Raw genomic sequence first — 72,089 nt, 5'->3', positions numbered from 1 at the left:
CTACAAAGGTGTCCCCAGTAGAGCCCCCAAATGCTTGGAGAAGAAGGCACAGGCCTCCCATAAGATACCATGTTCATGTCTTTCCCTCCATATCCATAGAGTCGGATACTTGCTGCAGCACATGGAAGCTTCATCCAGCAGCGGGCATAATGGAGTTGGCAGGACAGTTCGGGATTCAAATCCACATGTAACCACTAGCAGCCAGACAATCTTGAACAAGCCCCTGTTCTCTCTTAGCCTCCTTTTTCCTGTGGTTACATATAACATCCTCTGTGAGGTTGATTAGGAGTGTCCAGCTCATGTGGCTAGCATGGTACACATGGGGCTGCTGTTCTCCATAAAATGACAAAAACACTAGGCAGATATCCATAGTCTTGACTGGGCTCAGTTGTCCTTCTTTTTCTCCTGCTCCCTCAAGACAGGATTCACTATAGTCACCTATCTTTTCCCTGAGCCTTGTGCCTGCTATTATTCATTTGAGAATTCACTGTTCCTGCACATCCTAGCATTAGCTCACAGAAAGAGAGACATAAACATGACACCATGGCAGCCAAATCCAGTGCCTGCATTCTGAACAGTATCTCAGAGCTGGCCAAAGAGTGTTCTTCAAAGATAAGCCACTTAGATGAGCAAAGCAAAGGGTCTTGTTGGAGTAAAAGCACAAAAGATGGGGGATAAAATCAGTCAAAGGTCCTTGACAGAAACACAACAGGGGGAAAGCTAGCCCACAAGCAAGAAGAGTACCTCTCTAACTAGAGGTGTCCTCACCTAGCCTGTTTTCTCTGCCAGCCACATCTAGGGGTGCTGTGGGATGTCCTTCTATGCACTGTAAATGTGTGTTGCTCTCATTGGTCAATAATAAAGCAGTTTGGGCCAATGGCAAAGCATGGTAAGTTTAGGTGGTACAACTAGACAGAGGACTGAGATGATGAAGAAGAACAGGGTCCAGGCACACCAGCCAGACTTGGAGAATCAAGACATGTAGAAAATGAAGTAACAAGCCATGAACCACATGACAAAGCATAGATTAAAAAATATGAGTTAATTTAAATATAAGAGCTAGCCAGTAATAAGCCAGAGCCATCAGCCAAGGGGCATTTATAATTAATATAAGCCTCCATGTGGTAATTTGTGAAGCAGCTAGGTATTTTGGAGTTTCTGGCAGGACAGAAACTTCTGCCTACATAGGGGCCTTTGGGGAGGTTCGGGTGCAGGCCCTAGCTGTCATGCTGTCACTGTTTACATATTCACGCCCAGACTCTTTCAGAAGGAGTCAGCATGATGTACTGAAAATGTGTCTCCTGCTGTTTTTAACAACACAAGCATGCTTATGACAGTGGTCCCACAAGATTACAGTGGAGATGGAAAAACCCCTCCTGTCTCCTGACAATGTGGACCCTACAAAGTAGCTTAAGGCACTCCTTACAGGTTTGCAGAGGTAGTAGTAAAAACAAACCTACTCCACTGCCAGACGTCATGCGTAGTTATGTGTCTATGTGATACTGGAGGTCAATAACTCGGCTACTGGGCCATGTTTTTACTATTCTGTTTGCAGTGACTGTAAAGTGTACTCCTGCTTTAAACAGTATGCAGGGTCAGGCCAGTATTAGCCTCACCTGGCTCCTGCTGACCTAATCTACTCAAGTCATCAAGAGGTCAGGCAGGGTGATGAACCTATAATGTCGAAGCTTTATAGTCTCCTGACTGCATTAAAGTGCAGTCTATGCTGCTCCCAAAATGACAAGAGTCACCTGATGACGTATTCCTTAGAATTTGTCCTCAGTACATGAGTGTACTAGAGAGAGAGAGAGAGAGAGAGAGAGAGAGAGAGAGAGAGAGAGAGAGCTCACAAGTAAATTAAATTAATAGATTAAAAAATATTAAAGACTTATAGAACTTTCTTTCTCCCGGATGAGCCCAAGGATTCAGGTCACAGAATTGGGAGCCCTGTGAGGGGTCCTCTGATACAGTGATAATGGGAATCAGACTATAATCATGCTTATGTAAAAACATCCCAAATCCCATGGGCCAGAGCATCTGTGGGTGGACATACACCACAAGTCTCCAAATGGCTGGGTCTCACTTCACATTATGGCTTTACTGTGAATTTATTTCTTGACTCAAAACCTAGGCATTGCTTTTAGAATCATGGCTGCAGGCACATTTTTACCTGGGAATTTCCAAGCCGAGGGATCAGACTGCTTCCAGCCCTGGGGTACAGTACTTCCAGCTTGTGGGAGAGAGCCAGCCTAAGCATCTCCCACTCAACTCAAGCAAATATTGCTGCTCAGGTGTTCCCGGTTTTGCAGTATGCAGTGAGCATGGACGCATGCAGGGAGAGAGGAGCCACTCTCTTGAGAACAGAAGCCGGTCCTACTAGGAGCAAGTTGCACAGTGCATTTCCTCTTTAACGTGGGAACAAGATGACGTGGTATCCTAACAAATCCTCAAAGACAAGTTTACTACTGAGAGTGGAAAGAGGAATGGTACGGTTTCATCGCATCATTAAAACATTTGAGTTCTGTAGCCTTATCCTTTGTGCGCGAGTTTCCTCTGCCATATGAGAACCTTTACCTCACGGCACCCAGACTTCCTTCCTCTGTAAAATGGAGCAATAATGATACTTACATAGGAGGTTAGCAGGTGGCCTTAGAGAAGGTATACTTAGTACTCAGCCATGACTCACACTCCCTAAGTGCTCACTACTGTTATTCATATTAACTTTGTGGTGATAAAGAAAATGATGATGATAAAACTTTCAGGCAGCTTTTCTCAGTTTCTCAACCTGGGACAATTTTGCCTTCAGGGGATCATTTTAGTTATCACAAACCCTGACAGAGGATGCTGCCACCCAAGGATGCCATTAATATCATAAGATAGCACTCACCACAAAGAATGGTGAGGACCAGACTGCCAGTGAAGCAAAGGGTGAGAAACTCCACAGTGTATAAGGCTTATAAAATGCTCAGAACTGAATTCTTCCTTTTTCTTTTTTTTTAAAATCCATTTCACCAGCTAGAGAAAACACACTTTTAAAAATTAATTAATTTAAATTAATTTATTTAATCCTAATTCATTTTAATTAAAATAAAAAGATGAATGGGCTGGGGAGAAGGCTCAGTCAGTTAAGTTCTCATCTTGCAAGGAAAAGGACCTTAGTAGATGCCCAAGTGAAAGCTGGGTGGTGGTGGCATGGGCTTGTAATTCCAGTGCTGAGACTGTGGGGACAGGAATGACCCTGAAGCTTTTTGGAGAGATGGACTAGCAAACTTGGTGATTTTCAGGTCATTGAAAGACCCTGTCTCAAAAAAGGAGGTGGATGGTGTCTAAGGAACAGCTGAGGCTGCCCTCCAGTCTCCACACGAGGTATATGTGTGCACTTGTACCTACACACACATGCACCTGCATGTGTACACATACACCTGCAAGAACATACACACACACATACACATACATACACACACATACACATACACACACATACATATACACACCTACACCCATACACACACACACACACACACACACACACACACACACACAGTGTAGGGATACTTTTGTCTGTGTATTAAATGGCTAGATAATTTGACTAATTCTACTTGTGCCTCAGTTTACTGTCTGTAAAGTGGTCTGGCAGTGCTCATAGATTTCTAAGTATCCTTCTGGCTCCCACTCACTCAAGTCTCTGTGATTTTAATTTTCAACAGCCCTCTTTGGAGCAGGAAGGAAGAGGGGCCGGGCAGAATCCTGCCACACTCAGGAAAAATATAAGCTCCATTGAATTCCTCCTGCCAATAAATCATCTTTTCATATAAAATCTTCTGAAGACCATTTCCAGAAGAGTAATAGGGCTGCCAGTTCAACACCTGCAAGGTGGGTCATAATTTACTTAGCCCAGTGACTTGGGGGCAGGTCCTTCTCTTGATAAATGGCCCAATTAAGTCTCTGTTAATCACAGCACTATCTCATTGGAAGGTGGAATACCTACATCTCCTAAAGCAGTTTCTCAGAGAGATAACATCACAAATTCCCAAAACTGTGAAGGGAACAGGATGAACAGCCTTGGGAACGATGCCCCTGCCCTCTCCATGGCTTTGGCCTCTGCGGATACTGGAAATAACCTAGTGCCCAGTCCCAGCCCTTCCCCCAGCAACCTCCCCATAACCTCGGCTCCTGAACTCTTGTGTTCATCTGAGGCCTTGATAATAAAGCGACATCTGCAAAAACCTACAAGAACTTTACTGCACTTAATTGAGTAATTGAAGCAAGATGCAGGGAGGGGTGATCTATGGGCCTGAGTTGAGGGCCGAGAAAGGGAGACAATGGATTTATTGCAAAGGCAGTGGGCGGCCTTGGGTCCAGGCCCTGGTTCACGGGAAGTTTGAGGTCATGTGGGATTAAAATATCTTTAGAAACAAATGGAATAATTTGACTGAGATATCAGGAGTGCTGTGCCAGCCCATGCCAGGAGACTAGGTATGATTTATTTTCTTGTGCCCAACACTTTTTTAATGTGTCCCTTTAGTTTAAACATACAGATGGGAATCCCTAGTGTCTGTCTGTCTGTTTCTGTCATGCTGTTGGTTACATGAAGTTAGGCTTTGTGGAGTTCAAGAGAGAGTTATGCCTTAAAGGGACTGAAGGCCCAGACACCATAGGGGGTAGGCAGAGCCAAGGATATTTATAATCTAGCAATTGGATTTACTCAAAGTGGCTTATTAGAGTGAATTGGCGTTGGTGGTAATATCTTCTTGTAATCTGAATAAATCCATAAATCTATGTGTAAGCATAGTTCACCACCTTGCAGTCATTGGGAAAGATGTAATTGACTTGCCCACATTGAGAATGCCAGATAAACCCGTTATAGATACATTAACTTGCTTGTGTGAACACCTGGCGTGGGCCCTGGCCAGGCAGTCAGCCTGGGCACACGACCCCAGCATGCAGGGAGATGGGATTTGGCTGAGGCTTATTGTTCCTTTTGTAGTTTTTCTGCTGTTTTATTAAATCCCAAATTCCTTGCAAAACTGTACAATTTTAATAACTCAAATCCATGTGGATCATAAAGCTGTCTAAACATACCTCACGCCCGGGGTATCAGACAGATCCGAGGGCGATGATGTCACAGGGCCTGATTAACCAGCACAGGTCACCCAACAAGATTTTATTACAAGTGTCATTTAGGTTTCTGACAGCTTTACAAGGCTTAATGGCTTTTTATTAAATACATTGTGTTCAAGGAAGCTGACAGTTGGAGATGCCTTGTAAATACAATACAACGGAATTTCCTTAGAAGCTTCATGAGAGAAAGCAGAAAGAGTGTGGGACATCCCTCCCTGTCCCTAGTCCCATCACTCAGGAGGCCCTAGGTTTGCCTCCTGAGACAAAAGACAAATGACCCCTAATACCAACTCCCAACAGCTCTCCAAGTCCAGGTCGGGTCAGCCCAGATGTCTATGTCGGAAGCTAATCAGAAAAAATTCCCCAGTCCAGAAATCGGCCTCACCAGCCCCTGCCTGTAGCCCTCCCCAGAGACAGGCATGCTCCTTGCAACTGGATTTCCTGAAAGTTCTCCACGAGTCACTTTAGCTAAGTCATTTCTGCCTCATACCTGGAAGGAAGACAGGAGAGATGGATGAACTAAGCTGGACCCAAACTGTCAGCCCTGGGTGCTGGGTACCAAGCTGGATGCTCTGGGTAAGTGGCTCTGCCCAGTGTGTATATTGATGGCAGTACCCCTCCTCGGCAGCACCCAGAACAAGAAACTGCCCACACTGGCATGTAGCAAGCCCATCTGTGGAAACTACCAGGCAAAAGTGGCTGTGGGGTGCTGGGAATGTTGCCTGAACTTTGCAAATCTCACTGACTGATAAAAGGGAAGTGATAGCAGCAGCTACCTTGGGCATGCCACTGTATCATGTGATGCCAATTAATGTGTGACTTCAATGATTATTGCATGGGTGCAGTTTTCCAGAGTGGAGCTGCAGAGCCAGAAACCTAGTCACGCTCTCAGAGACCTGCCCAGAGAGGGTAGCAGCTTAATCAGAAAATTACTACCATTTAACACAGAGCTGTCTCCAGGACAGTCATGACACCTCAACCAGGTTTCATCTGTTAAAGCCAGCTTTAGGAGAGAGCATGGAAAAAGACCAGGTGCACCCAGATAGATGCTCCCCACTCACATCATACACAGCCTGCAGGGCTGAGGCTGGGTGGTCATGTCTCCTTGTTATTTGCCCTATTTCTGATCTATGGAGTAGGCAGGCTACTGTCATTTTTACTAAGTTTCTCAAACTCTACGTTCCAATGGAATCCATTTAAGGGAAAAGCAACTTGTAACATGAATCTTAAAGGGTCTTATTAATGAAAACAAACCCGATGCCAGGTATTGTGGTGAATGCTGAGAGATCAGAGGAGCAGAACAGGCTACAGCTAACCTCTAGCTGATCCTGTTTTCTCAGTCTGGAAGCCTCTGAGTCCTTATCCGAATGGATCTCAGCTGAACTGCTGCTAAAAACCTAAAAGCTCAATCAGGCTGTAGTTCCTGGTCCTCACACATTATATACCTTTCTGCTTCCTGCCATCACTTTCTGGGATTAAAGGCATGTGTCACCATGCCTAGCTGTTTCCAGTGTGGCCTTGAACTCACAGAGATCCAGACAGACCTCTGCCTTCAGAATACTAGGATTAAAGGTGTGTGTGCCACCATTTTCTGCCCTTTATATCTAGTGGCTGTTCTGTTCTCTGACCCCAGATAAGTTTATTAGGGTGTACAATATATTGGGGAACACAATATCACCACAGCAACTCACGTTTCTGGAGAATTCCGTCCAGAACCCAATTTGATACTTGATGGAAGGAAAGTCTTATAAAGCAAAGTATTTACTCAAATGTCTGATTTAGAGAGTTGTTTGTTGTTGTTGTTGTTGTTGTTGTTGTTGTTACTGAAATGAAACCATAAAATTTCAAGTTTATGTGGGGCTTTCAGAGCATCTATTTTTGGAGTATACTTTGAGAATCAACTTAAGGGGAATCTAGAGTGAGGAGGTCACTTGGGATGGGCAAAGGCGGCCTACACAGATAGCTCAAGCCACTCTCCTGTCACTCACCCATCCCTTCAGGGAAGGAACACCTGGCCAAGGAGTCTATGGCCACCCCCAAGATTTTGGATGGCAACTTGGGGCTAATTCCCATAGTACTGAATCCACCTCCAACATTTGGCAGGCCAGGGCCTGTCCTCTCCATCACTTGTTGGCACGCAGAGTCTTTGTGTTCATTTCCTGTCTCCTCCAGGACAAAAGCCATCCATGAGTCAAAACCTTGATGGTGACAGTTCATTCAATAAATGGATGTTTTTTTTTAAAAACAAAAAAAGTGTACTGGAAATCAGAAAGTTGGCAACAATTTTACAAATGACAGAATCCTCTGAAATTGTGGGCTTCCAAATCTATTTTCCTACATGTTCCTCCGGCCCAAACTCTCTGTGCTGTGTGAGGATTCACATCCATTAGCCGTGTGGCACCAACAACCACTAGAACAACTCAAAAGTGAGTGGGCTCCACTCTGAACCTCTGTAATCTCTGTGGATCAGACTAGTTATCCAAGAATCAGGGGACAGGACTCCCCAGAACCTTTAAGGTGCTCAACAAAGGGCCAGCACCAACTGACTCTCAATGTCTCTTCCCTATTCCCCTGGAATTGGCTGTGCAGGCAAAATGGGATCTTGATCTGTTCCTCTAAGTGGACGAAGTGGTCCCTCTGGACAATATACCACCCAAGAGAGTGCTAAATGTCAACTTCATGGAGCTTGTGTCTGGGACTTTGACTTCTGGAGGCTGGGTAGTAAGCCTTACACTTCCTGTTTCAGCTTCTCACAAGGCAGAATTGCCATGAGATCTAGCACCTGTCCCCATGGCCACTGGTCCCCTGAAGCCCTAGGAACCCTTGTAGCATAGCTTATGGCAGCAGAAGCCAGTCATCTGTAGACTGGAGGGGATCCTCCAATTCACCTGTCCCCAACTCTTCATCCATAGGAAAAAAGTGCAAGTGGCCAAGCCAGACCACCCTCTCCCTTACCAGGTTTCTCCTGCCATGCTGAATAACTTCCAAAAGCACAGTATTACAAACATTCAAGTGAACAGCATCTTCCAGAGGCAAGGGAGGGGTTCAAGACAGGACTCTACTCTCCAGGGCTCAGAAAGAGCCTTGCTGTGAAATAGCCTGATGAGATAACAGAAAAGCAGCACCAGAGAACAGGTACCACATCAGTTCCTCCTTCTCCTTGGTGTCCATTCATGTCTCTACCACAGAGCTGGATATTTCTATAGTCCCTGGTTCCTAAAGAACACCTCAGCCATGGCTGAGCTTATACATTTTTCTGCCAATGGTTCTTTTTCTTCGAGCCTCAGTTTTCCCATCACTGACAATGAATGTCATGATGCCTACTCTGCCTACTTCTTAGGAATAGGGAATCAAGAGAGCTAACATGAGAACACATGCAAACACATTCAGTAATTGTTCAGTTATCTAAAAAGTCATAACTACACGAAGCTGTGGGTGGTGGGCATCTTTTATGTCCCCTGGCAGCACATGCACCTAGGCTAGGTCTTGCTTAACCCAAATGTCCCTCTATATAGCATCCCTGCCAATGTCAGACTCCAATCTGGTCACCCTGCACTGTACATGCTAACTGTCCCCTTCTCTGGAATAGCAGTCTACTTGCGTTACCCTTTCTCCTTTCAAAGCTCACCATGCTTTCCTGTTATACTCAGACAAATTTCAGGTTACTTCTCAGGGCACAGAAAGTCCTTCTGAGCCTGTCTTTCTCTCCTGCCCTTTGCCCAGTTTCCTCCTCCACCAGTTTACAGTTTAAGCTCAGACATTGCCTCCTCTGGGAAGCCTTCCCCAATGTCCTTCCATCTCTAACAGCTGGCTGTATGCCCCAGCCAGGTATCCACGGAGGCTTGCACTCTGTGACTGTGCACCAGCTTGTCTGTCCTGACTGAAATAACTTACTCCTTCCTGTGATCCAGCATTGAGCCCAGAGTGAAACCATCTATTACATGAATGACTTAACAGATTTTCCATGGTTTCCTCTATAGCCAGTACTTAAAGTTCTTTTGGACATCTCAAGACAAGCAGCTCAGAGCTCCCATGATGTTCTGGGAGATGTCAGAACTCTCCAGCCTGTGGCCCCAGCAGAGGTCTGTGATTTTACTGCCTATGGAAATTGGGCTGGCAGATCAAAGGCAGCAGTGACTCTGGTACAGATTGCAAGCAGCCAGCACTATCAGGATATCAGCATCAGTGGAATTGATCGTTCAAAATTAAGTGAGTTAATGATTGACGTCCATTCGTAAAATCTGACCTAACGCCTCACCTCCTGCAAACTGTGCTTTTCCTACTCTGCCCTTGCTATAAGAGATATGGCAAATAGAAGTTCAGTTCCTGCTTGCCCTGCCCAGTCCTGCCCAGGCCTCAGCCAGACTTCACAGCTCCTCTGTACTCAATCCCTGCACCATTCCTGTTAGGTGTCTCAGGGAAATCTTAGCACTTAGGTTCCCTTTCAGAGCTGGAAGCTCACAAATCTGAGCCGAAAGGGGAAAAGTCTGCTGCAACTTTACACCTGTAATACATGAGTCACTTGATTAAAAAGTGCTTCCAAATCAGGTTCACGGTCCTCTCTGTGTGGGCAGGAAAGCGGGGGCGGGTGTAGGTGAGAAATGTCTTCAGCTGCATGGCTCAGAAAATAGTGACCTGCGTCTGCATGTTCTCTGGCTGTCTGTATTTTCAAAAAACAAACAAACAAACAAAAAACTTGTGGTTTTTTTGTTTTGTTGTTGTTTTGTTGTTTGTTTGTTTGGGGGTGTTTTGAGTTGGGGTTTTTGTTGTTGTTGTTCTTTGTTTGTTTGTTTGTTTGGTTGGTTGGTTAGTTTGGTTTGGTTTTTTTACTGGTCAGAGAGGAGAGGCAGGAAATAGAGCAGGCAAGGCTATTTTCCCCATTCTCTTTGGAAGCTGAGGAAAGGCATGGGGACCTTAGGAGGAAGGGCTGTAGCCCACTATACCAAATGACCCCATGAGCACCCCTCAGGCAAATCTGCCTAGGGGACTTGGAGATCTGTAGGAGAATGTCCCTCACAAAGACAGTCAACACACTGTAACCTCCAATTCAGACAAGGCTTCAGTTCTTCAGCTATGGACAGCCCAGGAATAGGATCCTCCAAAGACTGGACCAAGCTTAGGATGGCCCACTGACTTGAGACAGACCTTGGCGCCACTGCCTCTTCTTCTGGAGAATAGGGATGATCCCTACAGCGATGGTGACCATTCATGCAGTGAGATCATCTACACGCAGCAGGTGCTGGCACCCTGAGGTGGTGCCCAGTACCCAGCCCACTTCCCTCCATCCTAAGGGGCAGCCATGTTTGTTCTTGATGACTGCAATGCACAGGTCACCTGGAATCACTCCAGGAGTGCTTTTCTTTGTTGTGTGTCTTACACCTTTCCAGAAAATGAACAGAGGACATAGAAAGTAGGGACTCGGTTTCCTTATCACATTGGGCCCGAGGGACAGTCTGGGATGGTCCTCCCCAGAGCTCTGCACACTGGCTGGGCTCCTGGCCAGGGTGGGACGGTATGGGTATGGGAGACCGAGAGAACACAGATGGCAGGGAGTGGAAGGCCACCTCTAGCCACCTCGGGTCCTTTAGCTCAATTTGCCTTCTGGGACCACATATTAATAAAACAATGGAATTTTTATTTCTTTTTCTCATAAATTACATAATTCAAACCTTAAAACACCTTTAATGAACAGTGAGTGGGCATGTGACACTTAATAAAGTGGGCTCCGTTCACTTTCTGCTTGACAGGCTACCAGCCGTGAATATGCCTTGGGAGTAAATGATTAAGAGGTGGAGGCCTTTCCCGGGCTCTACTATTAAACACTTCAAAGGTTTCTCAAGCCAGAAAAAATGGAAAGCAAATGTGTCCACTGCCTCTCAAATGCCTCGAATGTTTTAGCAGGTGCAAGCAATGAAACCTTCCATGGCGACGGCAGTTTGGGGTCTGCAAAGTGCACCCAACTGGATTCTGGGAATTCTGGACCAGCTTCATAAAAATTCATGATTTCCACTGAGGGGAGATGGGCGTCTTCAGAGCCTATCTGCATATGTGTCACAGAAGGAAAATATCACAGGGTCCTCTGGGTCATAGTTCAGCTAAATCTCTTGGGTTCCTGGCTGGAATGGTCAGCCTCATTTATGCTGGAAATCAAGGAGCGATTTTTTTAGTTTGGTCTAGACTTTCTTTTTTGTGTTTTGGGGTGATGCATGTTTATGTGAATCAACATGGGGGGCCTCACGTGCATATGTGTGTGTTTGCATGTGAAGGTCAGAAAAAAACTTCAGTGTCATTCCATCCATCCACTCTGTGGTTTGAGACAGGGTCTTTCATTGACCTAGTGCTCACTAAGCAGGCCAGGCTGGCTGAGCGGTGAACATTTTCATGTGGGATGGACCTCAGGTCCTCATGCTTATTAGTCAAGTGATTCACCAGCTAAGCCCAATGCTGGCCTAGATTTTCTAAAAGCACATTCATGTTCAGGTCAAAGTCATGTTCTCTTTTATTAGTGTTGGGACAGGAGGGAATAAAGGGACCCAGGTACATTTTGTGTGACCTAGGAACACATCACAGACTGAAAACCATCAAGCTTATCACCTATATATAGGACACGATTTATTCTAATTCACTTCTCTGGACATGATTTTCATTGGTAAGATTGGGATAATGGTCTGAGTTTCTTGGGAGCATTAAGTAAGTGAACACCCCCAGAAGCATTGAGATCACATTGTAGAATTCAGTATGTGTTCCTCATTTTTTCTTAGAGTTACATTAGGGAAACAGTATGAAAAGTTAGCATTCTATAGCTTTTCCTTTAACATTTGTTGTAACTTAGCTTTATAACCCATAGTCATCTCTCACATAGACATATAATATTTTATAGTTTAGAGTGGACATGCTGAGACATTACCTCACTCTATTCTATCAACAGTGATGCCAGTGAGGGGAGATGTCCATTCGTGGACAAATGATAATTCTCCAACCTTGCCAAAGCTCTCTTGTTTATGTTGGGACCCATGAGTTGGACCTCTGTGTCCTGAGGGCACCCATCTGTGAAATGGGTACAAACAGGCTCCATCTGCCTTCTGGCACTCGCATGGATGTCTATTCATCTCTAAGAGCTCACTGGCCCCATCTCTTCCCACGTTTTTCTTTCTTATTCATGCAGGAACTCGAAGCTGTTGGCATATCATCTCAAGGATCTGGCAGGCACCTGCTTAGGAGACCTCAAGTTTTATTCTTCCCGTCCTAATGAGCAAGGTAATGAAAAAGCATTCCAAGAGTCAGTGAAGGAGAACCCCTTCATTCTTTCCTTGGGGAATAACTGAGCAATGATTGTTATCAGAGAACATTCTGATTTCCAAGCAACACAATGACCTGCCTTCTCCTCCACAACACCCACTACTCAAGGGTGCACTCCCAGGGTTTGTGGAGGTTCCAGAATGCTCAAAATCAAGGTGTCTCCCATAAGTTCTTCCCTATGTGGTGGGTACAATATACAGCCCCCCAACACCACTAGCTCTCTGCTTATTGAGCACTCTCGGGTAGGGACAGCCTGGAGCAGGGATGGCCTTCCCTAAACTTTGGACTGAGATTTTGACTCAAACATCCTGACTTTCTCCTCCCCTAACAGTAGAGAACATTAGGTCCAGGGTGGCTTATGCTCTTGGCTTTTAGTACATGTCACCCATTTTTGCTTCTGTAATCATGACGGTGGAGGACATAACAAATGGTTATGAGGGGCTGTAAAGATGGCTCATTTGGTGCAAGACAAGCATAGGACCTGAGTTCAATCGCCAGAGAAAATGCTAGGAATTGTGTGTTAAACTAATATGTATGCAAAAAGGAATTATCAGGATGTTTATCACAGTCAGGGAAGCCAAAACATCCTCCACACACAGTAATAATGAAAGATGGAGCACTCATATGCCATAGCCTTTGGCCAACATCTAAATAAGACAAGAACTTTATATGGCACACTAAATTAAAGTAAGTATATGGTAATGCTACACATCTGCTGTGACCTTTTTCTGGAAGTATATGTTGTATTTATTTATTTTAGACAAGCCAGATCTGGTCTGGAGAGATGGATCAGTGGTTATGAGTTCAATTCAGTTCCCAGCACCCATGATGAGTGCTTCACAAGCATCTCTAACTACAGTCCAGGGGGCTCCAACATCTCAATAGACACCCACACTCACGTTCAAATATCTACATACAGACACACAAACACATAAACTTTTAAAATAATTCTTTTTTAAAATGAGTCATGGGACTCTTCCATGGTACCCTAGGCCTGAGAGATTCATTGCCAAATTCCTTAAGTGCTGCAAACTAACCACTTCACAGGGTTTCCCTTCTTGAACATGGGCCTATCCCTAGCTTCTTGCTATCAACCTTAGGAGAGTAATTTTGTGTTCATCACAAAAGGGCCTCCGCCAGCTTGGCTTTCATAGGCTCATCACAGTTGAATGAAGCACACAAGAACAGGCTTGGTGCAAATTCCAGTGCTTCTGTCACAAACATCAACTCACTATTCTATCAATTTAATAATGCCTGGCTGCTAACTGGAGCTCCCATATATCCTCTATACAGTGCAACATGTTTCATTCATAAATACTACAAGCAACGTATGCCTAGTTTTGAAAGCCCACAGCAAGTCTATAAATGATGTTTACTTCTCAGAAATGTGATTTGAGACTTGATATTTTTTCCATTTCTAACCTACATTTATTTCTGATTTCTCTATAGGAGTTCAAATGCATTTTCTTACATAAAAATGTTTTTGGTTGACATGTGGCAGCATGGGCAGAGGAGAAATGCCCTTCACTCCTCCTCCCACCTGTCAACACCTGAGATGGGTGGAGAGCTGGCCCTGGGGTCATAAGAGGGCTGTTCCTGTCCCTCACCTGCTGCAGCACTCACAAGAGTGGCCCCTGTACCTCACCTGGGCAACATAAGAGAGCTGGCCCTAATGGTGTAGGTGTCAGAGAGCTGACCCTGAAAGCATGAAAGCAGGAGAACTGGCTCCACCCCTCGCTCATTGCTCCAAGAGGCTAATTAGCTGGGGCAATGCTGCAGAGCTCACCCTGGTGGTGAGGACAGGGGAGAACTGGTGGGTGGACCCTGCAGCTGCCCAGGCTCAGAACAGATCCAGGGTTATGACTTGGCCTACCCCAACATTCACTCCATCTATGATCTGTTGGAACAAGTGAAGGGACCTGACCTGCAGAGCCAAAGCTGCAGGATCTCCACAACACCGGGCAACAACAGGAAATCCAAGAAGCATCCTAGTAAGGGCCCAGCATCAATAGTGGAGTAGAAACCAAAGGCCTCGAACCAGACCAGTGACTCTTTTCAATGAACATGTGCAAGTAAAAACATATGGACAAAGAGGTACTGCATGACTCACTATGTCACACTGCAGCTTCCATGATGAGATTTTTTTATTTCCCCCCCTTTCTCTTAAATTTTGTTTTATTTTATGGGGGATTCAGGGGCAGAGGATGAATGCAAAGGGATGGGGAAATGAATGGGATCAAGATACATGATGTAAAAGACATATAGAATAAATAAAAAGAAAGTAAAAATAACATTTTCAGTTGAAAAGGAATATTTGAGTTTTATACTTGAGAATAGCCTTGAAGGACATCTAAGGAAAGGGCTTTTGTTTCCATGAAAGTAAACAGGAGTGGGGCACCTGAATGTTGGTGGCAGAGGCATGATCAGTATACCCAAGTTCCTGACTCATCCCTGCTCTTCCCATGGCATTCTGTGATGTCTCTGAGACACACAAGGAGGTACCTTACCATGGAGCTAGCTGCATACAGCCACCTCCTGAATATTGTCACCTGACTCAGAAGCCAACATGCCTCAGACTGTATCTGTCTTTACCCCTTTCTCCCTTACAGCATGCAGGTTGAAACCAGGGACTAGGGGACAGACTGCAGCATGTTCTTCCCCAGATTCCCACTGTTGCTTTGGTTGAAATGCATGCATCCCTCCCTGGTCATATGCGGAAATCTTCATTCTCAAACAGGAGGGATTTGAAAGTGGGACCTTTGAGTAGCAGATGTATTGTAAAATGAAGCCCCCCACCACGCCACAAATAGGAATGTGTACATATATTAGACCTGTCCCCTGGGCTTCCCTGTCTCTTGTGCATGAAGACATAGAGTGCTACCAAGAACCAAAAAGAAGATTTTCTCTCGCCTAAATCTGTCAACACCTCAATCTTGGACATCACAGCTTCCAGAACTGTGAGAAATAACTTTGTCACAGCACCCCCAGTGAATGACAATGGTTGTACATGAGGACAGGTATTAGGATGTTGCTGGCCCTTACCCTGCCTTTCCCCTGAGCTCATTCTGGTCCAGCTATGTGGTTAATGAACAACCTTGCCAATGAATGGGTTGAGATTGTATCAGCCTCTTTAAAACAAAGTTTGATTTGGTTTGGTTTAGTTTTCTAAGCCCCCAGGCGCTTGTAGTTTTTACCTCTAATCTATGTGACTTGTTTGTTGCTGTTAAGATGGGAAGTGGCTGATTTGTTCAATTGCAGTCATTTTTAATCCAGTAAGGGGGCAATCTGTGTTCCAAGAGACCACATTAAGGGAAGTGATCATCCCAGTGGGGCCTCAGCAGTATGAGTGGACTGAACATGAGGGTGACTCCCTGCCAAGGCTGCCCAGAGAGAAAAATTCAGGCAGATGTTAACAGTGCCCACCTCTTCCTAGGGCATAGGACTTCACAGCTTCCCATTGGGCCTCTGCTGCAAGCTCTGGAGAAGGGAGTCAGGGCCATATTAAAGGGTAGGGTGAATGTCTTATGTAGCCTTGGGTATTGGCTTTTTTTTGTTTTTTCTTAAGATTGAGTTTCATGTAGCACTTTGATTTATGTTACTCCTGTCTCTACCTCACAAGTGCTGGGATTATAGGTGTGCACATTCACATTGGTTTATTCAGAGCTGGGCATTGAACCTAGGACTTGCAGAATGTTAGGTGAGTACTCTACCAACTGAGCCATATCCCCAGCTTACTCTGGAACAATATGAGTAGTTGGTACCCACTGTTCTGACTCTGACCTTAGAAAGACCACAGGAATACTTGGAGATATTTAGGGACAAGAGCCAAAAAATTCTACTGCAGGCCATGCCCCAAGGTCAGAGGTCCCAAACTCGGGATTTGAGCAACACAAATCATTTTCTGGCTTTCTTTAAACCCTTAAATGGTCCCAAAGTCTACAAATTTTCATTCCAGGGAGCAACTCCACAGATATGACAAGCATCTGCAGGTAAATACCTCAGGACAGTTTGCTACCTGTGTTTGTTGTAGCTAAAAATAAATCTATAAAATAAAATTATTGTTCTTAGTGGGCAATCATTCAAAAGTTTTGAATTCCTTCCCACTGTGAGAACTTTGATATTTGATTTAAGAAGGATTTTACTGACCCATTGATAGGAGGGAAAGGAAAACGCACTAAGCCTGAATCAAATGTGATGATAGACATGTGTGTATAGCCATGCATAGATTCATTATGGTATGGGCACAGACTAAGGAACAGAACATGTAGCAGGTTGCCCTCATGAGTTATAGGTAGGTACCATGGAGGGAAGCAAGGTATTTCAAAGCCTGTGCTTAAACACATCCCATGTGTAATAAAATCTTACTTGGAAACATTGAGTGTGGGCAAGCATAGACACCAAAACAAGGAAAGATGTGGTAGTGCATTCATTCGGACTCCCAGGCTTGCAGAGCTGTCAAGTCCATGTTCAAAGCAAGGTAGGTGGAAAGAAGTGAAACCAAATGAGATTTCTAAGGACATGCTGTGGGTCAAAGCTGTATGGGAAGCCACACCAGCCCCAGAGATCCGGGTGGGATGGGGATGTTAGAGACCCTCATACTTTCCTTTATGCATTTCTCCCTGTCTCATTTAATGCTTTCAAACCTTTCATGTTTTCATTTGCCCCAAAGTATCAAGTTGACAATCATTTTAGGCTGTACTGCTCCTATTCTCTAGTGGTTTTCAGGGAAGCACCAATTCTCTGTTCTCAAACAGGTGGCCTTGTGGGCCTCTGTCCTTGAATTTAGAAACAGCCTGAGCTGAGTGTTTTTTTCATCCTTTCTCTGAGCAGCTGGGCTCTGCTTCCAGTGACCTGGTGAAGGGCCACAGGTGTCTCCTGTCAGGGGTGAGGTGAGGCCCAGATGTAGCACTGGTAGAAATGCATTCCTCTTCAGACCCAGGGAAGACAATATGCCCTTTGGGGTCTTTGGGAGTCTAAGAAGGCAGCACGTCCTGCTCTATACTTCAGCCACCTGGAATCAAAGTGTGGGTGCCATTTTCTGAGGAGGCAGAACCGTTACACAGTTTGGTTCCAGACAGCCTGGGCTGTTTGACAGTGGCTAGTGTAGAGTGGGCATGAAAACGGGCAAAATGAAGGATGCCTCGATTTCAGGTCCCAGGATGTTCTCACGTGGACGGAAAAGTTGACATATAATTCTCCAGGTTGGTAAGATGAATTGCTAAATGGTCTTATTAAGAAAAAAAAGAGCCAGATATTGGGGTGAAAACTGAGAGATCAGAGGAATAGGGCAAGCCACAGACAACCTCACTTCACTGACACCTCGGTCTCCAAAAAGACCTACTTCCTATATACCCATGCCTATATGTCTTTCTGTTCTGCCATCTCACTTCCTCTCTCCACCCAGCTACATCACTTCCTGTCTGTCTGTACAGACTTCCAGACCTTTATGGTTAACTAGTGTTGGAATTTAAGGCATGTGTGACCACACTTGGCTCTGCCCCCAGTGTGGCCTTGAACTCACAGAGATCCAGACAGGTCTCAGCCTCCCAAGTGATAGTATTAAAGGTGTGTGCTACCATTGCCTGACTTCTATGTTTATTGTAGTGGATGGCTTTTTCCTCTAATCCTCAGATAAACTTTATTTTGGTGCACAATATTTTGGGAGAAACAATATATTACCACACAGACTCAACTTTGACAGGCATGGGAAATGTTGACTTTAGATACTCATAACTGCTGCCCCAGAAAGAAAGTAAGTGCCAGGCTCTCAAGGATACTCTCACTGGAAGTATGAGGTTGTCACAGGCTCTCACAGAAAATGCCATGCTAAACTAGGATTGGAAGTTAGAACCCTGTGTAGTCCCAAGAATGAACAGGCAGCCCTCCACCTCTGTTTTCCCAATTTACCTACAGTAAGCATACGGCCATAAAAAGCTTAATTTGAAAAATACTAATTTTGTCACTATAATCATATCACTGTCTTTAACCATGAGAGATATGATTATGTAGAAATATAAAGGTCTGGGAAGTCAGAAGGGAACAGACTGAGGCTCCATCTTCAAGGAAGTTGGTGGCTCTGGTTAGGATACAGCACACACAAAATCACCTCTCCCTCCGCCCCTCCCTCGCTTCCTCCTTCCCTCCTTCTGTTCCTTTCTCCCCTCCCTTCTCTCCTTTCCTCCCTCTCTCTCTTCTTTCCTTCTTGACTTCCTTGAGACAAAGCCTCCCAGTTGTAGCTCAGTCTAGCCTATTATTTTTGTGCAGCCCAGGTGGGCTCAGACTCATGATCATCTTCTTCACCTCCACAGTGCTGTGGTTGCAGACGTGCACCACCACATCCAGCCAGGAGACAGATTTTTAAGGGTTTCAGAAAGGACAATTTCTCCTCAGTTAGCTCTTTGCTACTATAAATAACGTGTTGTCCTCAAGACAGCCCCCCTTAGACCTAACTGTAGTCTCCCCTGCTTCATTTAAAACAAAACAAAACAAGGCTTCCATTATCACTTGTGAAAATAAGCTTTGTGAGGCTCATGCTTGTGAAAGCCTCTGTGGAATTGTCAGAGGTTAGTCATTAAGCTTTTCTTCACTTCTCCATCTCTTACACCCTAGCCTCCCCCACACACAAAGTACAAAATACAGTTCTGCTTGGGAACATTGCCACATGACTGTCACCCCCTACTCTGTCCTCCTCCCAGAATGTCTGCATTATTCTCCAAACACAGTGTTTAAAACAAGACTTTGGCTGCCGTAGAGGTGGCTGAGCAAAGGGCTCTGTCTGATAACCCTCTCTTGAGGTTTGCTCACATACTGCTGGCTTAGAAGGGAACAGTGCTTTTCTATTGGTAGAACTTTGGCTGGATTCTCCAGGCAGCCTGCCAGTGGGGATTGCCTCATTTTCCCTCTTTCACAAGGCCTCATAAGACTGATTTTGGGGTATCTGCTTCCTGGGGCCCATGATGACTGCATTCACCTGGCCCTTTCCCACAGGCACCAAATTTCATGTCCAGAGATGCCACTCTATTGACTCAGAAAGGCTACAGGTGAAGCACCTTCCTGTGGGAGCCAACAGACACTGGAATTCAAAGCAGACTGAGGGGCTGGGGAGGTAGCCCCATTGGTAGAGTGCTTTTCTAGCATGTGAGAAGCCCTGGGTTCAATTCTTAGCACAGCATAAACTGGGCATGGAAGCACACCTGTAATCTCAGTATTCATAAGAAGGAGATCAGGAGTTCAAAGCCATCTTAGACTATAGAGAAAATTCAAGGCCAGTCTGGACTACATGAGATCCCAGTCTCAATACAACAAAACAGATTGGTTTTCTGTGACAGAAGAGAACAGCTGGTTCCCACCAGAACTGCTGAATTCAGAGTGCAGGCATGCACACACTCTGCTTATTGTCACATTAAAAAACAAATTTAAAACACATTTATGGAGTTAACAGACTGTGAGGGCTTTTTAATAAAATTAATTTGTAAAGGTTTTTAAACGTTAACAAATGATGGGTGAGTTTCATAATTGACTTAAGAACCTCATTAGGTGTGCTGTGTGGCTTTCTCATTAACTTCTGCCTGGACTTCCAGCTGTGCCAAAGGACACTTCAGTACATGTAGAAAGGGAATTCTTGGGGACAAATTTAAAGTTCCCTCAGGAACCCATCCTTTTACTACCTCTAGATGGGCATAGAGCTAATCCTCAGCTTTCCTTCCAAACTTCCCAGTGACAATATATTTTCTTATCCAGCCATCCCTCTGAATGTCCATCCATCTACCTGTCCATTTGTACTTCTTCCCTTACTTTCACTGGGTACCACTTTATGCCAGGCACTTGCCTGAGTAATAAACATTTCAGTTCCTATTCTGCCTTTTTTTTTTTTTCCTTTTTCTTTTCCAAGATGAGAGCACAAACAGGAGTCAGTACCAATGCTGCCTAGTGGCTGGTAACTGTCAATACTTCCTTTTCTTGGGAAGAAAACTATGTAAGACATCTGTATGCTTCTCAGAGCTGTGGGCAATGATGTCCTTAACACTTGGCTGTAGTGCATTCTGAACATCCTGCGTCATAGCCTGCGTCACAGACTATCTCTGATGCCACCACAAGCAGCAGACAGTTCAGCCTATCTCAAAGGCAAGTAAAATGTCTCCACCGTTTTTTTTTTTTTTTTTTTTTTTTTTTTGCTTAGACAGGTCTTCAAAGCCACTGAGCTCACTAGCAAGAGTAGTGTATAATTTTGAATAATTGAAGTAGGAATCTCAGGCTCGGGGAGGGCAGAGTCTGTGGACAATGCTCCAATGTCCTGTCTTTCAGCTAGCATGTTCTGTAAGGCAGTCTGCAGTTTCTTCCAGGGTTCGAGCAGCAGGATTGCCATTACCCTGCAGCAAGTAACCTCAACAATATGCCGCCACACCCATGGCTTCCTCTGCTTTCACTTCCCCATACTCTTGCTTAGGAAGTACTCATTGACCAATCATCATTGCTTTGAATTTCAGATTCTCATAGAATAATATAATTTGTATCATAATAAAATAACCAGAATGTATCTAGTCAAATGTGTTTGTTTGGCCAAATGTGACATACAAAGGAATATATGGGCTTGTGACACTAAAACATCATGGAGTGAGGCTGAATGGTGTCAGCCTCTGCTCTGTCATCTTTAACGGACAGATCTTCATACTCCCAATGCTTCTAGGATCAAGTTTTTCACAAAAGGTTGTCTGTCTTTCTAGATTGCTATGACCCTGACCCCAAGCTTTGGCTCTCTCTCTGGTTCTAGTCAGGTCCATTTGTGGACAAAGGAATGTGATGCTCTGATTGGCAAAGCCTGGGTCACATGTTTACCCACAGTGCACTCAGGGTTAGAGGCAACTACCACCCAGCCCCAAGAGTCTTCCCAGAACCACAGGCACTCGCTGTGCAGGGCAGTGTGAATGTTCTTCCTAGAGAGTTATTATCTTGCTTTTGAAGATTGAGGTACAAAGAGATTAATCAGTTTCCCCCCAATCACACAGAGTTCCAGAGAACTTTCTTTTGTGGCTAAACCACCATATTCCAAATAATACCAGAAGTGTAGGGCACCTGCTGCTGTATCCAGAAACATCATCATCTGAGCTTTTATTTTTGGGAGCTGAGGTTCCAAGAATCGTGTATGTAAGTGGGCTTGAGTCTTTATGCCCACACCACCTGCCTTGTGGACTCAATACATTCCGTGTGTCCTTCCCAGTGAACACAGCTCAATCATTCCCACCACCTCTCATACACTTTTATTCTTTTTTCTCCCACTGGGCTAGAATCGAAACATTATTGTAGTAACTATTAGTTTCAAGGGAAGAGTGTAATTGCTTCTAGATCCACTCATGGTTTCAAGAGTGATTTAACCTTTAACTTTCTAAGTACAAAGGGAGGCTTGCTGCGCAGTGATTCTAACAAGACCATCATTTATCGCTGGCAGAGTTCATTAGTCAATTGTAACAGTTTAATTATTAGCATTTTAATGCATGAGCATTTAACCACACAGAACAACAAGCTTGGCACACAGAACGAGACTTCTTAAAGGGAGCGGAACCAGCCCACACAACTGCTTGTATTGTGAGGCGTCATTAAAATGAGATGATTAAGATGCAAGAAAGAAGTGGGTCCAGGTATTTAGCCAACACACCAGCATTCTGCTTCCTGGTACGGATAGTGAACTTGTTTTGGTTTTCATTTTTGAGTTTTTAAAACTTGAATTTTTACTTTGAAATTGTTTTCTTCCTTCCTTCCTTTCTTCCTTCCTTTCTTTCTTTCTTTCTTTCTTTCTTTCTTTCTTTCTTTCTTTTTTTTTTCCTGCTACAAAGTCTGGGTCCACGTGCTGTCAGGAGCACTGACCATGAGAAAGAGGGGGAACCTGAAGCAGAAAGCCTACAGAAGCCAGCTGGAAACAGCCCTTGAAGAGTCTGCCAGGGTATAGGGAGGATTTATCTACAATGCCCCACCCAGATCAGGTTGTCCGGGGGAAAAAAAGATACCCAAGGCTACAGAGTGGTGCCCAGGAAGATGCTTAAGCTGTTCCTCAAATTTGTTTGTGTATGTGTGTGTGTGTGTGTGTGTGTGTGTGTGCGCGCGCGCGCGCGCGCGCGCGCGCGATGCACCTTTGAGTGTGAGTGCATACAAAAAATTACATGAATAAAAAGGAAATACCACATGCATGTATTCAGCAAGGCACATGAGAGGCCAAAGAAGAGTGTCCAGTGTCCTGCTCTATCATCCTCTACCATATTCCCTTGAGACAGGGTCTCTCACTGAACCTAGAAATAGGTTGGGGACAATTGATCCTCCTGTCCCTACCCCCCCAACATATGATGCTGGGGTTAACAGGCACTCAAGGCCATTCCAGCTTTTTGCATAGATCCTGGAGATTTAAACTCATGCTTGCAAAGCAAGCCCTCTTACGCATTTAGTCACCTCTCCAGGCCCTGTTTAAGCCATTATTATGTGCAGAGGGAGTTGGGAGCCCTTGTTCTACCCTGAGTTTGCAGCACCTCAGCTATATTGATTAGATAAGAGCATGATTTGCCATCTCTTGAAAAGCACTCTGTACAATAGCTGAAAGGGGGAAAGAGAACAAAGCATGCCTGGAGGGTGAAGAAATGATGCACACATAGAGCAAACGTATTGAGTCTTCAGATGGGTTGGAAGGCCAGTACATGCTACAACCTGGATGAACCTTAAAGACCTGCCAACTAAATACAAAAGGTGCAAAAAGACAAATGCCCCATGATTCATGGATGAGGTGCCTAAAATAGTCACACTCACAGAAACAGAGAATATATTAGAAGTTATTAGGCTCTGAGAGAGAGGAAACATGTATAATCTAATGCCTTATTACATATATGAAATTATAGGCATATAATTCATTATTTTATATCATGCATCAGTTGTTATAATAAAAATTAGGAAAGGGGGGCTAAGCCTTGATGTTACTAACTTTTGGAATCACTGTGCAAATCAAATGAGATTGTAGATAGAAGCCATTTTAAGCCTAAAATGGTATATGCACACACTTGTGGAGGTAGTAGTGTTCTTTAATTATTTGTTTTAATTTCATTGTTTTAATAAGAGGCTACAATATAAACAACTGAGAAGGTTAATTAATAATGTCAAACCTAAACGACTATAATTAATGTAACTCAACAAAAGCCTTCACTCGACTCATTTTTCCCTCTAGGGTAACCTGGGCCTGATTTTTCTAAACAGTTTCTCCTTTGACTTGGGTGGGAAGCAAAGGGAAGTCTGGCATGTTGCATTTGAAGCTAAATAGTTCAGTGATGTCAACACATTGCCCTGTGGGTTAAGGGTAGAAGCTGATGCTCCCAGGTCTTAGAATCCTCTCTCCCGTGAGGGCTTCTGAAATGAGTGAAACACAATCAGCCATAAGCACTGTGACTCCAAATACCAAACTTCCTGTGGAAATAACTGCAGGGTGACTGGGAAGGGATGAGTGAGAGGGGAGGTATAGATCTTCCCAAGGAAGAGCAAAAACAATCACACTGAATATTTGTCTCAACTGCAGAGGTGCCACAGGACCCCACCCCACCCACAGTGAACTGTGTTGCCTCACCCTTGTTCCTGCTCTCTTCCAACAGCCTGTTCTAGATCCTTTGACCTTTTCTCCCACCCTGGACCCGCTGTGTATCAGGATCCTGCACAAGGATCTCTACCAGTCCCCTGACAGACACACTGAGATGACTAGAGGGATTTCCAGACAAGGCTGCTGTCCCTCCATGGAAGGTGGGAAGGACACAAAGCCCCACACGAAGCTACAGCAGAATTTGCATGTAGCATAGCCTTACACATTTAGCAATGTGAGTCTCAGATCTGCCATTGCCAACGAGTGACACCAGCTGAGAGTTCGGTAAGAACTCCAACACCCTTGAATAAGAATCAGCCTGAGTGGAGCTCGGATCCTCCGGATCTTAAACCAGATTTTCCCACACGAGTCCTCAAGGAAAACTCTGGATAAAATGTAAATGGCCACCACCTTCAACCACCTCCAGGAAGAATTTGATTTGGTTTTTCTAATATTCCTCCAGAAAAGGTGGGGCTCTTCCTGAATTAAGTACCTTTTAAAACCACCCTTTCCTACAGAGCAGCCATTTACCACTGCAGCTATTTTTGTTAAATTAAATAAAAATTTCAGTGCATTTCTTGAGCACACCAGCCCCCTGTGGCTAGTGGCTACTGTATGTATAGCACAGGACAGGTGTAGAGGTTTCCTATATGGATGGTTGGAGTCACACACTGGTCAGTTTCCATCACCCGACAGCTTTGTGCCCCCTTTGACAGTTAGTGGCAGTGATTTCCAGCTTCTGTTTGCCGTTTGGCACCTGTGTTCTGAATTGCCACCCATGTCCACAGATACATGCTTCGCCTGTGTGATGAGCAGAAAGAGCCTCCAATGAAATGGGTGCCAGTGGGACACATCCCAGAAGGAGGGTCTTGGCTGGAGCCAGTCTTACAATGGCGGCAGCTCTCCTGCTCATGGGCCTGAGCTGACACCCCCTCTGACAGGCCACAGGGCTCTAAAACGTCACCTTCTGATACCACTACTCATTTTGGGCTGAGAGATCTAATTTTTTCTCTTTCTTTCTTCTTTTTTTTTTTTTTTAACTTAAATCATAACTTGGTTTCTTAACTAACAACAGCTATAACAAATATGTGGTCCAGCTATGTCACTTCTGGGTAGTTACTCAAGTGATGCTAACATATTACATAGATAATTGCACACCAATGCTTTTTGCAACATTATTCATAATTTTATTTTTAATTTATTTAATTATTTAATTTTTCATATGATATATTCTCATCATGGTTTCACCCCCTCATCTCATCCCAGATTCTCCCTACCCACCCTCACCAATTCAACTCCACAACTTCTTTCTCTCTTTAGAAAAACAAACAGGCAAAAAGCCCAACAAATGAAAAACAAAAAAGAAAAAGCATGAAAAAATACATACACACAGAGACACCCCCCCACACACACACACACACGCACATACACCATAAAAACACAACATTTGAAACCATAATATATAAGCAATAGACCAGTAAGGTTTAAAAAAAAAACCTCCAAAAATACCACTGAATTCATTTTGTGTGGGTCATCTGCCTCTGGGCATGGGGCCTTCCTTTAAATACGATAAGTCTGATTTGTATACTCAGTGAGACTCCATTGGAAAAAACTGAATTTTCCTTTGGGAGCAGCTGACACTTGGAGATAGGTTCTGGGTTAGGGATGTGGGCTTATATCCACTTCTCTTGGCACTGGGACCACATCTAGCTTAGACTTGTGCAGGCTGCCACAGTCTCTGTGAATTCACACATGTGTCAGCCCTGTTGTGTCTAGAAGGCCTTGTTTCCTTGGTGTTTTCCATCCATTGGTTCTCACAATCTTTCCATTACCTCTTCACATAGCTCCCTGAGCCCTGAAAGGAGAGATTTGATGAAGACATCCTTTTTTAGGACTGAGTGTTTCAAGGTCTTTAGTCAGCTGAGAGGTCTCCTGAAGCTTGTGGAAGGCAAGACCTGTTTGGCTGCAATGGCATCTTAGTACAGCCCCTATGTCCTGGATACTTTTGAGCAACAGAATTTTCTGGACTGTGCTCCAAAGTGAATCAGCTGTAGAATGAGCCAACTGGGAGGAATTAGGTGTCACCTGCAATGACTCTGTGAGTATTTGTACATGTATATACATGTGTAGAGAGGCCAGAGATCAACAGTCAATATCTTCCTTAACCTTCTCCACCTACTTATTTTTTTACATTGGATCTTATACAGACCTGGGGCTTGTTGGTTCTGCTGGGCTGTCTGTCCAGGATCCACCTGTCTCTGCCACCCAAAGTAGTGACTGTAGTATGTCAGACTCTTACATGGGTGCTGGGACTGCACTCAGGACATTGTGTTTGAGCTATCTCCCCAGCTGCACCTACAGCTCCACCTCTCCCTATTTCTCATGTGTTGGTTCTCTGAGCAGCTGAGAAATGATGGTAAAGGGCCTGGCCTTCCTGCTAATCTGGAGCAAGCCCATGGGCTACCCCATGATGTTTGATTGAGAGATAGGATTTATCACATGGTTTCAAGGTCCATTTCTTCTTGAAGATCAGGTATGACACTGGGTAGTAAATGGAGGTTAATATTTTTCATTATTGTTATTTGCAAAGACAAACACCCATGTTGCCCTGCTTCTAAAATCCCAGAAGTCCTCACTGGCTTGAATGAATGGAGAAGCAGTCAGGGCCAGCCTTCCCTCCATAACTGACTCCCAGTTATGTATGCATCCCACCATGCAATGGCAGGCAGGCAAGCCCACCAGGAATACCAGCCCTTCTAACCACATTAGGAAAGTGCTGAACAGCCTTCTTTAGCCTAAACAGACTTAAAGAAACAGGAAGAAATGGTTAGCTTTTCTCATATTTGAATTCTAAATGCAAATAGGACCATCCATCTGGAAGATAGAGGGAGAAAATGATCCATACTCCCACCATCTTCCTGTAACATGTGAAAACAAGACCATGAGTGTGTAAGTGGACATAGACTTAAATTTCCCTCTGAATTCTAATTTATATTCCTACAGATTGTGGCAGTTCTCAGATCTCATCGAAGAAGTATCTTTGTACAGTGGACAGCAGTTGACACAGAAACTCATAACTGGTCAGAGTACAGAGAATAAGAGACTGTGGAGATGGGATACCTATATCATACCTGTTACACAATGCTCAAAGAACACCACAGAAGAGAAAGCAGAAAGTTGAGAAGGTCCAGAGGGCAGGGAGACACTGTCTTCTGCACTGCTGCATTCATGAATTTACAGAAGTTGTGGTTGCCTGCACAGTGGTTGCCTACTCAAGACCTACCCAAGATTCAATCAGGCAACTATTTCAAGGAGAGACTGGCCAACCCCACCCCTACCTGAGGAGCTATTAACAGTTGATAGTTGTTAGGGGAGGAAGAACCAGTTTGCTTTAGGGTTGTGTATGGTGTACCCCAATATATTGTGTACTCTAATAAATTTATCTGGGGATCAGAGGACAGAGCCAGCTACTAGATTAGACATAGAGGCCAGATAGTGGTAGCACACACCCTTAATCCTATCACCAGATGGATCTCTGTGAGTTCAAGGTCACACTGGGAACAGAGCCTTTAATCCTAGCACTTGAGATTTCACGCCTTTGCTTGGAAAGCACACACGCCTTTAGTCCTAGGAAGTGACATGACTGGGTGGAGAATGATATATAAGGCCTGAGGAGACAGGAACTAAGGAGCAGTTCAACTGAGACCCTCAGGGGTAAGGACTCTGAGGCTTTCAGTCTAAGGATTTGTGGAAACAGAATTGGCTGAGGATTGGCAAGGTGAGGTTGGCTATGGCTTGTTCTGTTTCTCTGATCTTTCAGCGTTCACCCCAATATCTGGCTCCAAGTTTTCTATTAATAAGACCTTTTAAGATTCCTGTTACAGTTGTGGTCCCTCCTGGATTGCTTACACTCCAGTGGATGACCCCACACCCATGAGGATACGTGCGGCATTAATTGGACTCAGTGGGATATACACATGACATAAAATTGAGAGGGAGATAAAGGAGAGGTTGGAAGGGGTGAATATGATTGAAATTCATTATATGCCTATATGAAATTCTCAAAAAATGAATATTTTAGAAAATATTTTAATTATTTTTCAGTTATGTACATGGTGGGGGGGGGGGAGATAGTGCTGATGCCTGAGGTGGCCAAAGGTATTGGATTCCTTGGAGCTGGAGTTACAGATGGTTGTGAGTTGCCAGATATGGGTGTTGGGAACTGAACTCAGTTAAAACATTTATTCTTTGGCACTAGAAAGATGCTCAGTGGTTAAGAGCACACACTGCTCTTATACTGCTCTTGCAAAAGGCCCATGTTCCTAAAAATGTCCCCTGCTTCTTAGGAAGTGTCCATATTCTGAGTGTGCCTTCTTAAGGCTTGTCTAGACCACAGTCTGTATATCAAAGGAAATATGCTGTGTCTCGTTTTGAGGCTTAGTAGGCCAGCCCACAGCATTCTATTTAACACAACCAAGCCATATAACTAACTGGACCATAGCCCCAAGTGCTAACTCTGCATGTAGCTGGTTTGGTATATTCTGGAATGTCCTCCTGAAAAGACAGCTCTCAGGAAAGGCATCACTAGCCTCTCAGTGGGCTGGATTATGATGAAAAGGGATGTCTATTGGGGTGTTTGAATCCCAAGATACCCATATTTAGAGGGGGGTTTAAGCTATGGCCACTGTAACTTCATATAACTGACTGTCTACAGATTGGATCACTGATGGTTAGAGAGGATTTTCAATAATGCTTCCTTTGTTTTTTTACACTCTATTGGTTTATCTGGAGCAAGGTACACAGGTCATGGTATGCATGTGGAGGGAAGAGGACAGATGTGAGAACTCATTCCCTCCTTCTATCTTGATGGTCCTGGCAATCAAACTTAGGCCATCAGTCTTGGGCAGGTGCCTTTACTCACTGAGCCATCTCACTGGCTCCCAGCAGTGTTTTCAATATCTGCTGATAACGTTCTATATCAGAATAACATCCTGTACCATGAAAGGCCTGCTTTGATGTATGTGTGTGTGTAGCACACACATACGCATTGGTGTGGGGAGTAGACGAGACGATTTGGATAGTAGACTTCCTAGATAAACCACAATGGCCATCACTTTTCAGCAGGGATCTTCTTTTATTCTGTTTTCCTCTATTTTGGATTTCAGCTTAAGCTTCTCTTCTTTACAGCATCTTCCCAGAACCCGTGCAGCATCCCAAAGACTGAACTAACATCCTCAGTGGTGCCTCCTGCTCTCGGCAGCATTTGTCACACCTGAGATCTGTTCCGTAAGGACCATGACAATAGGGATGATTTCTGGAGAGTTCACCCCACTACCTTCAAATATTCTAGCATATTTGAGAGTCTCAATAAATGAAACTAATTTTTCAGAATGAAATTGTTAACTAATTTTTTGAAAAAATAAAAGTAATTGTATTTATATATGTGTCTTTTTCTAGGATCGTGTGTGACTCATGTTTTCCTTCTTAATATCTATTCTCAGATCTCAGAAGTTGTGTTTTGTTTTGTTTTGCTTTGCTTTGCTTTGCTTTGCTTTGGTGATGTTGGGAATGGACCAGGACCTCATTCATGGTAGGCAAGCATTCTCCACTCCAAGCCACACCTCTAAACCTACTATCTTTGGTTTGAAGGCTTTCTCTGGTAAATCTGAATGAATCTCACAAGCATAAAAAAAAGCCAAGAACACAGCTGTGGATTTTTATACCGTTGGAATATGGAGCCTATGTAACTCTAGAGATAGCTCAGAAAACTCTGGACTAAAAATACAGAATCACCCCTTTAAGGCATGCAAGTCCAGATGTCTGTACATACCTGATTAACAGCTGTTATTTTCATTGGCTCAGGAATCTCCACAGCTGCCCACTGAGGTGCCTTTACTCCTTGCATGTAACACAGAGCAGAAACCTTTCCCTTGGGAGGATAACCCCTAGTTGGGAAGGCCAAAAGAATAAGGGATTGGAACCTAGGTCCTTCCAGCTTTGTAAGCCCACGCCTCTTTCCATACATGTGTAGTCCTACATTATCTTATCCCGACCCTGACCACCAAACGTTGCTATAAACTCTTACAGCACAGTGCAGAGGGCCTCCCTCAAGATAAATTCACTCTGGGTGGAATGCACCAATGTTATTGAAAAATAGTACTGAAATCAAAGCATTTGTACCACTTTATTTGTTAGTTTTATGATCCTCCAGGATTTTTGTGGGATTTGTTTTTCATTTCACGTCTGTAAGCTTGCCAATGCTTTAAAGCAATATTTCAATTGGGGTGCGGGGGGAACCTTCCCAGCAAAACTCCACAATGGTTTCCATCCTTCTTTCATAGGTTCTGGGAAGTCCTCCTTGCTACAAACCCCCTAATTCCCAGTGCCCTTTAAATGTAAATTGAATACTCAAACTACTGTTTAAACATCCCCTAGTGTTCAAAATAAATTAATTTTGCCATTGCAAAGTTTGGAAATGATGATTATAAGCCCAAAAGCCCTGCCTGACAAGTCACAGATCACCTGGGGGAAAAAAAGAAAAACTCAATATACAGTCCCAGGAACATCTCTGTCCACCGAAAGATGATGAGCAGCGACTGTATGGGGTGTCCTTGGACTCCTGAAATCAGAACTAACTTTTGACCTCCTTCATCCACTGAGTAGACTCCTATGATCTCCACTGGCCATGGCCTCATGTCTGACACACCCTTGAGAAGTTAAAGATCTAGGTCAGGTTCAGGACAGCAAGATTTTAAACAGTGATTAAATTTCCCAGGTGTCCATCTGTCCTGTAGCTGCAGTCAAAACCCTAGGGATATCCAGAAGTTCCCTGGTCCCAGTGGGATGAGAAAGACTTCTCTACATACAATCTTTAACCAGAATAGCTCTGCCATAGTCTCTTCCGTGTACTTGGATCCCCCATACACACCAGTTTCATTCTAAAGAAAGGAAATGTAAAATTTTTAGGATTAAAAGCATCTGCATTGGAAACTTTGAGATAGAAATATGAAAAGATTTCATGTTCATGAGGTCTTTTTTTCTCCTTTTTAAAAATTATTATATTTGTGTTTTAATATTATATTTGTGTTTTAATCCGTCAGCCATGGGTTCCCCTGTCCTGCCCCCTCCCACCCCCCACCCCACCTTCCCTCCAGCCCCTCTCCTCCAGGGCCAAGACTCCCCTGGGGATTCATTTAAACCTGGTGGATTCAGTACAGGCAGCTCCAGTCCCCTCCTTCCAGGCTGAGCAAAGTGTCCCTGTGTAAGCCCAAGGTTCCAAACATCCAGCTCATGCACTAAGGACAGGTCCAGGTCCCACTAACTGGGTGCCTCCCAAACAGTTCAAGCTATTCAATTGTCTCACTTATCCAGAGGGCCTGCTCCAGCTGGGGGCTCCACAGCCTTCAGTTCATAATTCGTGTGTTTCCATTAGTTTGGTTATTTATCCCTGTGCTTTTCCAATCTTGGTCTCAACAATTCACACTCTTACAATCCCTCCTCTTTCTCAACAATTGGACTCCTGGAGCTCCACCTGGGGCCTAGCCAAGGATCTCTGCATCCACTTCCTTCAGTTATTGGATGAGAGTTCCAGCTCGACTGTTAGGGTGTTTGGCCATCTGATCACCAGACTAGGTCAGATCAGGCTTTCTCTCTACCATTGCCAGCAGTCTACAGAGGATGCATCATTGTGGATTTCTGGAGACCTCTCCAGCACCCTGCCTATTCCTGTTCTCATGTGGTCATCATTTATCATGGTCTGTTATTCCTTCTTCTCCCTTTCTGTTCTTGATCCAGCTGGATCTCCTGCTTCCCTAAGCTTTCTTTCCCTCAAACCTTGCCCTTTATTACTCCCACTGTCGTCCAGGTTGTTCATGTAGATCTCATCCATTTCTCTGTCATTGGGTGATCCCTGTGGAACAAGGGGAACTCTCCTCCACTGCTGGTGGGAATGCAAACTTGTACAGCCACTTTGGAAATCAATATGGCACTTCCTTAGAAAATTGGGAATCCATCTCCCCCAAGACCCAGCTGTAGCACTCTTGGGCATGTACCCAAGGAATGCTCAATCATACCACAAAGGCATTTGCTCAGCTATATTCATATCAGCATTGTTTGTAATAGCCAGAACATGGAAACAACCTAGATACCCTTCAACTGAAGAATGGATAAAGAAAATATGGTACATATACACAATGGAGTACTACTCAGCAGAGAAAAAATAATGACATCATGAGGTTTGCAGGCAAATGGATGGATCTAGAAAAAAAAATCATCCTGAGTGAGGTAACCCAGACTCAGAAAGACAAACATGGTATGTACTCACTCATAGGAGGATACTAGATGTAAAACAAAGATGACTAGACTACTACACAACTTTTTTTTTTTTTTTTTGGTTTTTTTCGAGACTAGGTTTCTCTGTGTAGCTTTGTGCCTTTCCTGGAACTCCCTTTGGAGACCAGGCTGGCCTCGAACTCACAGACATCCACCTGCCTCTGCCTCCTGAGTGCTGGGATTACAGGCGTATGCCACCACCACCCTGCCATGAGATCTTAACAGCAGAAGTGTTTTCAACCTGGAGTGCCCAGAAGGACCCTTCTTGGTCCAAGCTCCTAGGATAACATAGGAAATTGAGACCAGAGGCAGGGACAACCATGCACAGGGTCACAAGTGAGCAACTATTAGTATCTGTTGCCTCCCAGCAAGAAAACTTGGCAATAGGATTTTTGTAAGAAAACCACACTCCCAAAATACATTTCTTCACTTATTCCTGCTTCATTTTAAAGCATTGCAAATAGAAGAGCTACCACACCATCCATGAGGAAACATCAATTTTTTTTTGTTTTTGTTTGTTGTTTGTTTTGTTTTTTAAGCTGAGGATCAAACCCAGGGCCTTGTGCTTGCCAGTCAAGTGCTCTACCACTGAGCTAAATCCCCAACCCAGCATCAACGTTTTTTAAGTAGGATTATTTCAAGAAGAAATGTCCTAATGTAGCCTCATAGGGAAAAACAACACAGAATCTCATTTTGAAAGAAAAATGCCAAGTCCAAAAATATGAGCTTTCCCATCTAAACTGACTCATTTGGTCAGTTTGCAGAGTAATACATGAACTCACTCCATGGCTGCTACAACTGGCATTAAACATGAAATCATTGATTTTGTAAAATGAGAGGCTGAAAACTGCGGGTTTTTTCTTTCCTCGGTTTTCAAGGTTGCCTCTGTAGCAGTAAAATTTGCAATATCTATACCTAGTAATTGTAATAATGATAATAACAATAATAATAATATCTCTCTCATACACACACACAGAGAGAATGTGTGTAGAGAACAGAGCAGAGGAAGAAAGAATAAAAACTTGTAATTTGGGTAACTCCACTGTTCTGTGTGCTGTCTCATGGCATCAACTCACACTGTGAAATTCATATCCACTGTAGATTGTTCCCTCCTTTATACTAAATTAATCCTACTACAGCTCTTTTTTTGTTTGGTGACAACGTTAAGTGGAAGTGGAGACTTCATTGGTGCACAAGCTAGCCCTAGAGACAAGACTTACACCAACACTGAAGCCATCTGTTGTAAGCCAGACATGCCAAGGCTTTCTTGCTCACGGAACAATCTCCTCTAAGCCCCAATCTTCAAGGATCTCTGCATCAATCTAGAGCAGTGGTTCTCAACCTTCCTAATACTGCAACCCTTTAATACAGTTCCTCATGTTGTGGTGACTCCAATCATAAAAATTATCTAGTTACTACTTCATAATTATAATTTTGCTACTGTTACAAATATTAATGTAAAATCTACGTTTTCTTTTCTATTTAAAAAATATTTTTATTCATTTTACATACCAACCACAGATCCCTCTCTCATCCCTCCTCCCAGCAACCCCCCAACCCACCCTCCAATCCCCTCCTCCAAAAAGGTAAGGCCTCGCATGGGGAGTCAGCAAAGCCTGATACATTCAATTGAGGGACCAAGACTCTCCCCTCTGCATCAATGCTGAGCAAGGCATTTCACCATAGGTAATGGGCTCCAGAAATTCAGCTTATGCACCAGGGATAGATCCTGATCCCACTGCCAGGGGCCCCTCTAACAGACCCAGCTACACAACTGCATCCCGTATGCAGAGGACCTAGTCAGGTCCCATGCAGGCTCCACAGCTGTCGGTCTAAAGTTCGTGAGTTCCCACAAGCTTGGTTCAGTTGTCTCTGTAGATTTCCCCATTTATGGTCTTGACCCCCCTTACTCATGTAACCCTCTTCCCTCTCTTCGACTGGACTCCCGGAGCTCAGCCTGGTGCTTGGTTGTGGGTCTCTGCATCTGTTTCCATCAGTTATTGGATGGAGGCTCTATGATGACTATTAGGGTGTTCACCAAACTGATTATCAGGGTAGGTCAGTTCAGGCACCTCACCACTATTGCAATAGCTTAAGCTGGGGTCATCCTTGTGGATTCCTAGGAATTTTCCTAGCACCCCTTACCCCATAATGTCTTCCTCTATTAAGATATCTTCCATTCCTCCCCCAGCTCGACCATCATATCTATGTTTTCTGATAGTCTTAGGTGACCACGCCTTTAATCCCAGCACTCGGGAGGAAGAGCCAGCCAGATCTCTGTGAGCTCAAGGCCACATTGGAAACAGCCAGGCGTGGTGACCCATGCCTTTAATCCCAAGAAGTGAGCCTTTAATCCCAGGGAGTGATGGCAGAAAGTAGAAAGGTATATAAGGTGTGAAGACCAGAAACTAGAGGTATTTGCCTGGTTAAGCTTTTAGGCTTTGAGCAACACAGTTCAGCTGAGATTCATTCTGGATGAGGACTCAGAGGCTTCCAGTCTGAGGAAACAGAATCAGCTGAGAAACTGGAGAGGTGAGGTGGCTGTGGCTTGTTCTGCTTCTCTGATCTTCCAGCGTTCACCCCAATACCTGGCCCAGGTTTGATTTTATTAACAAGACCCTTTAAGGTTCCTGCTACAGAGGAGTAACAGTGAGGATCATACACTGTCACAAGCTGGAGAGGCGTCAAAGCAGGGGAAGAGATGGCAGGCTACTGGGAAGGGGCAGAGCAGAATTCTTAGAGGCCTAGCAAGCTCTAGCTGGTCAGGGAAGGTCACTTGGAGGAGGGGCAGGTAAGCTGAAATCCAGAGGTCTGGCCTGCCTCCTGACTACTTTCTCTGGCAGCCCTGTGAAATTAGAAGAATCTTCCATTGCTCATACTCACACACTGTGGCTCAGCGAGGTAGCATGATCTGATAAAGACCACACAGTCATACTTGGAACACAGGAACACCAGACCCCAAAGTCACCTGGCTAGATTTGTCCCACTGGCTACCAGCACTAACAATTCAGACTGTACTGAACCCCATCATTAACTTCATGGGTCGTTTTGTTTGTTTGCGTGTGTGTGTGTGTGTGTGTGTGTGTGTGTGTGTGTGTGTGTGTGTAGTCCAGAGGTCAACATCACGTCATTCCTCATGTGCCACCCATATTGTACAGGTTCTCTTACTGTCATGGGGCTCACTGAGAAGTCTAGGCTAGCTAGCCTACAGGCCCCAGGGATCCACCTGCCTCTGCCTCCCCAGTGCTAGTATTACATGTGAGTGCCACCATGCCCAGCTTTTTATGTGGTACTAGGGATCAAACTCCCTGACTGTGCCATTTCCTCAGCCTCTATCTATACATGTTTTTCTTCATGCTCAGCCTCATTTTAAAAGGATTTCAAACCCCAGGCTTCCTATATTTACTGGAGTCTCCTTTAAATACAGTACCCCCCCCTCCAATTGGGCTGGTGGTACAGAAATCCAAGGAAGATGTTTTCCAGAGTACAAGTTATCACATACAAGGGTGACTGATATTTCTTCTGACCTTCCGGGTGCTTAGGATAATCTGTGCCTCTGCTAGAAGCTAGGGGTTTCCATAGAGTAGAAGGTTCTCCACATCATATGACTGTCATCAATTTTCCAGTGGGTTTGCATGCCTCAGGAAGCTCAAGGTTCTCTCTCTCTCTCTCTCTCTCTCTCTCTCTCTCTCTCTCTCTCTCTCTCTCTCTCTCTCTCTCTCTCTCTCTCTCTGTCTCTCTCTCTGTCTTTCTGTCTCTGTCTCTGTCTCTCTGTCTCTCTGTCTCTCTCTCTCTCTCTCTCTCTCTCTCTCTCTCTCTCTCTCTCTCACACACACACACACACACACACACACACAGACAAAACCACCCACCTCCTTGGTGATACATCCAATGTCCCCTAAGGAATCAAATGAAGAATGTGAACTCTGTGGCTGCATCTGTCTCCCTGTAAGCAGGATGGCATCACCAAGCAGTGTGCACCCTTTCCCTACCACTGATGAAGCTGCACCTTGGAGATAGCAGTTCAGAGTAGACATGAATGTTCCTTCTGGCAGTGGGCCAAGGTTGTGGGTTGATGAAACCCATCGCAACAACCTAGTGAGATGCAAGTAAACAGGCCACTTCCCAAACTGCTTGAATCTGCCAAAAACAGGTATGTTACATCAGGGCCACCCAGGACCTGCCCTTTTCCTAGACAGATATGAAACTGGCGACCAACCTTTCTGGAGCCATTTGTCATATGACAAAAAGAGGCTGTTGTTCTGGGAGCCCTTATGAGCTCAGTATAGCTGCTTAGCCTTACCAGAGGCCAGCATCTCTTCCCAACCCTTCCCTGCATTAGCCTATTCATGCTTCCAGGATCTCTGCAAGGTAAGTGTCACCACCATCAACATTTTATAGCTGAAGAACTGAAGGCACAAAAAGAGCTGGCATCACTAAACCAAGACAAACCGGCTAGAGAGGACAAGGAAAAACTGTCCCAGGAATTAGATACCACACAAAGTAAGGTGCAAAAGTCAGTCCTTGCTCTCTCCGGCTGTCATTATGGGCCAGTGAGAGAAAGCAGAAGGGGCTGAGTTGGCATGGAGAAAGGTAGTTTCATGTCTACTTGCATCTTTATGCATACCTAAGACACACATAGCAAAGACAGTGAGGGGAAACAGATTAGATGGTGTTAAATGTCCAGTTATGGGGCTGAATTAGCAACCTCTAGTACCATATTGTTACTCTGGCTCCGATCACTCTGCAGTTAGAAGGGCAGCAGGCCCTTGAGAGAATCCATCCTGATCTACCAGTGATCTTTCAGGCAGTGGAGCTGACGGAGTCTTTGCCTCTGTGTTGATAACACCACTGAGAAGAAAGATATGTCTCAGGTAGCCATCTTCTTTTTGGGGTTGTGGTGTATAGCATTTAATTCCCTAGGAGTTCTAAAGGAGACAAAAGTTTGTCTTCATTCAAAGAGGCAATGTCAATAAATCATATCCCAGAGGTGAACATTGATTACCTCCACAATGACACATTTGTCTCCTGTTAGTTCTGAGAGAAAAGAAGTGAAAAGCAGAAACAAACACACATGCTCCCTCCTCATGCTCCAGCCATGTCCCAGATTAACAGGAGCCTAAAAAGAGCCTTGGGGAACACTTGGTGGGCAAGTGGGGACATCAGAATCAGGCTCCTGAATGCTCATGTTAAGAAAGGACCTTCCGTGTCCTTGCTTGGCACTGTCCAATAGAACTAGAATGTGAGCCACATATTTTATTTAAAATATGTTACTTTAAATTTTCTAATAACAATTGTGAAGGAGGACAGGGAAATGAAGAAAGGGAAGATTTTATTATACTATTTTATTTAGCCCAATATAGCTAAAAATTATTATTGAGTAGGAAATGGCTAGGATACTTTATATTCTTTCTGTTATATTGTGTATTTCTCACTCATAGATCATCTAAATTTGAATTTAATTAGCTACCTTTACTTGGTACCTTCTGTGTGGAATGACCACCTTCTAAGACAATGGAAGTGGGACCCCACGCTCCCCTTGATGGGTTGCAACACACTGTTTTAAACATACTGAGAGTCATCCATCTCCCTTCCATGCAGGGTGGTCAGGCCTGGAAGGAAGAGTCTTTAGCATGTATATTTGTTTACTTATTTATTGTGAATGTGTGTGATGAATGCACATGTGTGTACACAGTGTACTCACCCAGCCTGTATGTGTGGAGGCCAGAAGTTGCCAGGTGTCTTCCTCAATTGCTCTGTACCCTATCTTTTGAAACAGAGTATCTCATTGAATCTGGAGCTCAGTATATCAGCTAAACTCTGGCAAGCAAGCCCCAGGGATCCACTTGTCTCCCCACCACACTGGAGTTACAGGTGTGTTGCCATACCAGATTTTTAATGTGAGTGCTGGGGAATCTAAACTCAGGTCCTCACGCATGTGCCAACAGACTTTACCCACTCAGTAATTTCCCCAGCACTATCCCTAGACCCTTCTGGAGACTTATTCCAATCAAAAACCAAGTATCAACTCCATCCCTAGTGATTCATGAGATCCAGGACCCACATCTTCAAATGGTTTCACTGTTAGAAAGAAAAGCGCCTCTCCTTCCTTAATGGGTCACTATTCTCGAGCTAAGTTCAGCACGACCCAGAAGTCGATGCTCCAGACCCTGTATGGTCCCAGGTCACAGCAGCTCATCTGAGTTTCTTTTTTATAGATGTGAAAACAGTGGTCCTGTGAACACAGTGAACTTGCCCAGGAACATATGGTTGTCCAGCCAATAGCCCATTTTCAGCCCATGTCTTTACTCCAGAGGCCAGAACCCTGAGACCTTCTTCCTGCTGCTGTTCCAAGGCCATCCGGAGCCCCACAGGACAGCATTGTCTCTGCTAGACAGAGGCAGTCTCCAGTACCATAGCATTCTGTGTGGCTCCCATTCATTACCTACTATACTACACTCATTGTTTGACCTATTGCTTGAATTCAAGGCTTCTGGTACTGACCTGTTTGGTGCCCTCCATAATGGGAGTTTGGAAGATCTTCAGAAACTGGAAGCTAAGCAAACAGGCACTGAAAGTCCTAGGATATCATCAAACAGTTCAAAGGCTTGAGATCTGCAACTAAAGAAAGCACAAGGTTCCAAGAATCAGGTAAAGTATGCACCTTGTGTGAGTATGCCACAGAATATCAGTGGCTGCCAATGTAACAGAAGTGTACACAAGCCAGAAAACCCTTAGGGGTCTTCACTCTATTGCTATTATCTATTAATAAAATCCTGTGTTGGTCAGCTTTCCATCACTATAATAAACATCTGAGCTAATTAGCTTATAAAGTGGAATGATTTACTTGGGTTCATGGTGTTGAAGGTCTCAGTCCATAACTGGATGTATCTGTGACTTTGAAGCTTCCAATATGGAGTAGATAGCTCATCCTGGCAGAAGCTCATCCTGGCAGAAGCTCATGGCAGAGCAGGACTTCTCGCACCAGATTTTGGATGTGAGAGAGACAGAGGAAGAAACTGGGGTCCTACCACATACTTAGAGGGTATGCCCCCAACAACCACAATGACCTCCCAGTAGACCCTTCCTTTTAATTCCCACCACGTCCCAATAGTACCAAGCAAGGATCAAGGATTAACCATGTATCTTGGGGGACCTCCTAGATCCAAACTGTAACATCCTTAGAATCCATCTGCCTTTCCACTAGCTCAGTGGTTCTCAATCTTCCTAAAGCTGTGACCTTTTAATACATGCTGTGGTGACCCCTGACCATTAAAATGACTATTGTCATTGCTATTTCATAACTGTGATTCGTCTGTTATTATGGATTGTAAATGTAAATATCTGTGTTTTCTGGTGGTTTTAGGTGACCCTTGTGAAAGGCCATTCATCCTCCAAAGGGTTCATGACCCAGGTTGATAACTGCTGCTAGCATCTTGGTCTGTGTGGAATTTATATGATCAGATTAGAGACAAACTATAGTCTCCATTTTAAAAGAGAATTCCTTTGTCATGAATAACAGTGGAAATTGCTAGAAGCTCTTATTTGTGGTAAATCATTTTGTCTTTTAAATGATTATCATATTCTTCAACTTTCCAGGAAACTGTGAATCATTGTACATCAGGGAGGTAAGCCATGGACAATAATAGGGTGGGTGGGAGATAGATGACTTAAAGCCAATGAAAAGAGTGGCCCCATCTCAAAATCATACCCATGCCATCTGAACTGATACCTTCCTGCCAAACTGCCTCCATATATGCAAAATGCCCAGATTGACCTTCAAATTTGAAAATTATATTCAGGATAGCCAGACTTAAGAGAGAGACTATCTGACATTCATAATTGTCACTTGAGGGGCTACAGGAAATCTTAATTAATCAGACACACACACTTGAACAACTGCTCTTAAGGACAGCCTCCTTTAAAATCAGTTGATAAAAGTAAACCCATGAAGATGCCAGGAACAAAGACAACAATCAACAGTTCCCAAAGGGACTGGATGTAAAGTCTTGACAGCATGGGCAGAGGGGATAGCTCAAGGGTAGAGCACATGCATTGCCAGCACAAGGACCTGGACTCAACCCCACAGAACCCATGTAAAAATGCCAGGCATGGTAATGTGCATTTGTAATCTCAGTGTTGAGAAGACACAGACAAGGAGATCTTTGGAGCTCATTGGCCAGCCAGACTGTCCAGGCCAGTGAGAGACTGTCTCAAATAGAAAGGTAGACAGCACCTAAGAAAGAACACACAAGGATGATCTCTGGCCTACACACACAAACATACACCCCCACACACATACACCCCTGCACACACCACCTGCACACACCTGTACACATTAACTGCACACACTACCTGTGCACACCTGCACACAAATACAAAGTCTTGGGAACAACCATCTGAAATGCAGTTTGTAATTTGAGGTTCTCAATTATTCTGATATGAGCATTTCTGTGACTACAGTCATTGGGAGATTTAAAGAGGGCTAGTGGCTCTCCAGGCCTGTTCCAGGTACTACAGTGTTAGTTCCTTCTTGAACAGCCCACACCACTATCTACCCTGGCTCCCCTCATTTGTCAAATGCTCTGTCCATGTGGGGTTGGGGACGGGAACAGGACCTCAGGGAGAATCCAGGCAACCAGTCAGGGCACACAACCAGTGCATGTCGCCTGTGTCGTCAAGCCTAAGTCTCTGAACAGCTTGCATGAATTTTGAGATAAACTTGCCAGATGACTGGAAGCATGGTACCTTCTGCAGACCCCTGCTTGTTGCCAGTCACCCTTATATTCATTGGAGTGAACTTGGTCCCAGAAAATGTTAGTACATCCTGCATCCTAAGAACACCAGGAGTGTGACTGGCACTTGTATCTTAACACAAGGGGATTATGGAATAAAAGGATTCAATATCATACCCTGTGACCCCTGTGTTCCCCAACTGGAAGTGAAGAGCCAGGACTCAAAGGGAGGCTGGCCAGCCTGCTCTTTTCCAACCACCTGTGTGAGATGACATTCATATTTTCATTCTGTGTCCCCAGACACAGCAGGAACTGAAAGTGCATGGGAAAGGAAAGGCCATTGACAACAGGCCCCTCCAGTCACTCTTGGGGACTAGCTCTCTTGCTCCCTCTGAATCTGTAAAGCCTTTTGGCATGAGCCCTGTGCACCAAGAACTGAGCAATAGACTCACAAACTCAACCCAATGAGGCATTGAGATTGACTTCTGCTGAGTGATGCCCTGCTGGCATGACTGAGCTCAGCACTAAAAGGGTGTGGGGACATCACAGACCCTGTCTGTCCTGAACAGCTTGGAAGCTGGACAGTCCATGCTGGGCCCCAGTGCATTGTGGAGATCAAACGTATTGGAGACATGCAAAGACTGTGAGATCACTGTGAGGTGAGATCATTGTCACTTCAGGAGATGAAGGCCAGACAACCCCCTCCAGGGCACCCTGAGTGTCCCTGTCAAGTCTGAGCATTCTGTGCCCCCCCCCAGATGATGGGTTCTTAGGAGGCCTGAGATGGGAATGCTTGTTGTGGCCACATCTGTATAGCAGCCCTGGGCTGAGGGATCCCACAACTGCCTCTGAGCTTTAATTTTGTTCAGGGATTTTAGGAGAGGGACTGGAGAGATGGCTCAGGGGTAAAGTGCTTATTGGACAAGTGTGAGGACCTGAGTGTGATCCCCAGCCAGCACCTGTACTGAAAACCTGGGTACAGTTTCATACATTTCAAACCCCAATTCCAGGGAGGTAACGACAGATGTATCAGTCCCTGAACCAGCCGGATTAATTGGTGTGCAAACCCCAGATCTAGTGAGAGACCCTGTCTGCATAAAATAAGGCTCTTGAGGAACAACACTGTAGGTTGACCTCTGGCTACATTCTCTCTCTCTCTCTCTCTCTCTCTCTCTCTCTCTCTCTCTCTCTCACACACACACACACACACACACACACACACACACACACATATGAGTGCACACACATACACATGCATGAACATGCACACACAAATGTTTTCTAATAAAAGAAAATCTTAGGAGATTCTCAGTTCAGTCAAGGACAGATGGGCCAAACCCCAGTGTTGGCAGGGCTGTGGTTCAGGGGGTTAGACAAACTCCATGCTACTTGGCTGTGACTCAACCCAACCTGTGTGAACAGCTCACACCCCAAAGGGAGCCTTCTAGTGGCTCTTACTGGACTTTTCCTCTAGAAAGGCCACTCAGCCCACCCACCTCTCCCAGCCATGGTCTGGACTCTGGGGAATAAGTCTCAGTGGATCCAATTTTCCAAAGTGCTGTATAATTAATGCCTTCCAGAAGCAAATCTCCCCTCATGACCGGGAAGGAAAACAGCAGCATTCCTGTAACTTTATCCTATCTTGTGTAGGTCAGGTTCATTTTGCTGGGCTGTGGGCTTCTCACAGAGGCTGCTGTTTTCCAGAGTGGACTGTCAAGGTCCCTTCAGGCAAGTCACGGCTTCCTCAGTGTGGCAGTAGAGTGGATACATAGCCTACCAGAAAGAGTGCTGCTACTAATAGAATATTTTGGGTGGGCTTGAGGTTTTGATTTGCTTTATCTTGTTTTTCTGTGCAATTCTGTGTGAGAGTAACTGATTTAGTTCATAAGATACCTGACAGTCTGGGTATGTTTCTACATGAGGATTTCTCAATTGAGCCACTATTTAGTGAGTCCCTGGTATCCACAGACAGTTGGGTAGATGTTAGAAAAAAAAAATGCCTGCCTTCATGCCTTCTTGGAAGAAAGGGACGCTGATAAAATAATAAAAGGGCAGCTGTTAAATATAATTTGTAATAGATGTGACAAAAACAGAAAAATAAAAAACTAATATTGTAGGGAAAGATTTTGGAGACCTGGGGCTTAGCTTTCGCAAATGTCCTAAGGTAGGACTGAAGGCAGCTGAACTGGAAATGCTGAGACTTCCTGCTAGCAATGGGGCTGGAGGGTGGTGAGCAGGGGTCCAGCTCTGAAGGTGGCTCCTCCTTGGTCCTGTTCACTCAGCAATGCACTGTAACAGGTCTCCCCTCATCTCCATCCCCCAGGGGCACTGTTTTGAAACTTCAAAGAAAAATAACATCCTCTGTCTACCCTCGGCTTTGTTCCCAGCAGCCTCTACATGATGAAGATGCAGGCTTCATAGAAAGAGTGTGGCTCATGTTCCCTGGGTGAGTGTGTTCTTCCCACTCCATCAAGTCAGCCCGGTGTGGTTGCTCTCAGTACACCGCCTTGGTCGTTGATAATAATTGTTGCATTAATTGGTGCTGTCCGGACCAGACAGAATGTAAAAGATCCCACTGTGTCCAATAATTAATGTTTTTTCCCTCACTGCAACGCCATTAATAAGGGGCTCTTCCAAGAAGTGGGTAATTGGCTGGCTAGGCGTCATTAGAGTATTTATAGATAAGCTTGGGTCTAGAGACAGAGAGGAGGACTGACTGTGTTTATTTAGACACTATTATCTATCGCTAATGTGCTATCTTCGTGCCGATCGTCACCATTCTCTGGGCTCTAATGATACAGAGCACACTCACAGTGTGACTTCCATGACCAGCAAGTTGCCTTTGTCTTCATCTTCCACAGCAGGGCAGAGAGAGGGACAGAAGGCTGGCACACAGCCTCAAGCTCTCATTCCTTCTCAGTGAACCTCTCCTTTCCTCTGAGAAATTTAGAATGGAGGTCTTGAAGTACCAGAAAGACAGTTTCTCCTAATTAAACCTCAGAGGAGTGGAACTTTCTGGGCTTTGTGATTATCTAAAGGGTTTTTGAAAATGTAAATCTCGTTGCTTTGTAAAACAGGAGGAAGAGGCAGCTTGGATTTGAGAGTGTCTCTCAGTGGCCTTCAACGAAGATTGGAGCAAGCTGATCAAATGGGTAGAAACACACACACACACACACACACACACACACACACACACTCATAGAAGCACACATACACATACCTATGCACACATGCACAGAGGCACACACACACACACACACACACACACACACACACACACACACACCCCACAAACAGGTACATAGATGGAGTAGTGTTTCCTGGGCCCTGGGAGGGCATACAGTGACACTCAAGGTTGTGTTTTCTCCCAAAAGCCTCTAACCCCACTGTGCTCTGCCAGAATTTTCAGAAGTGGTCTCAAACATTTTATTTAATCTTTATTATTAATGTCATTTTGTGTGTAGCTGAATAATATATGTGTCTGAATGTGGACACTCGTGCTTCAGTGCATGTAGTTATCAAAGAACAACTCCCCCCCCCCTTTTTTTTCTTTCAGGAACCATTAAGCAGTCTCACCAGACCAATCTCCATGTTTTAAAAAATACATAAATATTAACATTTTTTAGTTACTAAATGCAACTAGATGCAGGAGTAAGAATTAGGTAAATGGTGAATGTCTATGATGTATATTGTACACGGAAAAAAACAATTTATAATTGGAGTCTAAAAGTCATCTTAAAAAGAAAAAAATGGTGCCAGGCTTGGTGGCATGTGTCTTAATTCTAGCAATTAGGAAGCAGAAGCAGGTGGTTCTCCATGGGTTCAAGACCAGACTGGTCTATATACCAAGTTCCAGACCAGCCAGGGCTGCACATTGAGACTCTGTTTTTTTTGTTTTTGTTTTTTTTGGGGGTTTTTTTGTTTGTTTGTTTGTTTTTTTAATGCTTAACTTCATTGACATCTAATATTATTTTTAAAACTCTAAATACCCTGTAAATTACCTCTTTGGTTCACAAAATCACTCTCCAGTTAATTTTTTTTTTTAAATCTGTGATTGAGACTGGGAGACGGCTCAGTCCTCAAAGAGACTAATGCATGAAGACCTGAGTTGTGACCTCAACACCCACACATACACAGCTGGATGTGGTGACACATACCAGTTCCAGCACTGAGGAGGTAGAGACAGGAAGATTGCTGGGAATTGCTAGCCAGTCAGTCTGGCTGAATCTGTGAGCTCCAAATTCAGTGAAGGACTCTGACTCAAAAATCATATGGAGAGAAGCAATTGAAAAAGATCCCTCCGACACACACACACACACACACACACACACACACATCAACACTCTGTGGCAGCAGTCTATTAAGGTAATCTTGCGTTGGGTGAGCTGATACTCCATTTTGCTGCAAAGTGACTTGATCCATGTCCACCACTTCCCACCTGACTTGATCTGAAAGCCACTCATTCTTTGCTTTTCGTTTTGACTTTTCCTTTAGTAGAGTTCTTGCGTGCATGCATGCGTGCGTGTGTGTGATGCCTGTCGATGCACATATGTGTGAAGTGTGCTTGCCCTGTGTGCACATGTGGAGGCCAGAGGTCAACACTGGGTGTCTCCCTCTATTGCTCTCCACCTTATTTTTTGAGACAAGGTCTCTCACTCAACCTGGAGTTGGACCTTTATGCTAGGCAGGCTGGCCAGCAAACCTCTGGCATACACCTGTCTCTGTCTCTCCAACATTGGGGTTACAGACAAGCACCACTATTCCCAGCTTTTTTGTGGGGTCTAGGGTTCCAAACTCTGGACCTCAAGTTTGTGCACAGCCAGCATTCCACCCATGGAGCCATCTCTCCAACCCTGGTTTTTCTTTTGTGTATGTGGGGGATGGGGGTGCTACATGATGGTTTATGTTCCTGCATGTGCAGGCCAGAGGACAGTTTCTGACATCATTTCCTGGCTGCCAACCACCTTTTCACATGTATGTGTATATTTGAAACAGGGTTTCTCACTGGTCTGTAGCTCACCAATTGGTTAGGCTGTCTGGACAGTGAGCCTCTATTTCTACTTCTCAACAAAGGAAATAGAAGGGGGCACCATTTCACTTTCAACATGAGTTTAGGGATCCAGTTCCAGTGCTCACACTGGTAGGGCAAGCACTTTACCTACTAAGCTATCTCCTTGGCTTTGCTGCATTTTGTTTGCAACTGGGGGCTCATGTGGCCTGGGCTGTCTTTGAACTTGATATGTGACGGAGGATAGCTTTAAATGCCCATTCCTCCTGCCCCCTACCTGCCCCGTGCTGGGGCTGTAGGTGTGCTCCCCCGCCCCACTCCTGATACTAAATGCTCCTGTTTATACAGTCTGACTCTAACCTCATATGGCTTCAACAGCTTTCCCTCACAAAATAAAGTCACCAGACTGTGCACTAATGATTTCCCGTAAACATGACCAGCACATACGCGTGTGTCATTGCCGTGTACACCTCTGCAAGCTCTGCTTGGTGCAAAAGGCACAGGGACCTGTGCTAGAGGTTAGGCACTGCTCTGTGTCACATGATATGGTAGGAAAGGACTACAGGACACCTCATGAGACCCCAATTCCTGCCTCTGAGATGAAAATGAGGTGGACAGTGCTCATGCAACAGGGTTGGACTTGGGAGGAGAGGAAATAAAGTCTGTGGAGAAAGCAGCAGGTGTAGAGCAGGGGCTCTGCCTACACATCTATCTTTCTTAAGCAGGAGCAAGCTGACCGCACCTGTGAATGTATCTGCCTGGTAGATCCTTCCTGATTCTCTCCTGTCTCTCCTGCCGTCTCTGCAAAAGACAAAATCAAGAGCTTGACTTGTCTCTGTTTTTGAAAAAGGCTCCCAGAACACTGACCTGTGTTTGAGTGTATGATGTAATTTGCAAATTAAGTATGTAATGCTTTTAGCAACAATGTGGCCTTTCCTCCTCTACACCCCACCACTGGGACCAGCTAATTTGCGGGCACATCTGCTGTAGGTGTTGGGGAATACTCTGGGAGATATTCTTAGCTCCTGGCCTGGGGTCTAAAGGTTGAGAGGCTGACTCCTGAGATACAATGATGCCTGAGGTAGCAGTCAGGTAACAGGGCTAATCAGAAAATATAACATGGCAAAATAAAACATGGGCAAGTGGCCTGAGTAGATCAGCAAACCAGAAGAAAGAGGCCTGGCTACCATTGCAAACAGGTAACCTACAGCCACACAAAGGAACAGAACAATTCTACCCACAAGCAAGGGGTAGGGGTGCTCTGCTGGTAGCCCCTTAATTTACAGAGTGGCTTACTGCAGCTGCCAGAGAGGGGGATGTAAGGGAAGTCTATTAGCCATGCTTACCTGGAAGAATCTCTTTCTTCAGATCTAACCTTGGCTCCTCTGTCTACCTGGAATAACACGCAGTCTTTCTTGAGATCTACATGTGGTTTTGCAACCCAGGTTTTGGATTCAATCAGGCAGCACCTTATTGTAACCATTTCCTATCCTAAAATAAAGTTCAGAGATGACATAGCTTGTCTATATTTAGAATAGTTTAGTCAGCATAGCACCTCAACTATAACTTAGGACCAGACAAAATGACACATGGCATGTTTCAGTAGGGACATGTTCTGACATGATGTCCTAGTGCACCCCAGACATTATTCAGGTACACATATCTGGGTATGAAATCAGAGTGCTGCAATACAGACTGATAAGTATATTGCTTTAGAGACTCAAATACCAAGAGTAAGGTAGCAAGATGGCTCTGTTGTTTAAAGTGCTTGCTAGCCAGCCTGATGACCTGAGTTTGATCCCCGAGAACCATATTGTGGAAGAGAAAACTGACTCCTACAAATTGTCCTCTTTCTTCCACATGTGTGTCACACCATGCCTCTCTCTCTCTCTCCCTCTCTCCCTCTCTCTCTCTCTCTCTCTCTCTCTCTCTCTCTCTCACACACACACACACACACACACACACACACACACACACACACGTCACAACTGAGCTGACATTCCCAACTCAGTGATTGCAGCTTGGCATAGCTCAAATGGAGTAGTTCCCTTCTCTTCCACAAATCACTAATGTTGCACCCAGCGGCTCGACCTGAATTCCTGAAATGGAGCTAGAATTACTTTCTTTGCCTGTGCCTGAGAGAGTTAAGTTCAGGCTCCTATCCTGGCAAAAATACCCTTCTACCTCCATGAGTAGCCATTGGAGCATAAGACTCTCTAAGACCCTTATAAGACCCAGGTAAATCGAACATGGCAACACCAGCTGTATGAAGCCATGCATTCTTCCTGCCACCTTCCTCAAGCTCCCAGTGAACTCTGAGTGCTTATATTACTCCCCTCGGGAATTAAGGGCTAGCCCCTGCTATCTCTAAGACATCATCTTGACCTCCATGAAGCTTATAGCACGCTGAGCTTCAAGACCTGTAAAGTGGCCATTCTTCTCTCTCCATGCCCTTTCAGCAATGGCTATTACTGAATCACATTACTGGGTGCATGTCTATAGTCAACTCCAAGCCTTTCAGGTATCTTCAGAGAAGGGAGGGAGGGAAGAAGAGAGGAAAAAAGAAAGGTGGAAGGGAAGGGGAGAGGGAGAAAGAAATACAGGGGTGGGGGAGAACAAAAGGGGAGGGAGGAACAGAAGGTTTGTGTGTTTCCGTGTTTCCCAGTCCTTCCAACCCTGATCAGAGCATGTTAATGTTGAGTCATTTTAGATCAGCTTAAACAATTAGCATTCATAAAGAATATATGCATATGGGCTAATTGGGGGTCAGAAATCCTGGACCCAGTGTCACTGGCATGTCACAAAAAATGCTCCATGTGGCAAGTCCTCTCAGCCAAGAGGATCGTCAAAGGTCCAGCAAAGTCAAGAACAGGGCTATCAAAAAGGATCTGGTGTTCAAGCTCTTCTGAGGTTCTGAAAGGGCTTAGGGGCACCAAGTTATGCAAAAATGAAGCGCTCATCCAGGAGCAGCCTGGGGAAATGGCACAGAGCCCCCCACAGTGAGGACAGGAACAATATACTGTGACTGCCCACACTAATCTTGTCCTCTTTCCAACCTTGGGAATACCTGCAAGTGGGTTCTGTGAGATAGTCCCTTCCACAGTCTAGAACCTTCCAGGCCTTTCTGAGGCTCAGGCCTCCCACAGGAAGTGCCCTATGGCTCACCCAGAGAGTCCCAGCCCTGTTGAGAAGCAGAAAGACCCTTCAGAGGTCGACAAGAAAACTCATTTCTCTGTTTATATCTTGAGATGGCACCAGGCCAGGGCACCTAGGAGGAAAGACCAATAACAGTGGTAGATAGGAAGGGTCTCTCATCCCACCTGTGGCCCAGAGACTTTCTAGACCCTCACTGACTGCTCCCAGCCAGCAATCATGCTCCTTTAAGGCCTCTGAGCAATGTGTGGCACCAGGCCCTAGCAGCAGCGATAGGCCCAGGGAACCACCAACTCTACTTCAGCATCTTTTTAATGAGTGAATCCTCTAGCTGCTGCCAAGACCTCAGAGACCAGCTATTAATGAGTGCTTGGAATAGATGGTGCCTGTTTTATTCATGTACGGTGGCCTGGGAGAGACACTTCAATTTCCATCCCCCATCTGCTGCCGTGTTCAAGTATCTCCTTAAGGGTAGGAAAACACATTGCCAATTTTGTCTTTAAAGAGACAAGTTCAAAGAGAGCCATGCCTCCACCAGCCACATTCTATATGTGAGCCTTTTTCAATTTTCAAAGTATATATTTAGACTGTATATGAAGCCCAAGACAAGTGGCAGGCAGCAGGGCCTCAGCTGTACTCATCTCTTCCTGCCTCCCAGGCCTGTGGGAGTCAGGCATGCTCGTTTTTTCCTTAGCTGCTGGGGCTTCATTCCCTAAGATGGAGGCAGGTATAGGATGCAGAGGCTACCATGTTGGGATCCTTTTTAGAGATCCTGTTATAGGTCAGCTAGCCAAGTGGTTCTTGATTTGAGTCCAACACTTGCATAGATGTGCCGTGAAGTGTGTCTGAAGAGATGACTGGGAAGTGGAGCTAAAAGCACTGTGCTGTCACACAAATGTCTCTGGCTCAGGTCCCAAGGAGTCAGGGGATGGGAGTAAGGAAGGCTGTGGTTTCCAGGAGACCTGCTGAGATTAGAGGAATGTCCTGAGTCAAGAAGAAGGAAATAAAGGAGTTAGGAGAAAGTATTGCTAGGAGGGCTTGAGGACAACCCTGCTGCTACAGGAGACCACCATCGAATGTAGGACCTCAGAGTGTAAATAGTGACTAAGCAGTCCAGTGGTGCAATGCAGAGAGCCATTTGCTCGCTGTGTGACCTCGGAGGAGATGCTTAGCTTCTTTCAGCCTATGCTCTTTATATGTAAAATAGGATAACTCCGCTGTCTATAAGACAGTTGTAAGCTGGCTGGGTACTGTGTATATGTGAGGTGATCCTGTACCACTCTCTGTGTCCGTTTCTGTGGTCCAGTCATCTTCAAAGCAGCAAGGCACTGAAATCCCACCCACCCAGGTTCCCTGTCTGCCCACTCCCACTTCCCACTGCAGTCCATCGAAACCCAGACCCTCACTCCTCCAGTCATTCTCACACTTTATTCTCCGCTGTAGGCCTCCTGAGGGAAGGTCTTGTTTCACCAAGAAGCATACTCTCTTTAGAGAGAGACTGGACCCAAGAACTGGGGCAAAAAGAACTCTAAGAGTTGTTTGTCCAACTGTATACAAAGTGCTTGTAATTAATCAGATGTACAAGCAAGATGCATTAGAAGGTGCTTGGGAACAGGTGCTATGTAACACCTTGTATGACAGGATGCTCACCTGGGAGCTCCACATAGAGTGGAAAGGACATGACAGGGGTTCTCGGCTATCATGCTCCAAGCTCTGGACCAGATATTTAGTGTATACCATTTATTTCAGTCCTCTCAATCAGCATTCCATCTTCACCTGGACCATGGGGAGAAGGACAGGGAAATTAGCTCTTTTGCTTATGTTCATATAGGGACTGGGAAGATGGCTAAATCGTTAAAGCATGACTGTACAACATGAGGACCTAGGTATGGATTCCCAGCAAAAAGATAAAAAGCTAGGCAGGGCAGCTTGCATCTGTAATACCAAAGCTCGGGGACAGAGACAGGCTGATGCCTGGAGCTTGCTGACCAACTATTCCAGCCCATCAAGGATGTCTGGGTTCAGTGAGAGCCCTTGTCTCAAAGAATAGAGTGAGAGCAGTCAAGGAAGGTACCTGACATTGACATGTGGCCTCCATACACACACACACACACACACACACACACACACACACACACACACATACACATACACACATACACACATATACACACACACACATATACACTACACACTAAAGAATCACAGCAAAGAGTGAGTTAAAATTATAATCTACACAGAATCTTGCTTGTATCTATTATCACATCATCCAGAGCTTGAAAGAAAAACAGCACCTGTGGTAGACCACCAGCCCACAGGGACTTACCATGTGCTAGGACCACAAAAGGGTCAGCTGGTTTCCATGTAAATCTTTTTATGGAGGCCTCAACTGCATCCCAGAGGCTAAAGTTCCTGTTATCCTTCTGTCCTTCCCTGGTCCTTTTTGCTCATCTCAATGGGCTAGGACTTGCTTCACTGACTTCAGGATCTACCAAGGTACCTTCAAGAATCCACCTTTACTCCCCTTCAACTCGGAGACTCTCCCAAGCAGGTATATCTCATGAGGAGCTGAGAGGGTGCCTCTCTTCCATTAATGATTACTGAAATACCCTGTGCCACAACAAGCAATATAACTCCTCATAACTTCTATTTACTAAACTCTTTGTGACATGTAAACAACCTGGCTTGTGGTGGCAGTGGGTGTGGGTGTAAGAGTAATCATAACGCAAATTGACTCTTGAAAGTTTCTTGCTTTGACCGTGAGCCTGATGGCCACCAGTTATCCAAAGCATTTCTGGTCTCCTAATTTGATTTGCTTTTCTCCATGCCACTCCCCATGTCTGCAAGTAGAGACAAAGTGGTGGAGGCCTCCAGATGCCACGAGGCTAATAAAGCTTGCTTTCTCCCAGCATGCTCTGTGCTGTCAGAAACCAGCAATTAACTTAATAGGGTTCTTGAAATGGAGTCGATCCGGGAAATGTGGCATGTGTTGACACTCTCCTGCTGATCCAAGCCGCCTCCCACCATTGACTCACAGGGTCTGTTTGCTGTTTGAATTATTTAGGAGCTTGTTATGTGAATTAAAAAGCAGCACTTTGCAGCGTTAAGTCTAATATTTTATGATCTTCAATTGATTAGCTGGGCTTGCCGGATTACAAGCAAAGGTTAAGGGAAAGCTCGCTTGAGACAGACAGGCAGCTCTCGCCAGTGTGGCTTGCATTTCAGAAAACTGCATGTGACTCCAAAAGGAGCCTGCCTCTCTTGGCCCTCTGAGCATACCTTCTGGAACTGGATTCTGAAGATCAAATGGCTCTGCCACCCTGAGGACAGCAGGTTCCCTGGGTCTTGGGTCCCAAAGGAACCTGGTCCCTATGGCTCTACCTTGACTACAGTGATCATTGCTGATATCACACAGTGCATGAAGGGACTGAAGCCCAGGCTGTACCTGCAAAGATAAAGGCTGGCTGTGGAGGCCAGCTGCACAACTGGACATGGATGGATGTTCCCATCGTATGGACTCTCGACAAGGGTCTGTGTAGCACACTGTGCATCATGAAATTCACAAACTGCCAAGTCCACAGGGGCCCCTCTCCATGAGCACCCTGCATGTTCTCCTCGTCCAGCCTGCCAGAGACAACTGCTTGCTTACCCAGTCCTCTGTAGCTAGAGGTTTCTTTCTAGAATAACTCAGAACCATGGCATTCCCTTGTTCAAAAACCTTCAGTGGCTCCCCATTGCCTATTAAATAGCCATGTGTCACTTAATGATAGGGACACAGCCTGGGAAGTGTGTCACTAAGAGATTTTTGTGGCTGTGAAAACATCACTGAATATACTTATGGAAATAAGATGGTCATGACATCACTAGGTGATATGATATTGTGAGACCACCAGCATACACACTACCCATCACTGAAAGAGTGTCAGGACAAACTGCCCTAGCCAGCCTTTCCTCCTCATTTTCTATAGGCCCCGATGAACCATTTAGACATCATCCATAGTCCAGAAGCTTTGTGTCTGTATACCTTTTGTACATGTTCACCTCTTGTCACATGCTAAAACCCTGCTAGTCCTAGATGATAAAGGACAGATGAGCTCAGTGTAGAGCCTGCCATTTTACACAGTTAGTTTATTTCATCATAACAATCTTATTTGATTGATGCCTTTATTATCTCCGTCTTATCGGTGGCAAAATGGACTTAGAGAGGTGGAGTAAGTTGCCCGAAGTCATTCAGCTAGAAGGAGCAGAGCTGGTGTGCAAATGGGAATAGTCAAGGCCTTTGTGACTTCACTTCTTGCTCCTGACTGCGTGGCCCCTCTCTGCTCTAAGTCAACAGTGTGTTATGGTCCAAGGCACTTATTCTATAGCATGAATTGATAAGGAGTGGGGGTAGAGGTCAGCCCTGTTCTCAGTCTGGGGATTTGGGGATGGGGGTCTTTGCTGTTATCCCAAGGATAAGACCTGTGTGTGCACGTTAGGTGTTGACTCCAGCCAGTGGTTCTTACTGGATCACAGGTGGCTTCCAAAGTTACCATCCAGGGAAGAGCAGCTGGTAATATTGCTCTTTCCAAGAGGCAAGAGGAGACCAGACAAGAAGCAAGGTCTGCTGGATCAGGGACTTGGGGTATCTCCAGGCTCCCTTCTTTAACAATGAAAACTCTAGGGAAGAGAAAGCCTGACTGAGCTAGGAGTTTTCATCTGAAAAACACTGACAACCATCTTCACTGTGGAAGGAAATACAAAACGAAGTGTAACCATTCCTCTGAAGCCTTAGCACCACAAATCATGCACTATGTACTGTCAGGAACTGTGGAAGGCTGGCTGCCTGGGGCATGCACTACCCAGGCCAGAGTCCCCATGTCCTACTTGCATGCTGGACCTCCAGACTGGCATCTTCTCACCCAAACACTTACCCAGGTGAAATGGTCCAAGGACACATGTAGCCAGCAGGCTAGGAAGGCAGATTTTTCTGGGAGAACCTCTGCCATCTTCAACATGTTATTGTCACATCATTTTGTCTGTGAACCTTTAGTATTGGATAAGTTAGAAACAAGCGCACATATGCAACACACACACACACACACACACACACACACACACACACACACACATTTCTTTTCTTTTTTTCTTTGTTTTTCAAGACAGGGTTTCTCTGTAGCTTTGGAGCCTGTCCTGGAACTCGCTTTGTAGACAAGGCTGGCCTCGAACTCACAGAGATCCACCTGCCTCTGCCTCCTGAGTGCTGGGATTACAGGCGTGCACCACCACCGCCTGGCCACATTTCTTTTTATATATGAATATATATGTCATAATGAAGTCCATCGCTTTGTATTTTGGATTATTTTAAATTTTATTTATTTTACAAGAGTGATGCATGCATGTGGTAGTCAAAGGACAACTTGCAGGAAACAATTTTTTCCTTCTGCCATATGGATTCTGAGGACTAAACTCAAGCCATCAAGCTTACCAGTAAGCATGTTCCTCCTGCCTGCCCCCCAAGCCATCTTGTCAGCCCTTAAATAACTACTTTAAAAGTTAAGGGGAAAAAATAAAAGAAAATATGAAGAAATTCTCAACGATAGGCAGGCATAGAAGTTTCATATTATCCCTGCCTTTATTCCATTAGCAAAAAAACAGTGCCATGGGCTCTGACCCAAAGAAGGCTGGGAAATGTAGTCTTTTTATGCACCCAAGAAGGAAGCAGACTAGTCTGGGGTGTATAGTTTTCATAAAGACTAAGAGAGGGGAAATTTTAAAGGGCAAAATGTGGCAAATACTGGTCCAATTTGCTTTATGCATAACATTCACTTAATCCTCCTTCTCTGGTGTCAATTTTCATTTCATTCCCTTATTACTGATAAGGGAAGGCCAGACTACAAGGCCCATCCTAGGTCACTCAGTGAGTGGGGAACCCAAGAACACTCCACCCTGTCTCCTGGAAGCATACAGTTTTAAAAGCGTGCCCTTCTGGGACTCACACACCACATGTCTCTAGTGGGGAAGCAAGTGGAAGGTGAAGATGTTCAGCAGATGTTGTGGGGTCAGCTGAAAAGCTCCTTCTGTAACAGACCCATTCAAACACTCCCCATACATCACATTAAAAAAATCATCCTTCAAAGCCCTAGGAGATATATTCAGCTACTACATCACCTTTATTCATGAGGAAACTGGGCACAGAGAAGGCATGTAGTGTGCCCCAGGCCCCGCAGCTATCTTGAGGGGAATGGAACCTCTCAGTGACAATATCATTCATATGGTGTTCACTCATTTTTATCGACCTTGAATATCGCTTTTGCTCACCTGGTGAGTTTGAGGGAAGTAGAGCACATGACTCCCTCACCTGCACCCGGGGGTCTAAGGTCAAGACCCCCTAAGGGTGTGTTGGTCCTCAGCAGAGTCACTAGCCACTTATAACCATTTAGTAGGGTGGCACTATAAGCTTGAGACCAACAGATATCGTTCTCATCATGTTCGGTGCACCTGATGGTTTTATAAAGGTGATGTCTCAATGCCACTCTCCCGCCACCCTGATGTGTGAGCTAAAATCAACTTGAACATTGGTGCCAGCAGCATGTTGAGAAAGTAGGAAGAACCAAGGCCACATGGCCTGTCATACACATGTCACCCTGGCCCTCCAAAGCGTTGCTCACATGGAACCAGGGCCACAGAGGCTGAATGGTTCTAAACACAAGAGCAGCAAGCTGGAGGGTAGGTAAAAAGGATATGGAATTGGGCCTCAAACATTTAATTGGGTATCTGAGAAGGGGACCTTCTCCAAGAGCAAGAAGTGTGACATACAGCAAAGTGCAGGAGGTGCCACTCACTCTGGACCACAATACAGCTAAAGCCCAAGGTTCCGATCCAGGAGGGCAATGCAACCCTGTACACAGATCTTGTGAAATCTGTGAAGCTGCCACAAAGACATGCAGTTCAAGCTAGGCAGACTTGGCACAGAGCCAAACTCCACCATTCACTACCCTGGGTTGCTTGTTCTCACAGTTTCTTGACGTGTAAAATGGGTGGAAGGTCAAGGTAACTGTGTGAGGACTCAGTGGAGTTCTACCATGAAGCCATCTGAGGTTTGGCCCAGCAGCCTTAGAGTACAACCTTCTTAACAAAAAAACCTAATGATGATGATGGTGGTGATAATAGTCTTATTATCCAAAGTGATTTGTCACTTATAGCCATTTTGCAATTAATTTGATTTCCCTTCATTTGCCATGGCCATGTGCCCTAGACTAGGGAACATAATTTTGGAGGCAGGTCAGTTACTTAGCCACACTTCATGATGCTATTGGAGACCAAAGCCACACAGTGAAGCATCTGGGGCCACAGACACAGTCTGGTTCTCCCTGTACCTAGTCTTTAAGATCAAGCAGGCCTGGTGACATAGGCCTGTAATCTTTGCCACATAGGGAGGCTGACACAGGAAGACTGCAAATTTGAAATCTACCTGGGCTACAGGAAAGTTAAAGGCTGCCTTGGGAAACCTAATGAGACCCTGACTCAACATAAAAAAAAAAAATGCTTATGAAGCCCAGGGGTACAGTGCTCACCAATAATGGGAGATTTATTCAGGCAACTCCACATAGTTAAAAGAGAGGTTTATTTTGGGGTAACTCACAGCAAGTAAAGGAATTGGTTACAGGATCCGGGAGAGGTGAAGTGCAGTCCAGCGGTGTTCTCTGGAGACCTATGCTCGGTCTACCATCCAGCATCCAGGATCACCAGGGACCAAGAGAACCTCCACATCTGAATCTTGGGTCTTAAGGGCTCCCATCTCAGCCCTGCCTCAGGGGCAGGTCAAAGGTAGGCATGACAGTTACTGGAAGCCTCACTGGGGGTAGTACTTCCAGGTCAAAGCTGGAACAGCTACCCACTACACACCAAGCTTGAGTGGAGCTCTGTTTGATCCCAAAACCACAAAATAAAGAAAAATAAAAAATGTTAGTGCTGGGGAGATGGCTTGTTCACTAAAGCGCTTCCCACACAAGCATGAAGACCTGAATTTGATTCCTAGAACCTAGACCTGAGTTTGATTCCTAGAACCAAGAGCACTAAGCCAACAAGAGGATCCCTGGAGACAGCTGGCCAGCCAACCTAGCCAATCTGTGAACTCCAGATTCAGTAAATAAGGTGACTAGTGATGGAGAAAGACAGCTGATGTGGACCTATGGGGGGCAAACACACACACACACACACACACACACACACACACACACACACAGTAATAGCTCTAAAAGGTAGGTGCCACTGACCTTGTCCTCCTTGTTGTCTTTTCAGACATATCAACCTCAGAGGAGTTCACTTACCGTTATTTGGTCTTGCATACCCATACCTGGGCAATCTGGCTGTCTGTGGGCCAGCACAGGTAGAGCCCTTCCAGTGAGTGATGATAAGGCAGTGTGCAGACCTGGAGCTGGGGTCTTGGCCTCCCAGCCCAGCTCTGCCATTCAGAGGCCCTGAGACCAGAGATGAGTGGCTAGCCCATCACATCCATCCTGGGGGGTGATGCTTCTTCCCAAAGGTTCCAGCAGCAGGGAAGGTAACCAAAGCAGCTGGGACAGGACTTGGTATGCAGTGAGTAGTTCTGGGTGATGCCATGGATGAAGTTCCCCACCCACATCTCTCCTTACTACCCAAATCCTGAGCTACTGAAGAATGGTAGCTATGTCTCAACCTCTCAGAGACTCACAGAGACTGAACATCACTGCTTTCTGAATCCAAGACTAAGAGGGAAACTTATATCTCAGGCTTTGCTTCCAAGGTCAGATCCCACCACATCCTCCCTAGGCATCTTTAGAAAGCTCTGAGTATATTCTGAGCCTCAGTTTCCTCCTACATAATGTGACAAGGAGAGTCTGCTTTGATAGCTGTGCATTAACTAATGCACACTGAAGTACAATTCCTAGCACAGAGGAAGTGGAAGCCAGTGTCAGCTATGATTATATTTATGTCTCCAGCTCCCTGCACTGAGCTGGGTGCTGCTAAGCAGCTGATAGGGGATACATAAATGACCTTCATATCTGGACTTCTGGGTCTCTGGGTAGATAGCCAGAGATCTTCCACAAATTCTTTCTCAAAATAGGACTACAGGATAGGAGGCGCCACTAAGGATGGTCATTGTCCACAGTAATCCCATGGAGTAAATAAATAGCATGGCATGTGGAGCCAGGCCAGGCCTTCCAGAAATACTTAGGCCCTGGTTCTAGCCATGACATTGAGACCCAGAGGCTCTGGCCAGTTTGTGCATCACCCCACCCACTGGACACTAGGCTGCTATGGCCCCAGTGGACTCTGGTTCCATAAGCTGGAAGCTAGTGCAGCTCTACCTCAGGTGGGTCTGGCTATCCCAGCAGGAGACAGTCTGGGCCACTGGCTTAAGAGAGGAGGAAGAAAAGGCATGACTCTGTGATCAAGGTCAAGCCAAGCAAAGTCAGTCTAAGGTCAAAAGAAGCTTTGGGCGCAGAGGTTACGGACTAAAACCTCAGGGTGTGTCACTAGGGGACACTGTAAGGTGACTGTAGAAAAGTAAGAGTGCTGCTCTGGAAGTGAGGATCGAGTTCCTAGGCCTTACATCTCTGCAGGTTGGGGTCTGGGATGACCCAGAACCAGGACAGTTCTCAAACATGGAGGAAGGCAGGAGGAAACCTAGGAGTTCCCTTGGCCAGTTGTCAGGACCATCCTCGGGCTCATTGAGCAAAAGGACCCTTCACAGAGCTCATCCTCATCACACCAGATGAGGTGGAAAGAAGCTGATTTCAAAAAGAAAGGTCTCCACTTGCCTGTCATCATTCTGGAGAACCTACATCTGCTAGGAAATTGTGCTTGTTATGATTCTAAAATACATGATCTCCAAGTGGATGAATTCATGTGCATCCTTGAGTAGCAGACCTTGGTGCTTAGAGACATTGCTCTTCACCTAGTCTGGTATGCACATTGCATAGAAAGAGACTCTGTACATCCACCCTCCATGATTTATTGACTATTCCCACATACCCAGCATTGACCTTTGGTGAGCCTGTCCATCTGAATATACCTTCTGGAGAGAAGACAGACAATAATGCTAAACAAAAAGAGAAAGCCATTTATTTATGTTAGAGCATGTGTTAGGAAAGCAACAGCCTCACCATGGTGAGGTAGCCATGAAGGACCTCTTGGCAGTGACAGCTGAGCAGAAACAAGACAGAATCAAGGGACAAACTATGCCTGGAAGGACAAGGTTTGGAGGCAGGGGCATGTTTAGGGAAGTCAGGGACAGCAGAAAATGAGTTTTCCTAACTGTACTATTTTATTTCCATCAAGCACCATTTAAAGCTCTCCGTGGGAGCTCTCTGGGCCTTTGAGTGCAAACTTCCATTGCCAGCACCCTCTGGTTAGGCAAACTGAAGTCAGAGACAGCAAGTAAAATATTTAAGGCTACTCACAGAGGAACCCAAAGCTCAGTGACCTTGCCACAGAGCCAAAAAGGGACTTGCCATCCTCAGATCTGTCTCCCAGGTCCACCAGTGTATCCCATGCTGACCGCCTCAGGGACCCTAGAGATAAGCAAATCCTGGATTCAGGGCTCTAGTTCTGTGACTCTGTCCAGCATAGGCAACTGGAGAGTTTTCTGCCCTGTGGTGGCAGTGGATGAACTCTGAGGTAGTGGGGGTCCGAAGAAGGCTATTGAATACTTTGCTATTTTTATTCCTGCCACTGTTAATTCAGCTATTGACAGAGAAACTAGGGTCCCAGTCTGCTGTGTGTTGTGTCACATTCTCTCTGTGACTGACTTGACAAAAATTAAATTGTCATTACTTGTCATTTGTTTTGCATAAAAGCAAGCAGTAAGGCATCTCAGATGGCAGAGTACTCACAAGGACAATGATCCCATTGTTTCCACACTGGGACAATATTCTCCAGTTTGAAACTTAAAACATTCGAATTAGCAGCTTTGTTTGACTGCAGTGGCCATGGAGCGCAAGACTGACACCCGCCCTGTATTCCAGACTACAGCCAAGGAGCATAATTTTCTCTCATTTCAGTCTAGACCCATTTTTTTCAAATCATTATCCTTATTGTACAAATGTACCCCCCAAATGTTGGAAAGGAAGAAGTAGTCTTTCACCTGCTGCCTTGCATTGGTGATAAATTATCTAAGTGCCATGAAAATTCCTTTAGTTGAATTCAAAATCAAACCAAACGGTCATTAACCCACTTGAGATTTGTTCAGGTGTCGAAGGAAATCAGTTTCTCAAAGTTACTTCTAATTTCATTTCCTCCCCTTTCAGAAATGATCGTCATCTGAACATGACTGATGAGCTTCTAAACCAAGATTTGAGGTGTATTTAGAAGATTTGATTCTGAAATCATACCATCATTGTCACATGGGATGTTCAGAGCAGTCCGCAAGGCTGAGATTTTTAACACCATGAAAGTAAACTAAAATAGCGTTCTGAAGGACTCTAGTTTACATGATTACTAATGGGTTTTTTGTTTTGTTTTGTAACAAAATTGTCACTGTTCAATCAAGAGTTGGGTATTCAAAAGAATCCCTTCACTACCTGTGAGATCAAGAAAGCACAGAAATTCTCACTGGCCACACTGGAAGAGGCAGCAACGAGTTTTTTAAATTTTAAAAAGTTCACCTAAATGGATGAAAAAAAGCAGGAAAATTAAAAGAGAATTTCTTATTAATCTGGTAAGAACTGACCTGAAGTTTGGAGGCAGTGTGGTAATTAAAATGGGAAATACAGTACCACACAATGAAGACAGCAAGTCAGACGAGCAGAGCAGGGCGTGTACTGATGTTGGAATCTTCCAACCTAAAAAGTGCAATTTTAAGATTGAGGTGTTGTTATATTTTAAGAGGTTGATTTTTTTTCTTTATAAGAAAAGAAAAGAATAAAGGCTACTTGCTGGTAAGGAAAGAAACAGAATCGCCTTTTTTTTTTTTTAAAACAGAAAAAAATACCTATTGTAAATGTCTTCTACTTTTAAAAATGCATGTGATTATCTTATAATCTAAAAATAAATATTTTTAAAAGCAGAAATTTAAAGCATATATCCTAATCTACCCCCAAAAAATGCATGTGAAAAAATTTTTAATTTCATTTCTTTTAGTGACTGAAAAAAAAACATTTAAAGTGTCACTCCATTTACTCTTCCAAGAGAGGCTAAATGTTGGTTTCAGCAGAATGGACATTCTGTGTGGAACAAAACAACCCTACTTGGCTTTTTTATGCCTGGGTTTTTGAACAAGCATCTGTGGAAGTGGGGCCGAGTAAACTCATCAGGCAAAGACAACAAAGTCTCAGATCTAGATTCCTACTCTGATGTCGGCTCCTGGAATATTGGAGACATTTTTAGTTCCAGCAGAAACCACGTATTCCTTCAGAACAAATCAAATGTCTTTAAAGAATATTTCTGTTTGAAAAAGAATTAAGCTCTCCTGAAAGAATTTTAAAGGTTGTGATTTTCACAGTCTGATAAAGCAGCACCTTTAATGAAATTCTAATTAGCAATTTCATGCACTTGCTATTAGTCATATCAGATTAGTGCACATTTTCACAGCCTTCCTTTAATTAAGTGCACTTATTCCAAGTTTCAAACACTTTCCTTATAAGATGAAAACTGTGCTGAAATGTTATTTAGTAAACAGAGGAAGTGTGAACGTGTAGGTGTGCGTGTGTACAGGGGCAGACATTTTAACTGTCTTCTGAGTCATTTACATTGAGAGTTTGGTGACACTGGGTTTCTGTACCTTCTTCCCTTGTTGTCTCGGTATTTTCTTGTATTTCTGAGGGAACTATTCATCCCAAGTACATGGAAATGTTTGGTTGGTTTGTTTGTTTTTGTTTTTTGCTTCAAATTTTTCCTTTTTCTGTGTGTGTTTGGTAGTTACTTAAAACATTTTCTTTTCATATGGGTTTGTTAGGGTCAAGGGGGTGAGAATCTGAAACAAACTGTACAAAAATGTGGTAACTAATTTTAAGAGGCTCCTCAGAAAACCGTGAGTGAGCTTTTGCCTGCGCAGTAATCCTACACCCAACACCTCTTTCTTGCAAGGATCTACTTTCCTTTAAAAACAGCCACAAAATTTCATTGCACCTCCTCTGTTTATGAAAAGGACACAGCAAGGTTCAGCCACACGTATCCCCTGGCATATCTGAACTTCACTTTCCACCCATCGTTTCCAGACAAGGCAGAGCCAAACTCCAGGAGCCCCTGAATCTCCCTGGATCATCCCACCCTCCCAGCCTGCTGAAGGCCCTCTTCAAATCAGAGATTGTATTGTCTGGGAATCAGTTAGATCTTATCTTCAGCCCTTTGTTAAAAGAAAATTGTATTGCCTTTTTTGCTTTAGAGGTTTGAAATTTGTAATATATTAACTAATAGCTTTGCATCTCAATCATATGCAGTCTTATTGATGTCATTCATTTATACTGTAACATTTTTGACATTTTTAGATGGTCTCTTGGGAACCCCAGGCCTCTTACCAGGGCCCTCCATGAAGCATGTTTGTGTAATGGTTACTGACTGACATCTCAATAACGTGCAATGTACGGCTCCAGTGCATCTATTGAAGAATGTGTGCGTGTGTGCGCGTGTGTGTGCACGCCTTTTAATTCATGGTCCACTTTGTCATGTGTGAGCCATAATTTAAGCTAATAATTACCAGACATGAATTCAATGAAACATTGGTGTCTACACTTAAAAAAAAATAGTCCTGAATTTTAATGCATTCGGAAAACGTTTGCCTAGGGCCAGCCTGGGTCCAACACGCATATGGAAGCATTTTAAAAGTGATAAATGGTTTGGAATCTACCCTGTCTACTGGTGTGCTTCTCAGGAAAGAAAATTAGAGCTAACAGGTGTTAGATAGAGAATGCTGGGGCATTTTAATAGAATTGTCAAAATGTTGGTACCAGATGTTGACATTAATGCACGCAGCTCCAAACGTAATGCTGAGCTGCCATTTAAATGATTATTTGTTTAAATTTCAAGTCCCCAGCAGGAAGCCCTCACTTTGGTCAGCACCTTTCCCTCCACGCCATCCCCCTGCTCTTTCCCCTACGATTTGCATCAAAGTGTAGTGGCTGTTCGGCTCCCATATGCATGCTTTAAATAATCCATGCCTGTCAAATTTCATTTTTTCTTTTCAGATCATACTCATGGCATTCCTGTCCTAGGCTGCCTTGAAGTCGACCTCGATGTATCCGTATATGAGGGGGGAAAATGATTTAAATACTGCCAGTTACAGGATAATTAATCTTTGAACTACTCGGTAACTTCAAATGTATATCCCAAGTAATCTGCATGAACTTGTAATTACTGTGTATTTATACGATATTTTCCATGTAATCACCAAGTTGTTACATGGTGATGTGAGCCTTGTAAATTACAGTGATAGCAGAAAGCTAATCTCACCCATGCCACGGCAGCAAGCCCATGAAGGAACCACCGGTTGACTGCAGTCAGCTCATGAAAAGCTCCAGAAGGAATCTGTATTTTAGAGGACACGAGGAGCTGGCAATCTCACCCAACTTAAGAAATCTCCAAAGACTGAAAGATTGGAGTGAGGACAAAAGGGGCATTTTTCATTTAGCATGCACTCGAGACTGGAATTGGCTTGGACCACTTAGTGCTGCTACAGCTGAAAGACAATGGTGGGGGGGGCGGGGGTTAGTGGGAGTAGGAAGTGTCTAAGCAAAAGCCGCCATCCAGGCCTTGCTCAGCATTCTGTGAGTATTTAGGGAGGGTCCTGAAATAAATTCCTGTGTGAATTTCAAAAGAAGACCCTGAGGCAGCTTTGTTTTGTCGTCTTTCAGAACCCGGCTAAAGCCAAGGCAGACTTGTCTGCCGCTCCATACTAAGGCGTCACATCTCAGTTCTCCAAGAAAAGCTTCTTTCCAAAGGGTGTGTGTGTGTGTGTGTGTGTGTGTGTGTGTGTGTGTGTGTGTGTGAACGCTAAGATGTCTGAGCTGGTATAATGTCCCCCAAGCTCACATTGGACCATTTACTTGCAAAATCACTGTCTACTCAGGGAGAACATGGTTCTTGCCTTTGTCCTCAGGGAGACAACTAAGGCTGCCTCTCTTTGGCACCTGGCAGAATGAGGGAACAGGCCTTTCTGGAAGCTACAAGTGACTTGAAACAGGCAAGGAGTCAGAGAAGCTGAGCTTGCCTGGGCTTTGGAGTCAGCTGAGCCCCTGCAGCCCTGCACCTGGCTCCCACATTGCCCAAGACAAGGTTTTCAAACATTTCCAGCTGATGGCTGGCAGTAAAGTTCTGTCTATCTAGAACTTCTCTTTCCCATATAGGATCTACTAGCCATGTGAGGCTACACAAGTTATTTATTTTTTAATAGAAAGACCTTTTCGTACCAGCCACGTACCACAAGCTCAGGGGCCATATACATAATATATATATGTAGGCTATTTTCAAGATTTCTGAGCAAGAAGTCAAATGTATTTTCTGGTCACCCTCCTGATTGTTCCCACCCCAAAACACTAGAATGTGGGGATCAAAACTAGAGTGGCTCTCCTTAGCCTGGAGAAGGGCCTCCTTGCTTACTGGATAAGACCTCTTCTCCCTGGCATTGAATCAAGGGCCAGAGATAGAAATGGAGACCAGTGTTACTCACACCCTAACAGAGCCCTGTGAAACATGTGAAGCCAGGAAGTGGGGCTCAAGTGACGTGTGGCCGATTCTAATGCTGACCTTGCTTTGCCGGAATGATTCCAAGCTACCATTTTCCTTCCAGGAGAGAAAATTCCAGGCCCATTTTCAAGTGGGAAATTTTAACTGCTCATTATTGCTTATTGTTTTTGTCATGTATACTGTTATTTGTTATAACTGCTACTTGATTAATAGTAGACACATTTCATCATTGTATCAGAGATGTGCTAGACGGCCTCACAATGATCCTCTGAAGCAATGTCTTAGTCTCCATCACTGTGGCAAACAGCTGAGGTAAACAAGGAGGAAAGAGACAGTTTGGCTCTTGGTCTCAGAGGATTCAGTCGACTGCTGGACACATGTGATGAAGCAGAGTGTCACTATGACGAAGCATGCTGCAAAGGTGCTCACTTAATGGTGATCAGGAAGAAGAAAGAGACAGGGAAAGACCCTGAATAAGAAATAACCATCCCAGGAGCTGGGAAGATGGCTGAGTTCTTGCTGTACCATCATGAGGATCTGAGTTTGATCCCCAGCACCCACATTGGCAGTACATGCCTGTAACCTTAGCACCACCAGTCAAATGGGCAGATTCCAAGGCCTCTGGATGGCCAGATAGTCTAGCTCCAAGTTCAGTGAGAGACTCTTCCTCGAAGAAGGAGGAGGAGGAGGAGGAGGAGGAGAAGGAAGAGGAGGAGGAGCAGAGGAGGAGACAGAAAAGAAGGTGATCTAGAAGACACCAGGGTTAACTTCTGGCTTCCACAAATACCTGCACAAATTAGAACTCCTGCACACACATGTGCACACAAGCATACATTACACAGAAAAAGAAAGAAATGGCAAAGCCCCCAAGGGCATGCCCCTACTCACTTACTACTTCCAGTAGGTCCACCACGTTTCCATCACCTCTCAATAATGACATTATTGGTAGATCAATACATTCAACAAATCAGGTTCCTCATGATCCAATAACTAACCTTCAAATGTGGGCCTTGTGGGCAGATACTCCATAGCTAGGCCATGGCAGATAAGAATTGGAATTCCATGTAACAGATGGGAAAATAAAGACTAAAGTGTATTCAGTGACTCTCCAAAGCAATATGGCTGATCAGAAGTAGACCATTCCTATAATCAGGCCAAATTCTGCTCCCGACAGGCAACCAGGAGGATAAGTAGACTTTCAGAACCCTCAGCACAGCTCATTTCTGGCTACAGTTTCTTCATCTATTTCTCTCTTCTATGAGCTGTTGATTGCTCAACCCTGCCTATCTCCACCAGCTTCTAACTTATCATCTCTGCCCACAGCCACAGTCTTCCACAGTGGGACTCTGTGGCTCCTCCCCACAGAAGGCAGAGTCACTTGTAGAATATGTTTTTTAGTCTAGGCTAGCCTTGTGACTTCAGGTGGTATTATGGTCAGGGTCTGAAATGTCCCCCAAGAGCACATGTTTTTCAGCACCTGGTTCCCAGCTGGCGAAACTACACGGGGAGGTTGAAGAACCTCATGAGCTAGAGGCCTGGCTGGCAGAAGTGGGTCACTGGGTCACTGGGTCAGGCCTTTGAGGATTGTAGCCCAGCCCCACTTTCAGCTTGAAAACTCTGCTTCCGGTTTGCCACTGCCATGAAAAAAGTCTGTGATGAAAATTTCCATTGCTGTAGAACAGCCCTCTGCAGCGACATGCCTTTCCTGCCATGACAGACTGTGTCCTCTGAACCATGAATCCAAATAAATCTTTCCTCCCTTACTTGCTTCAATCACGCATATGGTCAGAGAAATGAGGAGAGTAGCTAACACTCCAGTAGAATATGGTGGAAGCAAACTAGTCCCGCTCCAAGCCTGTGCTTCAGAGGCCTCTCATTCTCTTTCTGTCTCTGTGTCTTGCCTTCCACCTCCTGCTACCACCACCAAATTTGGTGCAGCTAATCTGACAGATGGTGCTCAATGGTCCATTTATCCCTTGCCCACCTGACAAAGGCAAAACCTCCTGCCCCTTCTGCTAACTACAGGTAGAGGAAGATGCTTACTCGGGAAAGACAGTGGTTTGGGTCAGCCCACAGAATCAGGTGCCCAGAGGAAAGTGTCAATTCCTTCCCTGCCAGCCAGCAGCCAGCAGGGCTGAAGGAGGCTCACCAGACGTGTCTACAGTGTTCCCAATGGATCCATTAACCTCAGAGATGCCCGGTGCACAATAGGCCTTATGGTAGGAGGTCTGAGGCCTTAGTGTTGGCAGCTATGAGTGAGGCAAACCCTGCATGCATTCTATAGAGATGGATGGGACATGTAGAAAGTTGGACTGTGACTAAGCTATGCAGTGCCAAGATCCTCCCAAGAGTATCTTCAAGATGGCCCATCGTGATCACTTAAGCTTGCCAGTATACAAATGAGTCCCTAAGATCAAGATTGCCAAGCATCTTACACTCTGCATTCCCTCGATGCATAGGCTCATTCCCCTAGTGTATGACTCAAATGGAAACAGGGGGAAGTACAAAGTCTAGGCTTGCAAAGAACTTGCTGATGACTAGGTACAGAGAAATGAAAGGATGAAGCCAGGAGGTGGTGGCCCATGGCTTTAATCTCAGCACTTGGGAGGCAGAGGCAGGTAGATCTCTGAGTTTGAGGCCAGCCTTGTCTATAGAGCGAGTTTCAGGTCAGCAAGGGCTACAAGGAGAAACCCTGTCTCAAAAGCAAAAACAAAAACAAAGAAGGAGGAGGAGGAGGAGAAGCAAGAGGAGGAGGTGGAGGAGGAGGAGGAGGAGGAGATGGTTATTGAATGTCAATATTCTGTGAGACATATCTGATGTTTTACACACTAAAATTCTTAATGCATCAAAATGATCAGAACATTAAAAGATTAATTAAATGTAGAGACAGACAAAAACATTGCTAAAGTAATTCCTTATACTAAATTCCAGTACTCCTGACTGCCTTGAAGTGGCTTCTATCCAACAAAAGGAGCCCATTTTCATTTGGATGCAATCTTCATCTAGAAGCAGCTTCAAAGAATGAATGTTGGAGGGGCAAAGGAGAGCTCAATACAGCCAACAGCCTAGAGGCTTCCAGGGCTGATGAGGCAGGCAGAGCTCAGGGGTTGGTGAACCTGAATTTGAACCCAGGAACTGAATGTACTTGAGTCAGTTAGTTCTCCACTTAGCATGAAACTATTTGGGGGCAAAGGGACAGGAAGGAACAGGAGGTACAGGGCTTTGTGAGCAGCAATTGAAATCCTGTAAACCATTGTGCTCAGGCTTTTCAAAGGGCGCTCCAGGGCTGGAGAGTTGGCTCATTGGTTAAGAGTACATACTGCTCTTGTAGAGGATCAGAGTTTGGTTACTAACATCCACTGAGGCTGGTGGGCATTTCAGGGGGTCCCTGGAAGAGGGTTGGGCTATAAATATGAAACATCCTTGTCCCCAAAATGTGCTTAATATATTGTCCCTAACTAGAGGTATGGTTTTGGAAATTATGAATCTTTAGGAAGTGGAGAACCTGGGCCTTTTGCACATTAAGCATGCTGTCTACCACTGAGCTACATGCATAACCCCCAATATTGTAGTTATCCATGATATAGCTGTGCCCGTATTAACTATTCTACACATGTATGAAGAGGGAGAATGCAGAATTCACAGGGACACAGCCCCAGTGGTGGAGTCAGCCAGTCTATCTGGATTCAAGGCTCACAGGTCCTACTCTCTGTATGACAATGCCAGACATGACACAACTCTCGGTGTCTCTGTTTCTTGTGAGTGTAGGTATGGATATGCTTGGTGAAGACATTTGAGAAGGATGAATCAGTGTGTAACAGACCAGGGATGCTGATACTGACCACTCAATAACTCTGTGTGTGTGTGTGTGTGTGTGTGTGTGTGTGTGTGTGTGTGTGTGTACTCAGAAAAAACGCCAAACTTCATGGCTTATAACTCATGAACCCCACACAATCAGGAGATTTACCTATGTAAGCACTCTGTTGCTGTGAGTCCCAGAAACTTGGGCAATGCCTCATGGTGGGTCCTGTAGCCAAATCTCTTTTGCACTCTAAGATGTGAGTTGGGGAAGCTGCCTCTGCCGGCTGGGTCAGATTTTAGGGTCCCTTATCCTGAAAGGGCCTATTAATGTGTATGTGTACGCATCTACACATATGAGTGCATGCGAAAGCCAGAGGTCAAACTTGGATGTTGTTCCTCAGAATACTGTCCACCTCGAGGCAGATTCTCACTGGCCTGGCACTTAACAATCCCACTAGGCCGGTTGCCAGTCAGACCCAGGGATCCTCCTGTCTCTGCTCCACCAGTGCTTGGATTACAAACACATGCCACAGTGCTCTGCTGGTTTGGTTTGGTTTGGTTTGCTACAATGTGGCTTTCTTCCTTGAGCTGTCTCCTCAGCCTTGGAAAAGCATAGAAAACTTTTCAGTTGCCATTAAATTGTATCTGACTCTTGGATTCCAGCTGGACAGCCCCATGCCATCTTCTTTGCTAAGGAAAGGATAAGGTCAGTACCCTACCCCACCCCCTGCATCCCACTGACACTAGTCTTATGACTCCGCGTATGACCCTACCACTTGGGGAGCCCTTGGAGTCATCCTCTTTCCCAGTTGACCAATCCAAATTCACCTCCAGAGAAGAAAAACACAAAACATGAATCCACCCCTCTGACCAAAACACAAAACATGAATCCACCCCTCTGACCTTCTCCATGTTTTCCTTCTGACTTTTTTTTTCCTTCCTTTAAAACAAACTTGGCATTTTAAGCAAGATACCAGCATGTATTTATGGGAGTTTAATAACTTCTTCCATTAATAACATAGACAAACTAATTTACCCAAACGTGTCTGTTTTAAACTCTGGGAACAAAGAGTAGGAGGATGGAAATCAATCTTGCCTTTGTACTTGAGCCACTGACCCGTTAAAGCTTTGAAGATCATTTCTTTAAGAAATTGTCAGGAGTTATTTAACCACAAACAGCAGCTACCTTCCCATTCCAGCTGCGTAATCAAGCAGAATAAATTAGTGTGTGTTTTTCAAGAGTTAACTCTATTTCTTTTTCTTTTCTTTCTTTCTTTTTTTTTTTTTTTTTGCATCTGTTTAACTGAAAGTCCTTTACAACAATTTGACAAATAAGCTTCATGGCCAACAGCAGCAAGCTCTCCTGGTGCTGGAGCAGGGTGCCACATGAAAGTTGCTGCTGAGACATCCATCCCTGGTGCAGAGGCCCAGGTGGTGCCTTTAAAGCAGGCGTAATGAAGCTCCTTCACCAGGAGGAGGCACAGGCTTGGGACTTGGGCACCCTTCACAGGGGGCAGGTTCTTGCCTAAGCCCTGAACACCCACTCTACCAAGGGACCCATCATTGACAAAGTACAGGTCAGTCTGGCCCCAGGGCCAGCACAAACAGTCTTTCCCAAGTCTAGCCAGCATTCCTCCATACAAACCATTCCAATCCACACTGATAAGAATCAGTCTCCATGGGTCTTGAAAGAGTCAAAGGCCCTTCTTAATCAAATGATCAAGTGTTCATTTTTAAAGCTTGGCTGGTTCAATTAAGACCACAGGCAAAAGACAGGCCGGTCATATTACCCTGGCCAGTCGCTGGTCCTGAAACCTACCTCTGACCAGCCTGCTCCTGGGCCAGCCTGGAATGCTCTGGGCCCCAACCCAATGAAATTCAACCCATCCTTCAAGGCCTCATGCTGGTTCTACCTCCCTCCAGAAGCTCCCTGGCCCCTGTGAGCAGTGACCACTACCCCTGCAAGCCACAGCCATACCTTTTGGTCCTTTGTAGAGCTTTCCAGGCCCCCTCAGTTGATCTTCAGCTCCCAAGCAGGCAACTCCTGAGGAGGGTGACCACAGTGCCCCCTCCATGGGACAGACTGGCCTGTCAGCAGTGCCCTTTATTCACTTCAGGGTTACCAGGCATCTCTCACTTTGTGCTGCTCTAGAAGGTTCCCTATGAGTCAGCTGTCTGGAATCTAGAATGTAATCCTTCCATTCTTCCAGAACAAAAATGATCTGAGATAACATAGTGAGGTCCTCTAACCAGTCTGCCCCATGGCACACACCAAGAAGGCGTCAGGTGGCTGGCCAGCCCAACAGGTCCCACTTCGCCTTCACTATACCTGCCACAGAAACCAATAAGAGGTACCTGTCACACAGCCCATGGCTGCTCGTAACCTGAACAGCCCAGCCAATAGACTTAACCCATAGAAGGGCTAAAGAAGGTAGGAAGGAATGTCCTCCAATCAGACTAGGAACTTAGCCCAAACCTGCACTACAGCAACGCTTCAGTGGGAGGCACAGTTGTCTACGGTTTTATATCCGTCCTCAATCACCCAGCCCTCCAAGGTACATGAAGGAGTCCACTTATGCCCCACTTCTGCTTCTTCACCCTGGTTGCACATAATTGAAAACAGAGGGGGCTCAGAGATGCATGGGCCCATAAGGCTTGACTGGCATCAACACTGGGGACATGGATGGGAGAGCGGGATGACCCACTAGTTCTGTGGGAATCATGAAAGGCAGAGGGGAAGAGCTTCCCTTCCACACACACCTGCGCCTGGCCTTTCTGTCTTAGCTCTAAGTCCCCACTTTAATGTGGAAACAGAGCATAGACACCCTTGTCCTCAGGCATCACCTTAACATGAACCCTCATTTCTCCATCTGTCCTTGGCATTAGGCACAGAGAGCAATGCCCCCCTCAGAGCCCCAGCCTCAAGTTCTCATCAGGCAGACCTTGGTTCTGATCCTACATTCTATCTGTCCAGGGTAACAACTAGCCATGCTGCTTTTTTCTATTTTGAGACCAATATGCTTATGACACAGACAATGTCCTGGGCTCTTTCCCCTCATAGTCCCTTTCTCCAGACGGATACATCAATAGCCTTGTGACATATCCTTCTCTCCTGATCAAGTAACCAATCAATTGCGCTTGTCACCTCAGATTTCAAATGCAGCAAGTCTCTAGTCTGTGTGACTCTAGACTGCCTTAAACACAGCTGGTGACAGCAAGAGAGTTGACCTGGGAGGGGGCGTTGGAAGAAGCCTGCCTGGTGCACGTGTGGGGACATTCTCATGGCAGAAGCCTCCAGAGGGAAGCTGTCCTCAGAGTGCCTTACCTCGTCCCCACCCCACTCTGCTTCCACCATGTTAGAACCCATTTAAAGCATTCAAGCATATAATCAAAT

Source organism: Onychomys torridus, chromosome 1, assembly GCF_903995425.1.
Source record: "Onychomys torridus chromosome 1, mOncTor1.1, whole genome shotgun sequence".
Classification (NCBI taxonomy): domain Eukaryota; kingdom Metazoa; phylum Chordata; class Mammalia; order Rodentia; family Cricetidae; genus Onychomys; species Onychomys torridus.
Note: the sequence above shows the minus strand (reverse complement) of the source record.